This window comes from Cydia fagiglandana, chromosome 4 (assembly GCF_963556715.1).
Source record: "Cydia fagiglandana chromosome 4, ilCydFagi1.1, whole genome shotgun sequence".
Taxonomy (NCBI): Eukaryota; Metazoa; Arthropoda; class Insecta; order Lepidoptera; family Tortricidae; genus Cydia; species Cydia fagiglandana.
The window spans coordinates 24,997-97,085 of record NC_085935.1 but is presented as its reverse complement, the minus strand read 5'-3'; the positions used below and the strand labels follow the sequence as shown (position 1 = coordinate 97,085).

The 72,089-nt window shown below is 40.1% G+C and overlaps 5 protein-coding genes across 7 annotated transcripts; 1 reads left to right on the top strand and 4 right to left on the bottom strand.

Moving 5' to 3' along the window:
* Positions 1 to 15,211: 15,211 nt before the first annotated feature.
* On the bottom strand, positions 15,212 to 17,196 carry LOC134663370 (uncharacterized). The gene is made up of 2 exons (XM_063519733.1): positions 15,438 to 17,196; positions 15,212 to 15,293 (listed from the first exon to the last, which is right to left on the bottom strand). The coding sequence occupies exons 1-2, from the start codon at positions 16,697 to 16,699 to the stop codon at positions 15,212 to 15,214; spliced, it is 1,344 nt and encodes a 447-aa protein (XP_063375803.1). The 5' UTR covers positions 16,700 to 17,196.
* A 2,105-nt stretch (positions 17,197 to 19,301) lies between these two features.
* Positions 19,302 to 34,972, bottom strand: LOC134663369 (uncharacterized). Its single transcript, XM_063519732.1, has 12 exons — positions 34,809 to 34,972; positions 34,264 to 34,420; positions 33,751 to 33,781; positions 33,456 to 33,650; positions 32,809 to 32,888; positions 32,367 to 32,380; positions 31,630 to 31,718; positions 31,435 to 31,509; positions 21,480 to 21,537; positions 20,422 to 20,520; positions 19,792 to 19,974; positions 19,302 to 19,547 (listed from the first exon to the last, which is right to left on the bottom strand). Exons 1-12 carry the CDS (start codon positions 34,941 to 34,943, stop codon positions 19,302 to 19,304), a joined length of 1,362 nt encoding a protein of 453 aa, XP_063375802.1. The 5' UTR covers positions 34,944 to 34,972.
* A 2,493-nt stretch (positions 34,973 to 37,465) lies between these two features.
* Positions 37,466 to 50,338, bottom strand: LOC134663408 (mitochondrial uncoupling protein Bmcp). The gene is made up of 7 exons (XM_063519775.1): positions 50,028 to 50,338; positions 49,452 to 49,599; positions 43,409 to 43,613; positions 42,700 to 42,957; positions 42,063 to 42,152; positions 41,541 to 41,694; positions 37,466 to 40,373 (listed from the first exon to the last, which is right to left on the bottom strand). The coding sequence occupies exons 1-6, from the start codon at positions 50,089 to 50,091 to the stop codon at positions 41,575 to 41,577; spliced, it is 885 nt and encodes a 294-aa protein (XP_063375845.1). The 5' UTR covers positions 50,092 to 50,338; the 3' UTR covers positions 37,466 to 40,373; positions 41,541 to 41,574.
* Positions 50,339 to 52,048: 1,710 nt separating this feature from the next.
* On the top strand, positions 52,049 to 54,293 carry LOC134663407 (CKLF-like MARVEL transmembrane domain-containing protein 3). The gene is made up of 4 exons (XM_063519773.1): positions 52,049 to 52,170; positions 53,029 to 53,164; positions 53,431 to 53,688; positions 54,100 to 54,293. Exons 2-4 carry the CDS (start codon positions 53,039 to 53,041, stop codon positions 54,184 to 54,186), a joined length of 471 nt encoding a protein of 156 aa, XP_063375843.1. The 5' UTR covers positions 52,049 to 52,170; positions 53,029 to 53,038; the 3' UTR covers positions 54,187 to 54,293.
* Positions 54,294 to 60,273: 5,980 nt separating this feature from the next.
* On the bottom strand, positions 60,274 to 67,842 carry LOC134663405 (plasmolipin-like). Of its 3 annotated transcripts, none has more exons than XM_063519772.1 (5): positions 67,422 to 67,842; positions 66,942 to 67,085; positions 66,415 to 66,585; positions 64,506 to 64,601; positions 60,274 to 63,052 (listed from the first exon to the last, which is right to left on the bottom strand). In XM_063519772.1, the coding sequence occupies exons 2-5, from the start codon at positions 67,077 to 67,079 to the stop codon at positions 62,912 to 62,914; spliced, it is 546 nt and encodes a 181-aa protein (XP_063375842.1). In that variant the 5' UTR covers positions 67,080 to 67,085; positions 67,422 to 67,842; the 3' UTR covers positions 60,274 to 62,911. The 3 variants fall into 3 exon arrangements, with proteins under 3 accessions (XP_063375842.1, XP_063375840.1, XP_063375841.1); XM_063519770.1 differs by having other exon boundaries at positions 66,942 to 67,082; XM_063519771.1 differs by lacking the exon at positions 67,422 to 67,842 and adding an exon at positions 67,251 to 67,300 and having other exon boundaries at positions 66,942 to 67,082.
* Positions 67,843 to 72,089: the final 4,247 nt, after the last annotated feature.

Here is a 72,089-nt window from a genome sequence, read left to right as displayed (position 1 = left end):
TCTATAGTTGACGTGTACTTTCTGAAAAAATCATGTCCTAAGATGCCGCCAGCCGTACATGGCAAAGAATTGAAAACATAAAACTTTTGATTAAGGCTATGATCTCCATAATTAAGGTCTAAGTAAACATATCCGATAGGTTGGACTTTGCCGCCTAATCCGCTGACTACTACATTATCGTTATGGATTGGAATATTCTGATTATGTATGTACTTATATTTTATAGCACATATAGTAGAACCCGTGTCAATTAAATATTGAGTCGAAATTCCGTTACCAAAAGATAACTCTACATAACTATGTTTCTTATTGCTGTTAATTAAAATATATTCTTCAGTCACGAAAAAACTGATTCTCGTTACTATCCGTCATTACATGTACTTGCTGTTGACTGCGTATCCCGTTGTTCCTAGCTCTGTTGGAATAGAATTGGGACCTACCTCTATTCTGCTGGTAAGGCCTCGTTGCTCCTCGGGCAGCCGCAGGTTGGAAGCCACGTCCCGTACCTCGCTGTCGGCTACTGAACTCGTACCTTGCCGTTTGATGGCCGCGTGTTGAGTACGACCTGCCACGGTGTCCCCTAGAGTATGAGGATGATGGGCCTCTGAAATATCTCGAATTATAATTATGATTACGTGCCATTGTCAAAATCCCTTCAGACGTACTTGGAGTGGAGCGGTCGTAATCGATGGCAGCTTGAACTGCATCTTTTAGGGTGGTAAAATTCCTTGCAGCGATTATAGTGCTGAGTCTGCGATTTCGCAGCCCATCAGCGAAGCTCTGAATAGCCTGGCGTTCATTTAAGGGTCGCAATACCTTATAATTATCGGCATTATCCCCCGCCTGGGACAAAGTAAGATCGACAAACATTTCTGCTAATTGTTTACCGTAGTCATCGATAGACATTTCGTTTTGTTTTAAACTTAAAAGTTGTTTTTGTAAACATGGCACTGACTTTTTTGGTAAAAGTTCATTTTTCATATCCGTGATTAAAGCGTCAACGGTAGTATATTCTGGTAGCAGCTTTAGTTTAGCTGACTGAGAAAGCCTACTCTTTAAGACGAAGGTTACCAGTTTCATTTTTGAATCGTTATCGAGAAGCGATTGATAATATTCAATACCGTCAATTAAATTCTGAATTTCATTAATATCATCTTTCATTACTGGTAATAAACTCAAAGCCGTTTTTAAATTAAACTTCTCCATCTCGGACATATTAGCTTCACTACACAATCCTAAAATTTCTGCATACAATGCATCAAACTGACTACAAATTTTCTTTATAGTTATAAGCTCTTCGTTTTTTATACTCTCTTCTATTTCTTCTAAACTATCCAAAAAACTAGAATAATCAGCATGCACAGCTTGTGCTTCAATCAACTTATTTTTAACAATTTGTCCTACTCTTCTCTTAGGACCGATTTTAATTAAATATTGTCTTATAACAGTTAACTGCTTAATTAAATCTAATAATTCATCTGCCATACTAATTCATAATTAATATTAAAAGATATATTCGCCTTAAGCTATTGCTACCTGATATGCTAATTATAAACCAATTAAGTTCTAATCTTACTCATTGTCCGGTGAGTAGGTACAGACGGCTACACATGGCACAGACGGTTACGCGCACAACACTTTACACTGCACTTTTTATTTCGACGCTTTTGTTCATTGAGCTGTATTTTGTTCGTATTCCGCTACAAAAGTTCACACACGCACGTAGTTAAACCTCGTTTTCCGATTTCGGCGTCCGGCGAAAAATTGAGCTCCTCAATGCGTGCCCGCGTATCTCCTCACGTATCCACCTTTTGTGGCATCTTCTATAAAAGTAGTATGCAGCACCCAAGCATATGATACCAAAGAAGCATACCACCACGACGAGCAGAATATTTGTGGTATTTATACTCTTAACCACCTCGGCGCTGTTGCTGGAGCCACCGGCAGCATTCTGGGCTATAACGACCTCTTCTTTTGTTTGCGACGACCCCATCTTCGTACCGCACTTATAATTTCGTATTTTAAATGAGTCCCATGTTGAGCACCGTCTTTAATTTTATTTGTTCACCACCAAAGATTTAGTCCTTGATAAATAGATGGAACACTTTCGCGCGCGGTAGTCACGGTCGCGGACGTCGCGATAGGCAGCGCGCAAAGCGCTGCGATGGCAGGGTCGCCATATGAGGATGGAAGTCGGGAGGTGTATTGATACAACCAGGGCCCAGTTTTATAAAGTTACAAGTTACAGGTTACAAGAGTACAGGCTACAGGCACCTGTAATGCACTGTGAACGGCTACAGGTGTTTTATAAATACACATAAATAATTACAGTTGTAAAGAACCACGGTCAATCTCGATTACATGTGAAATCTACAGGTGTGAAGGACATCACTATTTAAAAAAAACGTGTGTCATAGATACTCGGTTCTCTACTAAATTATGTGTTTTTGTTTGCTGTAAGATATTGTTTACTGGAAAAATGGCCAGAAATGAAGGAAAAATCGAGTGGTTGAGAGCGGCGTTCCATGCCAAGGATATACTTTTTGGGCCGTTTTCAGATTCAGATTAAGTTAGATTTAATGAAATATTTACGTAATAAGTAAATAACATGTAAATAAGTACTCTTTCACATTCTTACATTAAAATGTATCGTTTCGGTAGCGGTTCAAAGATAAATACGGTGTGTATCGACAATTATGAATAGTACACTTTACCATAATGTGAATAAATAAATAAAGAGACGAATGCTAATAAATCAACGACAAATATCGGCAATAATCCCTTTCCATTTCCTAGTACATAAAATAAAACGAATCGTCAATAAAATCAATATCAAACATATTGTCACTTTATTTCCTATTTACTATATATTTCAGATACATTAACAAAAACTGATAAGGTGCATGGAAAAGTATGCATGCCCTGGCACAATCGTTGGCGTTGGTGCTTAACAATAAAGAGTAAAGTTTAAAATCTCTCAGAAAACGAGTCTACAAGTAACTGCTGTTGTACTGTTACAGGACTCAAGACGTATGTAAGTTTTTGTTACAAGTGTACCAATCTACACTTGTAATTTACAATATTTTTATAAAACGCTTGTTCGATTATGAGTTTAAAACTATAAAACTCCCGTATTTTCGTCTATGGTTGAGCTACAGGCACTTGTACCTGTAACCTGTAAAATTGTAACATATACTGGGTCAAGCAAATCTTGTCAGTAGCAAACGGCGGCAAATTTGAAAAATCGCGGGTTAGCAACACTGTGTTCGAATAATTCGAAAATCGCGTGTCATCTGTGTTTTATCTGTGGAATGTGGATCGCGAATGACAGCCATCATCTTGTTTGTTTACAAATGGTTTACAATGTTTACATTCTGAATCGATTCTATTTCAAGAGATATTTCTGCTGTGTCACCATTAAATACCAATATATTAAATAAGACTGTGCTTAATTAAAGCTAAGGTGCCTACAATGCCTACAGTGCCAACTGAGAAATCTAATAAAATATGAAAATCCAGTATGACATCTACCTGCTGAAGCAATGATTTTATTCATACATTCTTGTTTAACGGCATAGTCCACTTACAATTTTATTTTGAGATCTTCAAATTAGTTAATCATTTTTATCGACATCACACACTGCTTTTAAATTGTCCGTCCATACGTATTAATAACAATTTCAAATATTTTCAATAGAGAATCCGCGAGTGACAATTTGAATTGACGTACGTGACAAGGCGCGCTCAGCGGAAAAAAAAGTTTTGTTTTGTTGCGAACGCAACCTTTATTTGTATAATACAGTAACTAAACGCAGCCGTCGGGCTCGGCTAGTATTTGGAAGCTTTTTCTAAAGGAGCAATAGGAGCGCTCCACATATTATGTATCGCGGCCAATTAGAGGCACCCAAATCTTAACCACTATTTTCGGACATTCAAATTATGCAAATCACTCTTTCATCAGCCTCCATACAATCACCACACCACTTTTACATATAACCGTTTAGTCAAGGAACCCTTGTAAAACCAGTACCTATTGAAATTATAATAGTTTTACTTCAAATCGAAGCTTTTTATTTGAGTCGTCGAGATCCTGACCTGCACGGCGGCTACATATGGTCCTTCGAAGCCTTCAAGACAAGGGAAGATTTGGCCAACAACGGGTTCTTCGTGGAAGTGGACTTTGACCATACTTCGAAATCGTCTTCGTTGTCTTCAGTTTCTTCGGCTTAGGAAGAACACGCAACGGACGTCGAAAGCAAGGGGTCCCAGCGTCTACCGGCATAAGGGAGGCGTTCGTTGGACATCCACCACATCGAGGACTTCAGTTCCAGTACATCGCATCACCTGAATACGTAGGACTAGACAGAGTGAGTTCGTTCCAATTTCCTTCCTTTCTTTCTTCCTTCCATTCTATACCTATTGTATTGTATTGTAGTACGGGCGATTTTCCGCAACTCGACGTCTTGCGCCTATTTTGCGTGATATGGGGTGGGCTAGTCTTGCCAGCCCAGCTCCTCGAGGAATCCTATCAGACCTTTGATGTTGAGTAGGACCTCGGGGAGGTCTCTCGGGGATCCGAGATGTTTTGCCCTGTATGGGGCCAATCCGCTGCACTCCAGCACCACGTGAGAGGCTGTTTCTTCTTTCTCCATGCACCCACGGCATAGGGGACTGTCTGTGACACCTGTTATAAAAAGATGTTTGTTAAAAAGTCCATGACCTGTTATGACACTGGTTACCATACTCAGTCGAACCTTTCCTAGTTGAAGGAGCGTCCTTGTGAGCTTACCGTTCATGCTAGGCATGGCTTGCTTGGCCTGTCTGCATCCAGCTTGGTTCAGCCAGTGTTCTGTGTGTAGTTTCCCTGTACGTGCCAGCAGCATTGAGCGTACCTTACTAAACGGTATCGGGAGGATCGGTTCCGGGCCAATAGGCCCCGCACCCGATCCTTGTCTGGCGAGCTCGTCCGCGGCGTCGTTGCCTCGGGATCCACTGTGTCCTTTGATCCATTGTAAGGTGATCTTATTGTTCTGACATACCTCCATTAGTCGTTCGTGGCATTCGTGTATAAGTTTGGATGTGATTATATGGCTTTTTAGGGCCATTAAGACTGCTCTACTGTCGGAGAGTATGCGGATGGAGGATCCTACTACCTTCCTTGCAGTGATGGCAGCCGCCGCGTTAATAATGCCCATGCACTCAGCCTGGAATACCGAGTTATGGGCTCCTAGCGGAGTGGTGATTGACATGTTCAGGTCTTCTGAGAAGGTTCCAGAGCCTGATCCGCTGTCTGTTTTGGACCCATCAGTGAAGATTCTCAGCTCCCGGGGATTGAGTCCTTCGCAGTTGTCGTCCTCAAATAATTGTATTTTGTACCTTTTGTCAAAAATGGCTTGTTTGTGAGTTCGATCCGTACCCGCCATGAGCACCGGAAACTCGCTGTATAACTTTTCCAGGCATGTTGTGTGAAGAGCTCCTGTGGTGTTAGACCATATATTGAGGGTTCGTAACCTTACCGCTGAGAGACTGGCCTCTTGTTGTATGTGTAAGTGCAGCGGTGAAAGGTTTAGCATGACCTCCATGGCTGCAGTCGGAGTGGACCTCGTGCAGCCAGTGGTGGCCGCGCATGCGAGCCTCTGGAGTCTTTGTAGCTTGTCTCGTACGTTGCCTAGGTTTGTTCTTGGCCACCAAACCAGAGCACCCTTCTATACCTATCTTTCTTGGAATTAAGAATAGCTCTATACGTATCAGGCACAAATAATTCATTTTCATACAAATCAATTGCTAAATACATTTAAAACCATAATTCATATCGATAAAATAGCTTAGCTTCATATAACTTCGTAGTTAAAATCTTATTACATATTAAAAAGCCGTCTCCATCGCTTATTATCAATCGCCTCAGTAACATAAAATTGCTAAATCATCACATTCCGCGCGCAGCTGCTTATCTACTCCGCTTCTTTTGTTCTCGTCAGTTGCATTTTAACTCGTTAGTGATCACACATATTAGGTAATTGCATTTTTAAATTTACGTCTTAATCAATATGGCTGACACGTTAAAGGAGTTAGTTAGGAAACGTGGCAGTTTGAAAGCTAAATTAACTTTGTTTAACACATACATTAATGTGGCTAAAACGTGTGAACAATTAAGTGAGTTACAAATAACGGAGTTGCAGTGTCGTTTAGATAAAATAGAATCGGTATACCCAGAGTTTGACGCTTTACAGATGGAGACTGAAGCGTTAACTGAGAAACCCGATGAAGCATATGCGGAGCGGGAGCAGTTTGAAAGCCAGTTCTTTGTGTTGGTTTCGACTGCTCGACTTCTTTTGACTCCTACGGTGCAGTCGAGCGGCGGTCGGCCCGGGCCCGGGTCCGCGGCTTCCACGTCGTGCGGCGCCGGCCGGCAGGACTTCGTTCGTCTGCCCAAGATTGATCTGCCTCACTTCGATGGGAACTATCAGCATTGGCTCGGCTTTAGAGATACGTATATTTCACTTATTCATAATAATCCCGCTATCAATGACATAAGCAAATTTCACTATCTTCGTGCATCTTTAAAAAGCAGTGCCGCCCTTGTGATTCAAAGTCTTGATTTTAGCAGTGACAACTATCATAAAGCGTGGCAGTTAGTTTCTGAGCGGTATGATAACCCGCGCCTTTTAATTAACAATCACATCCAGGCCCTGTTTAACCTTGAACCGATGCAACACGAATCGAGCTCTTTATTACGTAACATGGTGGACGTAACTAATAAAAATTTGCGTGCGCTTGGCACCTTAGGGGAGCCCACCGACCATTGGGACACCTTAGTTATCTATATAATGTCTAAGAAGTTAGATCTAGTAACTAAGCGTGAGTGGGAAGAGCACAGGAACCTTTTAACAGGCTCGCCGACGTTGCAGCAATATATTACATTTTTAAATAACAGGGCTGACTTACTCGAATCTCTTGGCAATAATAACGTCAATAATAGCGGTTACAAGACATCGAAACATAAATTGCATTCACATAACGAGCCACAAAAAACACATAATTATCTTACAGCTACAAAAAACAATGCTTATCGCAAACCTATTGTTTGCCCTTATTGTAAACAAGATCATTTCTTATTTAATTGTGAATCCTTTCGTAAATTAGACATTGATAATAGGATAAAAAATGTAAACGGTTACTCAGTATGTAAGAATTGTCTTAGGCCGGGACACTTAGAAAAGCAATGTGTGTTATCTCATTGCAAATACTGCAAACTTAAACATAACACTCTTTTACATAAACATGTTGACAAAGAGTCTTCTAGCAGTGACGTTCCGGTGCCAGATGTTCATTTTAGCGGCAACATTCAAACTAAAGTGTTTAGCCCTACTAAGACTTCCGGACTACTGTCCACAGCGTTGGTGCACGTGAGTGACGCGAATGGAGTGCTTCGTGAGGCGCGTCTACTCCTGGACAACGGGTCTGCTACCAACTTCGTGACGCAGGATCTGTGCGGGCAGCTTGGGTTAGCGACACGCAGCGTGGGAGCCACGATCACAGGTATCAATGAGCAACTTTCACATTGTCCGGAGTCTTGTGACATTACAATTCATTCACTTCATAGTAACTATACGACGACCGTAAACTGCTACGTTGCCAACGTAATAAATACATCTATGCCGCCTTGTCGCATAGATCTTACCAACATACCTATTCCTGCCGACATCACATTGGCAGACCCATCATTTTATGAGCCTTCCGCTATCGATATTTTAGTCGGGGCGGAAATATTTTGGGACGTCTTAGGTACCGCGCGTATTAAGTTAGGTAAAAATAAACCTCAATTACGCGAATCATCTTTAGGTTGGCTCGTGTGTGGCTCCATACCTGCCTACAACAAAAACACAAACGAATCTTATTTTTGTTCGTTCATCACACATAATGATGACACTAATCTCACTCGTTTTTGGGAATTAGACTCGGTGTCTTCTACACATTGCATGTCTTATGAAGAGCAAGCGTGCGAAAAAAGTTTTTTAGAAAATACCATTCGCGATCAAGATGGCCGCTTCGTTGTGACATTACCTTTAAAAGAGTCACCGGAAGTACTTGGCGACTCATATCAAATGGCCAAGCGCCGTTTCTTGGCATTGGAGAAACGGCTCGCACGCGACGCTGCCTTCAAAACCTTATATTTTGATTTTATTCGCGAGTACATCGACTTAGGTCATATGAGCGAAAATCAATCATCATCATCATCATCTGCGCCATCAGAAAAAGCATTTTTCTTTCCACATCATGGAATTTTGCGCTCTAGCACAACTACACGTTTAAGAGTCGTCTATGACGGTTCGGCTTCCACGACTAGCGGCAAATCCTTCAATGACATCCAAATGGTTGGCCCGACTGTTGAGGATGACCTTCTGTCAATCTTATTACGCTTCAGCCAACATAAGTATGTTGTCTCAAGTGACGTAGAAAAAATGTATCGAGCCATATTAGTACAGCCTTCTCAGCGCTCGCTACAACAGATCATCTTTAGGTTCGATCCTTCTGATCCCTTAAAAACCTACAAATTGAACACCGTCACTTACGGGACTGCGTGCGCACCTTACCTTGCAACTAAATGTCTTGTATCTCTTGCCGATGACTGCCAGGACGCCCGAGTTAAACGCGCGATACAGCACGACTTTTACGTAGACGATTTTCTCAGTGGCAGTGACTCCGTAGAATCATTGGTTGAGATTAGTAAGGGTGTAGTCACAACGTTACAATCTGCAAAGTTTAACCTGCGTAAATGGCAATCAAATTGTCCTGACCTTTTAAAATCAATTCTTGAACATAAAGAGGATAACAGCAAAGCCCTCAACCTTGATAGCACGTCGCCTTGTAAAACCTTAGGTCTGTACTGGCAAACAGGAACAGACAAACTTCTATTTTCTATCGATATCAAAATTCCAAATAAAATCACAAAAAGAAACATCTTGTCTGTCATAAGTCAAGTGTTTGACCCACTAGGTCTCGTCGGGCCGTGTATAGTGGAAGCCAAAATCATATTGCAGCGTCTTTGGCTGTTAAAGTGCGAATGGGACTCTGAGCTCCCATTAGACATAAAAAATGAATTTCTATCTTTTGCATCGTCACTTACAAATTTAAATAAACTTAAAATTGACCGCTGGGTGTTCAGTGACTCACCTATAGAAGTTCAAGTACATATATTCACAGATGCGTCAGAGCGTGCATACGGCACTTCTGTCTATGTCAGGACTGTGGACGGTAGCGGAGCAGTTTGCGTTCGTCTTATAGCGTCAAAAAATAAGGTCTCCCCCCTTAAGCCCTCCACAATCCCAAGGCTGGAGCTTTGCGGCGCGTTGCTTGGCGCAAGACTCTGGACAAAGGTCATCTCATCACTGACCGTGAGGGTTGATCATAGTTACTTTTGGTCTGACTCTATGATCGTGCTGGGCTGGCTCGCAGGGCCATCTAATCGACTTAAACCGTTCGTTCGCAACCGTGTGAATGAAATTCAAGAGAGTACACGCGAACAAACATGGAACTATGTACCCTCAAAGCTGAACCCGGCAGATCTAGTGTCACGAGGAATGAAGGCTGATGACCTCAGCATGTCCACATTATGGTGGACCGGTCCAGACTTTTTACATCACTCCGTCATTCAATTTCCTACAACGCCTAATACAAACGCAGATAACCTACCAGAAGTGTCACTTCATATAAACATACAAACAAACATAAACGAAAATAACAATCTTATAACTAAACTTATCACTAACAATTCAAAACTTACAAAACTAATACATATCGTAGCATATACTTACAGATTTATATATAATTGCAAAAATAAAAATAATAAAATTACATCAAATTTAACATACACAGAAATAAAATCAAGTAAAACTAAACTTCTACAACTGGCACAGCAAGAATCATTTCCTGAAGAGTACAAACTCTTATCTTTGGGCAAGCCCTTGCAGCCGAAAAGTAGGCTACTTTCGTTAACGCCCTTCTTAGACGATCAGAAATTAATACGTGTCGGTGGTCGTCTTAATAATGCTTACTATAGTTACGACGTTAAGCACCCAATCTTATTGTGTAGCAGGCATCACCTTACCAAACTGCTCTTTGATATGCAACATATGGCATTATTGCACGCCCCGCCTCAGCTCTTACTAGCAAGCATTCGGCAAACATATTATCCGCTCGGCGGAAGAAACCTGGCGCGCCACTTAGTCCATAAATGCGTTCGCTGCATCAGGTTCAAGGCTAGGCCTCTTCAAATGTCTATGGGCAACTTACCTACCGATAGAACACAATTAGAATATCCCTTTTTACATACGGGAATGGATTTTGCCGGACCAGTGCTGATAGCTGATCGAAAGGGTAGGGGTAGCAAAACAATTAAATCATATATTTTAGTTTTTGTCTGTCTTTCAGTCAAGGCTCTTCACTTGGAACTTGTCACAAGTCTAACGACAGAGTCGTTCCTTGCTGCTCTCCGCCGCTTCATGAGTCGTCGGGGAAAGCCTCAAACTCTGTATTGCGACAATGGGACTTCGTTTGTCGGGGCATCAAACGAGCTCAGTAATTTCTTAAAAAATAATCACGATAAGCTGCAGTCAGGTATGGCAGAAAATCTTATTAACTTTAAATTTAGCCCGGCTTACTCACCTCACTTCGGCGGACTTTGGGAAGCCGCAGTAAAATCAACAAAATATCACCTCAAACGCATTCTATCTCTTACACACTTAACGTATGAAGAATTAAATTGTTGCCTGATTCAGATAGAAGCTATTTTAAATTCTAGGCCCCTAACCCCCTTATCTTCTGATCCATCTGATCTGACCTACCTATCGCCCTCTCATTTCCTTATTGGACGTTCTCTTCTGTCAGTCCCACAAGAACCTCTGACTGAAGAAAACATCTCGCGGCTTGAACGGTTCCAGAGAGTTGAAAAACTCAAGCAGCATTTTTGGAGCCGCTTTTCTAATGAGTATGTTACTCTCCTCCAGCAGAAGACGAAGTGGCACACCTCAACGGACCAGCTGCAAGTTGGTACTATGGTCTTAGTCAAGGACCGCGCACTTCCTCCTCTCCTGTGGCTGCTGGGACGCGTCACGAAGCTGTACCCGGGCACGGACAACGTCACCTGAGTCGCCGACATACGCACGAAGAAAGGAGTCATCCGTAGGGCGTATAACAACTTGTGCCCCCTCCCTATTACTTAGTTCATTCTATAACTTCCTTTTTTTATTGTCTTTTTTTTTGTTGAGTCTCTCAACGCCCGGGAGTATGTTGCGAACGCAACCTTTATTTGTATAATACAGTAACTAAACGCAGCCGTCGGGCTCGGCTAGTATTTGGAAGCTTTTTCTAAAGGAGCAATAGGAGCGCTCCACATATTATGTATCGCGGCCAATTAGAGGCACCCAAATCTTAACCACTATTTTCGGACATTCAAATTATGCAAATCACTCTTTCATCAGCCTCCATACAATCACCACACCACTTTTACATATAACCGTTTAGTCAAGGAACCCTTGTAAAACCAGTACCTATTGAAATTATAATAGTTTTACTTCAAATCGAAGCTTTTTATTTGAGTCGTCGAGATCCTGACCTGCACGGCGGCTACAGTTTCGATGTACATTGTACATTGCTGCTTTTCTTAGCGCAATACTACTCTTTGAGTGTTGCCCTACTTTAGTTTGCTTTACATTGCTACTGACAAGATTTGCTTGACGCACTATAGTACTTTTATAAAACGCAAATTGTAAAAAACGGAGCACGTGTTGCCAGTAAACGCCTGTAAACTTGTAACTTGTAACTTTATAAAACTGGGCCCAGATTCTAAATAAGACTACATTTTATTCATAAAGATCATCGATTATATAGCATTGAAATACACGTACATAAGCATCTATAGTTCTATACACTACACGATTCGGGAAATGAATTAGAAATTCACTAGATATGAAATAGTAAAGATATGTGACGTTCCACGGCAAAAGGTACCTTATGGCGGCTGCAATAATATTGGAGCGGCGTTAATAATAGCGTAAGCGCCAACCCCCATAAGGTACCTTTTTCCGTGGAACGTCACATATCTTGACTATTTCATATCTAGTGAATCTCTAACACGCGTATTCGGGAAACGAGATAATCACAAGATCTAGAAACGATATAGAGATCAACTAGATTTACATTAGATATCGACTAGATGTGACTTGGATATCTAAGTCATAACTTGTCGAAATCGTTCAAGAGGGCCTATCCAGAATAGCGGAAACGTCAAATTTGACACATCTATCTACAAATATCTTTAAATTATCCATATCGTAACTTGTTGAGGTCTAGTAGAGATCTAATACATTTTCAGAATCGAGCCGTAATTCATTTCCCGAATCGCGCCGGATGACGTTTTAGGATTTTATTATGTTTATGTCCACGTGTTTTTTTTTACGCCAAATAAATATTTTCTATTTCTATATGGGGAAATGGTAACACAATAGGAAAAACCTCTGGGACATTTTTTTTATCCCATTAGGATCGAAAGACCTCATGATTCTGAGTAGAAATAACACAAAAGTGGCAAAAAAGGTCACAATATATAAACTTGGCAAAAAATAAAAGAAACGTCCTGATACGCAATTAAATGCCTTTAGAGAGTGTAGGGCTTAATACTATATTTCAGGTATGAAAGTATAGATTTTGACGCTGGACCCTTTAAGATGACTCTCATTAAGAACACTACACAAGCTCGTTCGTTTTTTAACGATGTCAAATAAGTATTAGCCAAGAACGAAAACGCGGAAGAAATGCTGACGAAATCGTCGTGGAAGACATCCTGTCCTGTGCAAGCGTGCATTCATTAGTGTTTGGCAACAAAGCGCGCGTCGCGGCTTCCGCCGAGCTTCGACCTGCCGACCGGACCATTAGGGAGATGGCGCAAGCCACGAAAAATAGCACCTAAAGGACAAATTTGAAAGATATGTAGTGATTTCGAGGCAAAACTGTGACTTTATAACACTCCGATTTCCTAGTGTTTAGGCACTAGTCTCACCAGGCGCTAAGCGATGCTTAAGATATGTGACGTCCCACGGGTAAAGGTACCTTATGGCGGCTGGAGCCACGATTCGGGAAATAAATTAGAAATTCACTAGATATGAAATAATAAAGATACGTGACGTTCCATGGCAAATGGTATACCTTCTGGCGGCTGGCGCTTACGTCGCATAATAGCGCCGCAATAATATTGGTACGGCGTTAGTAATAGCGTCAGCGCCAACCGGCATAAGGTACCTTTACCGTGGGACGTCACATATCTTTACTATATGGTATCGAGTTAATCGCTAATTTATTTCCCGAATCGCGCCGTAGCTATATCGCTACGTTGATGAAAGTAATAATGGAAACTGTAGAGATCAAGAACCGCCGTCCTGCAAAATGTTTAATACTATAAGGTCTAATACACATGCTGATGACATGATGGAAAACGATTACTATCAAAATAAACGACTGCTTTCCATCAGGTGGCTCGTCAGCTCGTATGCTTCCTATTACATAAAAATAAATAAATAAAAAAAACCGGGCAAGTGCGAGTCGGACTCGCGCACGAAGGGTTCCGTACCGTAAATAAAAAAAAACGGAAAAAATGCAAAAAGAAAACGGTCACCCATCCAAGTACTGACCACGCCCGACGTTGCTTAACTTTGGTCAAAAATCACGTTTGCTGTATGGGAGCCCCAGTTAAATCTTTATTTTATTCTGTTTTTAGTATTTGTTGTTATAGCGGCAACAGAAATACATCATCTGTGAAAATTTCAACTGTCTAGTTAGCTATCACGGTTCGTGAGATACAGCCTGGTGACAGACAGACGGACAGACAGACGGACAGACAGACGGACAGACGGACGGACGGACGGACGGACAGCGAAGTCTTAGTAATAGGGTCCCGTTTTACCCTTTGGGTACGGAACCCTAAAAAGTAGGTTAATGTAAATCCTCAAATGAAAAAAAACTACATCTATAAGTTCCCGAACTTCCTAAATATTATTAGTCTGCTCCCGTAGACTTTAACCACATATGACTGTATCGCTTATCGCTTGCATCTCAGAAGTGTTAAAAATATGTCCCCGCGGCGCTCAGGCTCGCCGTTTCACAACACCATCCCAGCTATGTGGGATTGAGTAATGCATCGTTAGATGGACTACTAATTTTGGCCTCCGACGGGAAAAGGCGATAAGTGACATCGCTTTTCTTAGATACTTAGATCCGTTCTACTACGACGTACCCATGCCGTAGAAATAAAGAGTATACTTTATAACTAAACTCCTTCTTATCTTGAGATGTTATAATTTTTCCTGGCGTAGGCCCTTTAAAGTAAAGATCCCAGTGCTTAGTCTCCTGCTTAGTTTCTTAAGTTTCTCATTATTGCCTATATCATAATTAGTGATCAAAGTTACAAGAACAAGCAAGATATCTATTCGAGTTACGATGTGATGACCTGATGACAGATGATGTGATGATGGCATTTACCCATGACATAATATAATAGCCATTATGATCTAAAATACACTGTATATAAGTAGGTGAATATGAATTGATGTTATGATTCAGGTACCTGTGCGGGTTCATTCTTCTGCAACTTTATCCCTCTGTAACAAAACTAAAATCAATTTACGGCATTATTCGTCCACACTGTCTCATGAACCGAATTATTTTGGTACCATTGTTCTCATTATTAACTGACAAGGTTTTAATCTCAAAGCAATAGTAAAGTACTTAAATTATGCAACTAGGGGGAGGGCGTGATTTTGTAAACGAGGTCTATAATTCAAGACAGCCGCAGGCTGGCTATTAAAAAAAGATATGTTTCACAATCCATAACTCCCGGGACCATTTTAGGTATTTTCCCTTCAGTACATCTGCATGAAATAAGAATACTGGTGGTCCCCAGGAGCGCCCTGCAGCGGTCCGTAAGTTTATAAACAGAACAAAGGGGTTTGTTGACTTCATTCGACCATCATTAACTTCCAAATAGCAGGTGGTCTCTAGTAGAAAACAAATCAAGTGATCTGATCCCATATCACAGAAAAATTAAAGGACTGACACTGAGTACTGAGACTGAATAGCAGGTGGTCTCTAGTAGAAAACAAATCAAGTGATCTGATCCCATATCACAGAAAAATTAAAGGACTGACACTGAGTAGGTAACTTACATTTTTCGAGCATCATCTAAGGTTTCGCTCGTCCTATTCACCAGCTCTAGGGTTTCTCGCAAAGTGCTGCATGCTGGTCTGAAAATGATATTGATTAATATAAAGATTTTTAACATTAGTTGGCAATAGCCCTGTCTTGTTTTTGTACACTGTTTCGGTATAAATGCGTTAATTAAACTTTAAATAATGTCGATTTCGAGACTATATTAATCACCAACTTACATAGGAGCAGCATTCTCCGCCTCGAACATTTCATCACCTTGGCACCTGTCAGTCCTCTCAGGTCTCTGTACTTCCTGGTTCCACTGATGATAACCCCCTGTCTCATCTTCTTGGCTCCCTTCGATTCGATTGCAATTGTCACACCTACTATTCCACCGGAGTATGCCGACACTCTTTTTGAAATTATGTATGTGTATATTTGAACCCGCCAGGTCATTCGACGGAAAACAATTTTCTACATTTGTCTGTAAAAACGGATCTTCAGGATTGGAAGTGCAAGACTGGTTTTCCGATGTTTTGTTGATCCGAATGCTTGTATAATCTATAAAAGTCTGTCGTAATGCTTCCAACCCCCTCATGATCCCCTCTGGGGTGATGAACCAGCGATCGTTATCCGACGAGGCCAACCTGTCACACAGTCTAGTGTCCTCGACAGGAGCGAAACGAACGTGTCTTTTACTTGATATATTCGACTCTTGTGTTGAGTGTGTATCCTCTCGTTGGCTAGGTGTTACCGTCGTTTGATCCCATGATTGTGTTTTTTTACAGGGGCAGGTGCTTAGGCATTTTACTGGAGTTGGTATTATCTTTTTACAGGGACATATGCATTGACATTCTTGCTGCCCGTATTTTGATGGCTTCAAGATTTTATTCATGAACTGTTCTGATCTCGTGTATTCGAGTTGACTATCTGAGCCAGTATACTTGTCACAGGTTTTTATCTCGCAGTTGACAGAACTGAAACGAACGTGTCTTTTACTTGACATATTCGACTCTTGTGTTGAGTGTGTATCCTCTCTTAGACTAGGTGTTACCGTCGATAGATCCCATGATTGTGTTTTTTTACAGGGACATGTGCTTAGGCATTCTACTGGAGTTGGTATTAACTTTTTACAGGGACATATGCAATGACATTCTTGTAAATTTAATTGCTCGTCGTTTTCTGATGGCTTCAATATTTTCGAGTATTCGAGTTGACTATCTGAGCCAGTAGATTTGTTACAGATTTTTGTCTCGCAATTGCAAGTACATTGGCAGTCTTCGCAGATCATTTCCTTGTTTTTTTCAGATATACTTAAGTTATCTGTCGGAAAACGATCCGGGCAAAGGTTTTTGCAAGGACACTTACACTGGCATTGTTCTGTATTTTCTTCTTGATTTCCCCTTGTTCGTTCAGTTTGGTTCGGTTCCTCGGAGCATTGACTTTGTTCATATGGATTTCCACTCACTTCATTTGGAGTTTTATTGCTGTGTTCCCGCATCTGTACATCGCTTTGGTTGAAAGAAACATGCCTTGACCCAGGATGTAAAGTTTCAAGAATACTTGAACATGAACTAGAAGTCGGTATAATATATCTACTTTGGCGCTGAGGACTTGATGAAAGGTTTTGTCTCTGAGGTGTAGAACTAACGCTCGGTGTGAACGTAGGTTCATATTCCTGATTTCCGCTTTGATTCAGACTTGAAATGGACTCATCCTGAAGATTCCTACTTAAGTTCCTGGGACTATAGTCTGGTATTAAATTATCACTCTGAATGAGAGGATTGTTACTCGTTACAAGCGGATGTCCATAATTATTACTGGTACTGCATTCTAGTGTTAAATCAAGACTTTGATGGAGTTGAGTTTGTGTATGGTCTGGGGTGTCGAGCCTCAGCGTGGTCTGGTCGTGGACATTGGCGGCAGCTGCAGCCTGCTCATCGTACTCACATGCAACTGACACTGCGTTAGCTTCTGAACCATCGTCGGGTATCTTTATAGGAGATTTTACCTGAAAAAAGGTTTCCTAGTGGATACATCGATAAACCTTATTACAAAAGACATGTATAAGGTCCACCGATGGGCAGTTAAGAGTCTTGCTGTTTGTACAGTCACCGTCAGATGTCGGAGCTGTCGAGTCGATATTTGTGAGGGCCTTGGCTGCTCCAATATATCTGATGGCGACTGTACATCCCACACAGGCGAAAAATCAATAAAAGTCGGACAAAACCAAAAAACTTCTAAGTAGCCCCAACAGGCAAAAACCAATCTGAGCGGGTAGTCCAATAAACAGTGCACGCTACTCGCATAATCATTTTCATGTTAGAGTCATCTACGCGACACGTTCTCATTCCAAAGTTCGACTTGTTCAAAGGCGAATATTTTACTGCTCTGCGAGTGTTACTTATGTGCTTACTTATTTATCGTTTGCTTTCAGAAAGTTGTGATTTAATGATGGATACCCTTCCAGGAGGTAATAACCTAATTACTAATAGTTACTTTTGATAGCTATGCTTGCTGGTTTATTATAAAAAAAAATAAGTGTAATGTCTTGTATTTTTTGCACATTGTTTAACTTCACCAAGGAGAAAAGTACAACTTCCTGATAGATCCGTTTTTGATATTATCAATTTTAGAAACTACAAAACTTGGGTTTTAACATACAACCATTATTTTATGCGACCTTACGCGACGTTTTAACAAAATTTTCATTTTAATCGATGACTAGTGTAATCAAAAATGTGACTAAGCGACATTTTTTTTTAGGCAAATGGCTATGGAAGACACTTTCAAAAGACTTTTAGTGTCTTCCGATCCTTATATAACAGGACTAAGAAAATTGGGTAGTAAAAAGTCGCTTCCCATATGCCAAAATGTTTTAAATCTTTTAAAGGACCAGATATTATGATCAAAATTTAATAAAATGTCATAATAAATTGTAATTTTGTTTTTATTAGTTGGCAAACCTGCATAAATACGATTTCTATAATAATCCTGAATGTTTAGGTTTTGTCCGACTTTTATTGATTTTTCGCCTGTGTGCATCCTCATAAGACGTCCACTGCTGAACATAGGCCTCCCCCTTTTTTGGGGGGTGAATGCCATAATCGCCACGCTTGGCAGGCGGGTTGGCGATCGCAGTCGAGTACACCAAATTTGAGGGACGCTGCTGCCCGTCCACCGGTGGTCTTGGACGTGGTTTAAGGACATATATACCCGGGTCCTGGACGTAGTTTAAGGACATACCCGGGTCCATTTAAGAACATACCCGTACCTGTACCTACTTATCTTATCTTATAGTTTTCGGGGGCCCTTCTGATGGATACACTTCGACCCATACCGACCACTTTTGTGGAATTACCACCTAGGAAAGATTTGTAACTACTCAACCTACCTACTTGACGACGACTGTACCTATATGACACATAGCTAGTGCAAGCCAATAAACGTATGACATTGATGTATGTTATTGTCGAAAACACAGTTACTTAATTACTAAGTATAGGTTGATAAACTCAGAAGAGAAGTGGCGCAGACTGGAGATAGTGCCTGTAACATAGATTGACACAAAATAATAGAATAATAGAAGAAAAATTACCAGAGGTAGTATTATTGAAATGAGCGACTCGTCTGGCAGCTCTATGGTGCCGTTTGGAGTCGACGTCACGACGCGCGCGCACATACCGACATGCTACAACAAATAGAGACTTGATCATGATATCGAGATGATTGATATTCCAACGTTATGCTGGCTGTGCACAATCGTTTTTATCAATTCTAAGATCGACCGGGAAACTCTGCTCGTCTTGCCAGTCTCGGGTCGGGTCGGTGTTTGCCGATTTCTCGACGAGTGTGTACAGTTGGCGTTACACATTTATCTAAATGGCGAGGTAAATGATGACCATCGCATTTCACTAACTCAACGTATACAAGCAATTATGAGCTACACCGAATTAAGAAAATGTTTTATAGCGTAATCATCAACATCGGTCCAAACATTCTATACAATAAATCTACGACTAAACACAAACCTGGCAGAGAAATATTAAAATTCCAACCAAGAAAACACCAGTAAAACTCAAAATCATGTATCCAGGAACAAACTAGTTAGACTTTCGTGACAGCTGCACGTCCTCGTGAAAGGGGCGAAAGTCCCCGCTGGAGTCGAGCAGGTCGGTGAGGGGGTGGGGCGGCGGGGGCGGGGGCGGGGGGACGTCGCGGCGCCGCGGGCGCGGCGGCCGGGCGCCGGGCGCGGGCAGCGGGAGCGAGGCGCGCGACGGCGGCCGCCCGCAGTTGTCCCCGCTCACGAAGTCGGACTTGATGGAGTAGTCGAGCTCTTTCTTCTTCAACTGTGGAAGAAAATCGATTAAGGAAATATTGATGGTGTTTATGTGCCCGTTTCGAGTGCCCGTCGGAATACGCCCGCGGAATGTGAAACTGGAACGATTGATTTTTGAAGATAAAGCTATATGAAGAAGATTATGGAGGACGGTTTCAAATCACAGATAATATGACGGATACGTACGGAGACCGTGGAAAAATTGGCAGGATAGTGCTCAATCCTGGACTCTTAATTCCCTCTTATAATAATACCTGAGCCTTGGCCTGGCGCAGCTGTCGCACCATCTGCTTCACGATGGTCCTCTGCAGATCGAGCTTGACCCGGGCGTCGCGGCGCTCCACGTCGATGGCCACGACCAGCCGGCGCAGCGAGCTCAGCTCCTCGATCAGCCCGAGGTTGAGCTTGTGCACGGCGCGCAGCTTCACGCCGCTCGACTGCGGACAGAATGACACGGTTACTACCTCGGCTTCATTGAGGGCCGAACGACTTCTAGCACCTTATAAACTACCTACTTTAGAAAGCCCTATGTAAACCCCCTACCTAGCCCCTAAACCTAAATGGTCGCGTACTTCCTCCCGCGGACGCTCAAAGTCAAACTAAGACCTCCTAGTTTGACTCAAAACTAAGAGTTAATTACATACACCAAACTAATTATAACACAACACCGATAAACGTGTCGTACCTTCCTCAGGTACGACGTACGACACGTTTAGGTACAACGACGTTAATAGTTAGGTCGAAGTATACTTTTTTTTATAGTAGTAATATTGTTTGATGATAATATACTTCATCGGTGTCTACTATTACAAAAGGGATAATGTAAAGGGATGTTACATATGTAGAAAATGTTTCTAAATGAAAATGTATATAGGTATATAAACCTGGAGGCTGATCTCCATGTTGCGGATGCGGTCGCGGTACTTGCCGGCCTCCTCGCGCAGCCGCTCCGCCAGGTCCTGCACCGGCACCAGGTCGCCGCACTGACAAACCAATACGTACGTACCTAGCTACGGCTTCATCATTATATTATATATAGTGAACATTCAACTCAGCCGAGTGCTACCACACCAGCTCCCCGCACGGCTCAACAACTGCTAGCTACGGTTTCCAGTCAATTGACTGGAATTGTATTCAAACATATAGGAGATGAGATGTTATCGCGTGTGAGCGCGTTTAAGATGAATTTATAGATATTTGCTTAAGGCCCAGTGAGTTCGTGTTCTTCTATCCCAGAGGTCGCTTTTTATCGGAAGAAAGCCGTATTTTATTATTTTAACATTTTTTTCTCGTATTTTTCCGTTTGAAACATTTGTGATAGTTTGACAGAATTGCGTTATCGTTCCGTTTAATCCGCACAGTGTCGCTTTAGTCGGCTCTACCGCTGCCCCCTATAGTTAATGCACGTTCCCTATTGTGATCCCAAAAAGCGCTACGACTTTTTAAAAACTCTTGTTTTCAGAACCTGCTGCACCTTAGATCGTATAAAATATTATAGCATGCGGCTGTTTTTGGGAAAAATTTGGAGGGGTCCTATTATCCGCTTTGATGTTAATAAGGTCTGCCCGTCTGTGATTAACTAATAATCAGTAAACTGAAACTATATCAATGTTTGGACCAATGTTGGGGGCTTCTTATGTTATGGAGAGCAATGTAAATAAAACACTCGTAGGAAATGACACAGTATTATGCTCACAATACTCGTAGTTACATTATAATTATATTTTCCATACACGAGGGGTATGGTGACATCTCAATAAATATATTTCGGCAGATTTGGCGTTTTAAGGCTAATTGTATGGAGACTGTCAGCGTACCCAGCGTTTGAAAAATAGTGATACAACTTATAGATGAATACCTAATAAAGATTATAATAATGAGTTTTCCTTGAGTCCGATCTACTAACAGACTATTAACTAACCAACTGATAAACTAATTTTACCTCGGCTCCCGTGCAGCACATGCCAGCCATCACCTCGGCATCTTTCATTTGAACATTGCTGAAATAAATAAGTATTCTATATAGGTTCGTGAGCAAGAAAGCCTTTTCAATAGCATTCAATTTTACGGTGTACCTACAAAGAGTAACTAAGCTCGTCGAAGATCTATTCCACTAGGATTGATTCGAATAAATAAGTAGGTATCTATCTCCACTAAACATGCTAAACAACTACCTACAGTAATTAATAATCAAACGAACTTACCTGTGAAGTTTGATTACAATTATACGAGTATCCAAATCCAAGACAACAAATATAATTTACAAGCAGCAGTACATGGAATCATGCCGTCCTTGTCACACATTTTAGAGATATAATATTTAAAAAACAAGTTCGCGCTGTTCCTCTCCCTCACTACGTCATCATCCCCAGCCATCCCACTCTAACCCCGCTCCTCGGATACCCGTCATTATTTCAGAGTGGATCTTTTTTGTGTTATGAACAGAGACTATTTTATTTTAATTTTCGGGGTTGGGGGGCGGGGATTTGTTGTCTTGGATTTGGATACTCGTATAATTGTAATCAAACTTCACAGGTCTTCATAAATAAACGTTTATCTATAAGATTAAAAATGGTGAAATGTTCGAAGTGTGACAAATTAATCAACAAAAAAAGACCAGGATTGAGGTGTAACCAATGTACCAAGTGGCATCACGGTGATTGTGCGAACTTATCTAAAGAGGAGCTGACGTCGCTATTTGCGGCGGAGGACGTGGATTGGAGATGCCGCACCTGCGTAGGCAAGGCCAAACCAAAACGTCTGTCATTTATAATGCCAGATGCCGAACCTGCTGAAGACGAGGTGGAAACCGATGGCGAACAGCAGCCTAGCAACAGCAGCGAGAACAACATGAAGAATAAAGTAGTTTGCGACATCCGCCGAGAGATTCGCGTAATCTTACGTGAAGAGCTCCAGAATACACTTCAATTCTATTCAGATAAAATAGACGATTACGAAATTAAAATGAAACAATACGAATCACAATGTATCGACCTCAAAAACAAATGTAAAAACCTTACCCTCCGCAACGAGGCGCTCGAACAGAAGGTAATAAATATTGAACAAAGCCTTCTTAAAAATTACATCGAAGTCGATGGAATAAAAGAACAAGAGCAGGACGACCCGAGATCGGTCATCGTCAAAATATGCAACAAAATAAAGAAAAAAGAACAGGACATACTGAAGGTATACCGTAAAAAGCCAAAAAATCCGAAAAAGGACTCGAACAAGCCGTCGCCTATTGTTGTAGCACTCAGCGAGGGACAGCGGGACAGCTGGATCGAGGCAGCGAAAGATGCGAAACTGAATGCTAAGGACCTGGATTTGGAAGGAAACTCTAAAATATACGTTCGGGAGTCACTAACGCCCTACACGTCGGCACTCCTGTGGCAAGCAAAAAAGGCCCTTAAGGAGACAAACATCTGCCAATATGTGTGGTGTAAAGATGGCACGGTAAAGGCAAGAAAAACGGAAAAAGCCAAAATTTTCATAGTACGATCAGAAAGTGACATCGACAGACTCGTCTCAGAGTTATCTGAAGATTGAAAAAAAAAAACCTATATTTAGTCACTAATTACCAACGCTTAATCAAAGACAGAGGGCATCATAACATCAATCTACGAAGAAAACAGAGACAATTGGAATGAATTTACTGATAATATTCCGCATAAAAAAAGGTCATTCATTACTCTACATGTGAATATAAGATCACTACTAAAGAACTTCGCACAATTGGAATATATAATAACAAATAGCTCAAGGATAGTGGACATTGTCGTGCTTACCGAAGCCAACGTGACGCACGAGTGTGTAAAACTGTTTGAGTTAGAAGAATATGAGATGTACCACGAACTAAGGAACAATAGAAAAGGAGGAGGAATTATAATCTACGTCCACAAAAACGTGAAGTTTACGAGATACCCGGTATGTACGCGTAGTTTCGAGTGTATATTAGGCGAGGTAGTAACAAATAAAAACATTAAAATAGACTTATGTGCAGTGTATAGACCACCTAGTTTAAATAAATCAGTATTTGTAACCGAAATAAAGCACCTACTAACAAAATCGAGCATACGAAACAATTTTATATTGATAGGCGATATGAATATTAATTTAAAAGATTATAATAATAATATAGTATCTGAGTATATGAACATGCTATGTGAAAAAAGTCTAGACAGTGGCATCAGTCAATACACGAGAATAGCAATGGTAAACAACAGTATTACTAAGTCGTGCATAGACCATATTTTTATACGTAATGCAAGTGTGCCGGCGGGGACGGAGCGAGTCATAAAAACAGCTGTGATAAACAATGCGCTCGCCGACCACTTCGTCACCTGCTGCGCGTTCATAGATAACAAGCCTGAATGCACTACAGCGAATCTCGTCCGTAAAATTGATAACAAGAAGGTTCAAAGTGAATTAGCCGCTATTGACTGGAGCCAAGGTCTATCTTATAATAAACCAGAAGAGATTTTAAACTTCGTTATTAGTAAGTTTAACACTGTATATGATAAAAGTGAATATAAAATTAATGTAAATCAGAGTAAAAGAAAAACATGTAACTGGATTAACAAAAAAGCGATAACGATGTGTAAACGGCGGGACGAATTGTTTAAAATATGGTATAAGGACAAAAGTAATGCCAACAATAGACTAATATACAACCAGTATAGAAATAAAACGAGTTCTTATTTAAATACCTTAAAAAATAACTATGTAAAAAACGAAATCACACTTAATTTTCGAAACTCAAGAAAGGTATGGGCAATAGTTAATAAATTATGTGGTAGGATCTCCAAATCTGTCGATGATATTATAACCACCGCCTTCAAAAATAAAATGCCGAAGGAAATTGCTAACAACTTTGCCGGAGGATTTCGTGATAACGTAAAGAAGATATGTAGCAATTGTAATCATTCATTATTGGACGAACGGTCATATGTTAACGTCACAAAGTTGTCAATGCGATTATCGAATGCCAAGGAAGAAACAATATACTCCATAATTAGACATCTTAATGACAGAAAAAGCCCAGGTTTTGATGGTATTCGCCCAGTAGACATAAAATACGTAAACGCACAAATCACGCCGATCATTACTCACCTAATAAACGCGTGTATAAAAAATTCATACTACCCAGACGAACTAAAAATAGGAACTATAAGACCCATTCATAAAAAAGGGTCATACAGCGACATAGACAACTATAGACCGATCACATTACTACCATGTATCGATAAAGTGATTGAAAAGTATATAGGTGACGAAATTAACAAATACCTTACTAAAAACAACATAATTCACCACAAACAATACGGCTTTCAAAGAAAAAAGAATACGTCACAATTATTAAGTAAATTCACTAATGAGATTAATCAGCATTTAAATGACAAAAAGTATGTTTTAGCCATTTTTGTTGATTTTAGTAAGGCATTTGAAACTCTACGGTACGATACACTATATGCCAAACTTAAAGGAAGTGGAATACAGGGCCCTCTTCTTGATTTTTTCAAAAATTACCACCATAACCGTTATACTACAGTAAAAATAAACAATATACTAAGTGATCTAATCCCAACCGAGGAAGGCACGGCTCAAGGCTCGATTTTTGCTCCTACCGAATATTTATTGTATGTAAACGACATGTGTAACATATTTAAAGAGGGCTCGGTATACCAATTCGCAGATGACACCTGCCTCCTAGTGGCGGACAGGGACATTGAGAAGGCCAGATGTCTCATGCAAAATAACTTTGATCTCCTTTGCAAATGGGCCCACGACGTGGGTCTCGTCTTGAACTACTCAAAAACGAAACTAATGAACATTCACTCAAACTATATGCCCAAAAAAGACAAGCCGGTAATTAGAGCTCACAGTCATCAATGCTTTCATAACAACAATTGTTACAATACAAAAGGTCCATGTAACTGTGAATCACTCGAACTCGTCACCGAACACACGTACCTAGGATTAATTATTGATAATCACTTTAATTGGGGGCCACACATAAACTACGTTTGTAACAAACTAAGATCAGTGCTGGCAAAATTTGCAGTGTTAAAATTTAAAATACCTTATACGTTACTCAGAATGTTATACCTGGCGCTAGCACAATCCATTATTGACTATGGATTAAGTAGTTACGGTAGAACGTATAAAACATACATAAATAAAATATATAGACTACAGCTAAGTTTATTAAAAACGATCGCCCCAAATAATGTAAGAGGAAAAATAGAGAGCCATGAAGAATTATTACAATATTGTAAAATTATTAGTATACATAAGAAAATAGATATGGCAATAATCAATGAGGAGATTTTAAACATAGGAAGCCTAAACAAAAACTGTAGACCTCAACATTTACGAAAGTTATCCTATTTGCCTCGATTTGTCCTACCAAAGTGTGTTAATACATATGGTAAACGACGATGGGAATATTTGTTACCACATACCCTAAACAAACTACCCGAAGTAACTTATAATAATATCAATAACAACCCACATAAATGTAAACAAATATTGAAAGCCCTATATCTTAGCTAAGTAAATTATAGGTATACGTCACACTTATAGGAGTGTCTCATATCACGAAGATGGGGAATCTAGACTACAACACCTCATAATAAGAAACATGATTGCCGACTTCGTGAAATGAAATACTCCATAGTTTAATATACTTAATATTAATAGTAAATAAGAGCGATTTACAGCGGCAGTTAAGCCTCAGGGGGCTTTGTTCGCTGTCATGATTTTTTTAAATGTATTATTCTGTGTTAATAAATAAATGAAAAAAAAAAAAAAAAGGTAAGTTCGTTTGATTATTAATTATACTTCCTATCCAAATCCAAGACAACAAATATAATTTACAAGCAGATGTTCAGAGCCTTGTATCTAAATACAGGTGCGAAAATAAAATGAAATATCGATATCAAATCAGTAAGTTACGTATACCGTTACTGATATTACTGATTTTAGCTCACAATTTAGTAGGATATATCTACCTGATAATGTAATTTTATATAAGTATAGCATCGTCTATTATAATGATAAGCGTCATTAATTAACGGGTAAAATCAGGTACCTTTTATATTCCTTTTTGGTGAAAGTAAAAAATAATAAAGTATTAAACTTTCTTTGAAGTTATTGTAATACCTATTGATAGACTTTAAAAAACAACTTCATAAAATTATGGTTATAACTATTGTTTATGTAATTTTGCCTTTGCTTATGTAGACCATTGAAAGGTGTGTCCAATCTTTAGCTCTGAACCAATTTTTATAGCACTTTATTCCCATTACATTATTGGAATTTCAATTTAAATTTTACTAAGATATACATTGTTTTAATTTTCAAGATTATAATTACTACAACGGTTTAGGTTGTTTTCTGTCAGACACTTATACATATAAATAAGCCATTTTGTATCATTTAGATTTTACCAACCACTCACTGGATGTAATTATTTTATGCGTTATGATTAATTTATGAATGCATGTCTTTTTGAGTATTGACAAGTAGAATAAAATATAACTTTATGAAACTTTGCAATGAATATCCAATACAACAATAAATACCCTCTTCTATACACAGCCTTTAAATGTGGGTAAAGACGATTTTTCTTCATTGCAAGGTTGTCATAGAAATCATTTTTCTATACTTTTAGACTAAGTCCGGACAATTACTAGTAGATAAGCCTGTAGGTGCTGTTTTGAAACTTATAATTTTTCAAATTTTCATTTATAATTCAGCTTCAAATTATAGATTTATATAGTTGGTCAAGCCAATTTGTCAGTCAGTAACAGGAAAACTATACTCATCCTCTTCTTTTGGGTGCTAGTACTAGTGTAAGACAAAGATAGTATGATTTTCTCTTTCTTTGATTGAAATGAGACAGTCACATTCTCAAACTATAATTAAATAGCTAAATAATGTATATAATAGACTACCTTTATTAATAAATAACTCGTCTTTCTTTACGTATCTGACCGATGACGACTACACGTGATACAAGTGGCAAGCAAACTTTGGTCGCTTGTAGTGTAGGTATATAGTTAGGTCTTAAGGTATGATATATAATTTGTGGACGATAAGGCATTTACTTGAAATTTATCATTCAAGGAGTAACATACAGTAACCTCTTTTAAAAGTAACAATTATACTGTGCAGCGTGCACAGTATTCTTGTGATACACAACCAACAATCATTATTTAAGCTTTCTCGTGTTACGTAGCTTTCAATAGGGTATTATATGTATACTGTAAGTATTTAAAATAAATTATTTTACACCATGCATGAAATACACAGATAGGAGTTATTTTTTGAAACACAAGTTCTATTTAATAAATTGGATAGAAATATAAAAAGTAGGTGAGTTGACCGTGACGTCACGATCTAATGTTTCATATAAATTCCACATTAGCAAATCGTTTTGACAGTTCTAAAGAGGTAACTGATTTGTAGTAGTAGTAGTAGTAGGAAAATACCCTATTATAACTGTACAGCAAGACAATATGACAACCTAGTGCATTTAAATTAATGACAATATTTAATTTTATTATTGTTTAAGGATGATCAATCCTTTATTGCGATTGTCAATCTAGCTACTTATTTAGCGATGGCGACTCATGAAACAGGTTACAGCATTTAACTCTGGTTGCATGGTTGTACAATTGTGCATATTGGTTTTCAACTGAGGATTCCAGCGTTGATTTCGCGTCGTGGGATATATGCATCAACCACGGCGCAGCCCCTGTTAGTTGCGGCGACGGTCCCCTGAAGTTTAGAGCTGAGATAACCAAATCGTAATAAGCAAATCGTACTGGATTTGTTACGAGTAGGTAAATCGGGCTCGTTGAGATGGTATATATTTGACTGCAGGTCAAAGATGCTCTTTGAAGCTATTTGGAACACAACGTCGTGATGTGTATAATAATTTGAATGTAAAATCGGTTAAAGAGTTATATCTCTTTCCATATATTGTTCACTCGTCATACATTTTTTTTTATTAATAGGATTTTAGGCTGCATTAACACCAATTAAATTGTTTCAACGTAACTAAAGTCTCATATTTCACATACGTAAGCCAGTATACGTAGCCACATCATCACTATTAAAGTGGAGTCAACTTAAAGGTCTGGATACAGACTATGACAAGTACATTACATTGACATCAACACTGTTACAGTGGAGCAACGTTATATATCTTTGACTCATTTTATAACGATCAAAGCGTCTGCAGAACAAACATACCGAAGAGCGTAAAGACCGAAGAGCGAAGCGACTGAAGAGCGTATCATCCGAAGAGCGAAGCGACTGAAGAGCGAAGCGACTGAAGAGCGTATCGTCCGAAGGGCGAAGCGACCGAAGAGCGTAGCATCCGAAGGGCGAGGCGACCGAAGAGCGAAGCGACCGATGAACCAAATGACCGAAGCAATCGAAGAGCAAGTCAGCCATTATTATGTAGTTTTTGATATTACGCAATAATCATCATAAATCTTCAACACAGTAAATGTATAAAATTTAACCTCGACGCTGTGAAAGCGGAGCTCTCTACACAATGGCTGTGGCGTAAAAATAGCCTCATCACTATTAAAGTGGGGCAAAATTACCCTCAACGCTGTTAAAGCGGAGTTCTCGACACAATTAATGTGGAGTAAACATAGCCTCGTCACTATTAAAGTGGAGCAAATTTAGCCTCAACGCTGTTAAAGCGGAGCTCTCGACACATTTAATGTGGAGTAAAGATGGCCTCTTCACTATTAAAGTGGGGCAAATTTACCTTCAACGCTGTTAAAGCGGAGTTCTCGACACAATTAATGTGGAGTAAAGATAGCCTCTTCACTATTAAAGTGGGGCAAATTTACCTTCAACGCTGTTAAAGCGGAGTTCTCGACACAATTAATGTGGAGTAAAGATAGCGTCTACACTATTAAAGTGGGGCAAATATAACCTCAACGCTGTACAGGCGGAGCTCTCGACACAATGAATGTGGAAAATTTTGCCTCGACTTCTCGTTTGTAACTAAATATTTATTCGATATGAATTGTAATTTATACGTGTTAATTAATGTGCAATATCATAAACTCTCCTTTTGCAACTGAGTTTTATTTGATAACACGGTTTATACCGAGTACTTACCTGCCTGTTTGATGATCATCTTGTTGCATAGTATACCTAAGCTTCTAAGTACTCGCTCTACTTAAACTACCAAATTCTGAATCCCAGTTGTCATTTGGAGGTTTAACTTATATTTCCGATACGATTTACGCATGGGTTTACGATCCTCGACGCTATTATACTAGCGGAGTATTATTATTGGACGTAGTCCATATATTACACAAATCAAGTACCTATACTTTGTCCATGATTTATTTCATTCTAAAATTGCATTGAGTTGATAATGTGCGAGTGTATTAAAAGAATTGATGTTAGCACATTCATGAGGTTTACACGTACAAAGATAAACTCTTCACACTTGGTACGCCTCCGTTATAGAGTACTATTGTAGAAAGTAACTCGCTATGTGATGTTTAATATATAGCATTGGTACTTAATAGTGTCAATCAGTAATGTGTTATTTATCACAAAACAGGAGATCTGATGAGCAAAAGGAGGCGACCAGACCGACTGGACCCAAGACTCGACGATACCACGATTTGCGATTAAAGCTAGTACCTAATCCGTTTTAATCCTTACGGTACATTCACAATGTCGGTATTGGAGCACGCATAGCGCGTGCTGGTTGTATACATCAGTTACTGGCATTAAACACTTTAAACAGTAGGTCAAACTATTCTTTAAGTATCTTGTAGATTGTGTATTTAATGAAATTTTTCATGTGCCTAAATATAAAGGTACCTGTATACCTACAGTTATGAGGATACCTCCCCATAAGATGCTAATTAAACTTATTGGTTACAGAATATGTCTATTTGCACAAAGACACATTTGCTACCGTGCATAAGCACTTAAATATTACCAATCGGCAAGGATTAATATATCCTATCTTTATTATTACACGGTAGGGTAGGTCGGACATGGTAAGAACCGTTTTTGTGAAACGATTACCTAGTACATATAAATACCTATATAAATTTTATTCAATTCAGATATAATTTGTATACAGTATATAAAATGTGTAGGCGAAAGCATGTCAATATATAATATAATAATATGGTGTTCGCATTCGTAAACAATTTACTGAGCGAACATTGCATACCTAGTATGAATGTAACATATTTTATTCAAAACATGAAATGTAAGTAATATCGTACATATTACTATAATCTATCATTTGTGATTTATCTATTTATAGCTTCGTACTTATTTCATCCGTAAGCATTTTATTCTAAAAAGAAGGTAGTTGTAACAAGTGATTTCGTACGAAAGCAAAGATTACTTACTTAGTTGATTTATTAGGTAATGAGTTTATAACGCTAAATGAAATTACAATTTCAAATTAAAGTTTACCAGCAATGTAAAGGATTGCAAACGAGACTAGACTTGCCGTGCCGAAAAACCATTAATTTTTCGCTCGGCCACGGCGGCCGGCGGCTGTACAAGTAATGTTTTGATTCTATAATTATCATTCAGCGCTCAATAGACATATTAAAATTACTCACCCTAACTTCATCAATCGACACACACACAGATATATTTAGAGGAACACTATTTTGGCGAAAATACGTGTGACTCGGACTAACACAAAAACATGTAATGACGGGTATCCGAGGAGCGGGGTTAGAGTGGGATGGCTGGGGATGATGACGTAGTGAGGGAGAGGAACAGCGCGAACTTGTTTTTTGTGTGGCATGATTCCATGTACTGCTGCTTGTAAATTATATTTGTTGTCTTGGATTTGGATAGGAAGTATAATGATCAATACTAACGGCTTCCCGTCGCACCTCACCCTTGCCAACGACTGTTCGTATTGCTGCATATCCTTCTTCAAACTGTTCATCTCCCTGAGATTAAACAGTTGAAGATTTTCAGATCTTAATATGGAGTACACTGCAATTCTTTGTAAACTTGCCAAATTAGTTGTCTATAACCAAACGAACTCAAGAGGACACTCTAATAGTCACCTGTCTTTCGCAGTTACGTCGTTCTGTAGCGATTCGTTGACTAATGACAACTCAAGGTTCATATTCTTTTTTTCCATGCCATTGTAGTTCTGAAAACAAAATCGCAAAATGTTAGGGAAAGATTTTTAAATCTACCTACCTACATGCAAAATATTGACCAACAGAAACCATGTCTTACATGTTTATCAATAAATATTGACTATAACCATGTTCACAGCAATAAATCGAAATCTCACTGAGGCACACGCTCCGCACAAATCGATTCACTAAGGTGGTTCGGGAAATTGTTGATGATATGGAACGCCACAATGCGCAGTGCGCCGATAACAAATCACATCTTTAATTTTTAACAAGCAAATACGTGTACGAATGAAATTTAAATCACATCTTTATTTATGGCACGTGTACGTTTACGCTAATACATTCATTTACCTATTCACTGATAAAGAAATCACATAGGAAACTAAGCACATGCACAGACTGAGCTAATGAATTATTTTTTTATTATTAAAAGATATTTCCAGTTTTTTTTCCGAGAACGATCAACGGTTGATTCAAAGCGAGCGAGTCTAACGGGGCCCACTGATTAACAGTCCGCCGGACGGTATCGGCCTGTCAGTTAGAACAAAATATTGACCGTTCCGAACAACTGACAGGCCGATACCGTCCGGCAGACTGTCAATCAGTGGGACCCTTAAAACTAATTATTGAAAATTAATGACCACCCAATATCTTACCCCTATCCTGCAGACTGCGCCATATAAGGATAAATTATCATTACCGGATTCAAACTCCATTATTCTAGCCCCATAGTAAAAGTAGCTCAGTTTAGCGAGTAAAACCAAGCCCTGGATTTAAAGCCCCATGGTCAGACACACCATGTAGAATAATGGAGTTTGAATCCGGTAATGATAATTTATCCTTATATAGTGCAGTCTGCAGGATAGGGGTAAGATTGCCTGCCTGCTGTACCTTTGCCTGCCTACATTATGATGCGTATCAAGATACTTAGATACACATTCTAATATTCTAGCGCACCTTCTACTTGAAAGGTTATCTGGCTTCTCTTTGGAAAGGGCAGATGAAAATAAACACGTCGTCGTAATAAAAGGTATAATACATAAAACATAAATATCAAATTAATAAGTGCATCTCAAAATACAATGGATAATTATAAACGCGTGAACTTCAGCGAGCCGCTCGCCAGGTCGTCGCCGGAGCCCGAGTGGCCGCCCCCGTCGCCCTTCCGTAGCGACAGCCTGCGAGGAAACACCCCGTCAGTTGATAGGCCAGCATTCAAACCGAGGCATTAATTACGACCCAAGGGTGTCCAAACTTTTCGAGCCAAGAACCTCGCCAGGTCTTCGGATCTTCCGCTTCCTTTTAGCGGTCCCATTTATATCGTCTTTGACCCTTCTGATCCGTGCCGAGGGGCCAACTATGACAACTGGAGTTTACAATGGCCTGGGTTATATTGTCATACATTTAGAAACAGGTTTACCTAAAGGTTGTTAAAGCTAGATTCATATGAACAGTAACTTGTAATATTGTGTTTTGAAATTGCGAAACCAAAAATTCATACATCCTGAACCCCACTGGTTGCAGCCCCAGTAGAATTAAGTACTTGTTTCATTAATACCTAACCTAAGTAGGTAATATTATTAGAAGACATTATTCCTCGAGTTGCAATACCTATGTTTACCTATGTACTTAACCCTGAAGGGAAGAAGACTGCAATAATTGCCCTTAGTAGAAGTCAGACATAGGTGCCTACATATAAAGTAGCTCCTCTATTTATTCAGGGACCGTTACAGTAATTAACTCACCACCCATCGTCGCCGAAGATATCGCTGTGCGTGACCTCGAAGAAGTGTATCCCGTCGAGTGTGCAGAGATCTAGCTCCCGGAGCCGGCGCAGCACCTCGATGAGACCGCGCAGGTCCGCGTCCTTGCGCGCGAGCCGCCGCCGCAGCACCGCACGCTCGGCGCGCAGCTCGCACTCTATCTGCGGAAGGCTGGCGCTTCAAACAGACCACACTTTCAACAATCACATACACATAGACGTGACATGTCGCATCATTTACTATTGGTCTCGTGGTTAACATTTGTTCTTTTACACACAGTTGGAAGCGCGACGGGCAAGTTCTGAAGCCTATACATAATTTAGGTAAGTAGTTTATCTTCGATGGTATAAATTGGCAATCAGAACCAAACTACCGTGTCGACGACGATTTAACTACTAGGATTGACTCTTTGAGATTCAGCTGTGAACATGGTTAGGTTGCTTACAAAATTTAGCGAAATACTTTTTATTCCGTTAAAATTATCTAGACTTATTTTATCGCGAACGCATGCAATTTTATCTCTATTCAAATTATGACTTCATATTTTAACACTATGGTTGGATTTTCAAATTTTATTGTGAGGTTGGTCTTACCTTACCTGTGATTTTTAGCACTATATACAAAACCAGCGCGGCTGTTGTGCAGCTAAGTCACCTAATTTAAAAATTAAAGTGCACAACTAAGTTGGTACAATACGAGTAACGCTGCACCTGCCTCAACATCAATAGTGGTTTAAAGCCAATCCGCTGAAGCTACGTGATAGCACAGTGCTACAGTGACTGTTAGCGACAGCAGTGGCTCCCCCACACTCTTACCTCCGCGTGCCTCCGCCGCTCGGCCTCGGCCCGACTCGTGGTTTCTCGCTCTAACTCCTCCACGGCGCGCACCAGGAGCGCGTTCTGCGCCACCAGGTCGCTCACCCACGACCGCAACACTCGCGCCTGCATCTGCATAATAAGTACCTATACATAAGTACAGTCGCCATCAGATATATCGGAGCGGCCAAGGCGCTCACAAATATCTGAGCACGCCTCTATTGTCAGAGCGTTAGAGTGCGTGTTCAGATATTGTGAACACCTCGGCCGCTCCGATATATCTGATGGCGACTGTACCTAATAACATATGATATATCGAACCACGAAAAATAGCCTGTCAAATAAGCGTCTTAGCAGAGCGTCCGCTAATGGCTGTCGCAGGTGCACGGAGCGGCCCGCGCCATTTGGCGTCGCTAACATGCTCATAGTATTTTTTTGTGAACCCGCTCAACCGCTCGTGCACCCGCGCCAGCGAGCGGACGCCCTAGCTACTCTAAGACCAGCCTGTATTGAACCTCACCTGCAGTTTGTCCGCTCCCCCGACCCTCTCGAGCAGCTGCAGCCGGTCTTCATACGCTCGCTGCACCTCCTTCAGCACGTCGAGCGTGGCGCCGTTCCGACACTCGCACTCCTCACATTCCGCGACGTTCTCCATTGTGTTACGATTTACTTGGTTCTCACATCGTGGGCGACGGGCGGACATCTTCTGACAGTTGTCAGTCGCTGACGGATTTGTTCTTTTAAAAAGTCTAAGTTCGGCACCAAAAAGTTATTATTTATATAATATAAATTTTAAGTAAAATTTTATTAAAAAGCAGAGATCGTAAATTTTATAGCATTTTCGGTGCAGCGGAGTGGTGTTAACGGAACTGGCAACCTTTACCATTTCAGTTGGAATCATCTATACTTGCCTATTCCGTTAACACCACTCCGCTGCAACAAAAATGCTATTAAATTTACGATGTCTGATAATAATAACATAATTTAAGTTAAAACTATCAGCGCAAGTGTAAGAACGAAGCTCTAAAATAAATTTTATTTGACCTCTGTCACCTGTTTGATTTTATATACATGATTATACAATGAATAAATGAAATGAAATGATGTTTATTTTATTTTAGTTTTTTTTTTTGATAACAATGATTTGCCATTTCATAAATCGTCTATTTCTATCAGTCATTACGATAGTAAATTTACATCACAGTACTTCCTATTCCTATGTTATGACATGCATCACATGACATGTATACTGTAGTGTAGTCAGATCATACACAGCTGCTATCAGCTGATACAGCTGATACTTGATGCCTATCTCCCATATATGTATTTACTACTTTATAGAACATAAAGTTAACGATGCCATAAACCTTGACTTACTGTAATTTACTATACAATGGTTAATGACCATTGCCATAGCTTCCACTCGATTAAACCTGTTAAAACCTTAGTATATAAGGCCAGCGCTTTCTACCAATATATTCAGTATTTACTCGACTCTTGTGTTATCATTATAACCCCTGAACGCCGAACACTTCATGGCGACCCTGCCAGTCGGGCTGCTCGAGGCAGCCACAGCTTAGACACCGCCCAGCCAGCCAGCCAGTAAGCCAGCCAGCCAACCAGCCAGCCAGCTAGCCCAGCACCAGGCCCGCCGCCACTACCAACACCGCCTGTGCCTAACAGCAACCACCAGATGACTACAGGGCAGGACGAGTGCGGCATGCGCGCGCCGCCCGCCGGCGCCAGCGTCTAGGAAGAGCATATTATCAACCCCGCCGCCATTAGCCAGCACCTGCAGCGAGTCACAAGCACCAGAGCCGTCGCTACTACTACCCCCCTAGCGTCCAACAACGACCATACGATGTTAAGAGGTACAATTTAAGCATAACTGTGTTATACCAATTTCAAATATTGTTGTAAGCAAAGTGAATATTTCCGTACCATCTAAATTCATAAGAATATTATGACCAATATCCAAAAGTTATTATGACTTTATATATGCTTTAAGTTTTCAAAATGATGATTTCCTTTCAAAACTGGATAGCTCGTGGAAATAAATAATGTAAGCAAGGTACACCAGGATACAACCAGGCAATAACCCTCGAAACCAAAACAATTCGAGCGAGCTCTCAATTGCAGCGGTCCTTGGGCGCTATAATAAATATTAAATTTTGTATCCTTAATAAATATGTTGTATGTAAAAAAAGGTCGAACGACCAGAGCGCTATTAAAAGGCGCTGTGTACTTTTTAAAAAGACAGGTGACAAGTATCACGAAGTCAGCTTACATTATTAGGTCACAATGCAGACATTACAAAATGGCTCATTGGCGATCAATTCTTTACCATAACAAACAATTTACGAGCAAGAATTCTGATGAAAAAAAAACCCATCCCATTGCATACCACCATCCATATAAGGAACCACTATCTCCATGACACAGAAAATTAATCAATAATGCCTAACAAATAAATATCATATTAACAGATTCAATAAAAGTAAACACATGTTAATGTAACAATGTATTCCATAACCATATAAGGAACATGTAATCTTAGAAATAAGCATGTAAGCAAATTGCATATCCAAATAGCATTAAGATTTTTATTACATTCATAATTTTAAGAACCAATATGTATACCATAGATATAAGTTCACTTAAGCAAAAAAATAATACTTGTTATATATTTTTTGTCTTTAAAAAAAAAAAAAAAAACGGGAAAGCTGTAGTGTAGTCAGATCATACACAGCTGCTATCAGCTGATACAGCTGATACTTGATGCCTATCTCCCATATATGTATTTACTACTTTATAGAACATAAAGTTAACGATGCCATAAACCTTGACTTACTGTAATTTACTATACAATGGTTAATGACCATTGCCATAACTTCCACTCGATTAAACCTGTTAAAACCTTAGTATATAAGGCCAGCGCTTTCTACCAATATATTCAGTATTTACTCGACTCTTGTGTTATCATTATAACCCCTGAACGCCGAACACTTCATATAGTATGAAGGTGCATAATTGTACAAGTCTATACATACATACATATATGTATACAATACATAGTATACTGTTTTACCGAACTAGCAAAAGCTTTTGTATATTTTTGCAGCTTATACTTACAACGCTCGAAATTTCATTTGTAAGTTAAGGTAAAAAAACAAAGGCTTAACAGTGTATATAATTTATTAAATTAATATTTTGGCTAATTCTTTGTACATTACGAGTTCACAATAATAATATACAGAAATATAAAAAAAAACACTACAAAATAGCACAGAGTCTGTTATCAAGTGTAGGTATATCGTCTACAAAACGAGAACCACTTATTTTAAAAAAGCGTCCGTTGTCAGAGAATATTTGGAGATGTTAAAATTCCTTCTCCTTCGGGTTTTGGGGTGATTGTGTCTAGGTACTCCTGTTCATTTATTTTTTAAATCATTTTTATTAACTTAGTTCTCCGTAGCTACCAGTTCGGTAGCTATCATAATACGAGTACGCCTCGATTTGTGTTAGATGCGTGTGAACAATCAAGAACATCGTCATCACTGAAGCACGTTAAAACCGTAAAACCCAAAGGACCAACACCTCACGTACATACCTATGTGTATATTTTGTGATAGTTGCTTATAGGTATTCGGCTCCACACAACCTATTCTCACGTTGATTTAGTTGAACTAGCAGCAACATATTCAAAAGTAAAGCTGTATGTATGTTCTATCTAATTCTACTATTGAACTGATATTTTGTTATAAGTAGGTTCATGATACCTAGTGTCTAAACTTGTAAAGTCCCTTCGATAGTACTTCAAACTATAAATGCGACCCTCACGGTACCCCCACACGGTACCCTCGCCGGACCTCAACCTGGCTTAACCGGCCATCACTAAAGTTTCTGTTATAAATTGTTATTTTTTTATTTTATTTAAAGCAGTGACATTTATCTCCTCTCCTCAGGACTCTTTATGATACAAATTAAATTAAATTAACTAAATTACGAGTTCAATCGTGTTTCCATCCCATCTACTTCATATTTACCTATTCAACTTTATGACTATCAGTGAACTTTAATTCAAAGCACTAAGGTTTTATAGAACCACCCGTGAACGTAATACTTCGCATCTTACAAGACTGATAGAAAGCACTACACGGCTTATTGGTACCATAAACATATATACATAATTATACATAACGATACATACATAAAAAAGTCCTACATTGAGATTATAAAATTGACTACTTACATTATAAGCTCAGCAAGTTTCACCAGCCGACAACATACATTTATACAAAAAAAAACCACCATATCCTAAAATGGATCTTATTATCGTTTTAACATTTCATCGACAAAACGCGCTTACAGATTTTTTTTCATCTTAAGGTTAACATATCCTTTTTAACCAAAAACCGTTTAGGTTTACATGGATAAAATAGTGGTCACAAAACATAAATCACATTATAGTGTACCTATGACTACCCTCTAAAGTCTAAAACATCAAATGTGCTCAGGACCAAAATCTAGGTACTTGTCAGTATGGTAAAACATTGGTAAAAGCAATAGTTGAATGAAAGGGACCCGACAGTGTTGTGTTAGCCGCCTGCCCCGCGTGCCGCTCGGCGGGACACGGCACGCGACCTCCCGTCGCATAATGGCCGGCTTCACAAACTCTAACATTCTACCAGTTTTGTAGCCGATTACTAGAATTGCTGTTACCTAAGGTACTTCACGGAACGGTGCCTTCTGAGGGCAAATGCACGAGTTACAATAAAAAAAATACTTACCATAAATGTGGTTAGTGAGTGTGATTGAAGATTTCCTTATTTTTGACACGATCATCAGACCATCTGACGACATATATGTAAATGGGACTATTTGTGGGAATATTTAAACGAAACATATCTTTTTTTAAACTTCAAAATATCGAAACATAAAAATCCTACAAAAATATAAAGAACCCAACGGATTCAGAAACCTTCACTTTGAAGTTGGTTAAAAACGACTAATAGTGTCAGTACCGGGAGGTATCAAGTGTCTCCCGCGGCTGACTGTTCTATCACTTCGTGATTTTAATATAGAGTTGTAAGTACTGAGGTTCTCTGGCACTAGGTACCCTTAATCTCAAGCGATATGTCAACGATTCACCTTACCTACCTACTATATACCTACCTAACAATAACTCACACAATCCCGCTACTATTCTAAGCTCGATAGGTACATATTTAATACTTTACATAAAAACAGTTACGCCCAGTTCCATTTTTGCAGTGAAAGTATCAATGTCAAACCTAAACAAAAAACGCATTTAACCGAAATCGGTAATGGTCTTGCAAATTGAAGACCAAAGTGATCCGTGACCTTGCCGTGACCAAAGTTTTGTACGTAACACTAAAAATCATCTCGATGACAACTGACAACGAATTAACAAATCGGCAAATCTCTTAAAGCGTTTGATAAGATAAGGAGAGGAATGAACCCCATATTACTCGTACATGTTATCTTTTACCGACCGTTGCTAGGACAATGATAATATTTCTACATTTACAAGCAATTTTTACGTTTGTGACGCCCCTAAAATTGTTTGCGGCCATACGCTTCGACAACTGCTTACCATCGGGCGAGAGGTACTACTTTATCAAAGTATCACTGACCGAGTAGACTGGTCCTTGGAGTAAAATCGTAGTGTTACAGCTTGTAACTATAGTTTTAAACCAGCATTGAACCGATTGTTTTAAAAACTTATCAAGAAATATTCTCACTCTAAAATAAGGAACTTTACAAAATGCTTAAAAATAAACTTTTGGCAGTTACGAATACAACAAATACCTAACTCTGTCAAACCGTTTCGTACTAAACCATTAAAAATACAAAGATTTTATTTTTGTATTTTTCCTTTGATTTTAATAACCTAGCGGACGTAGCGGCACTTGTACCAAGTAATCTTATACTACACCCTACACATAAAGTGGGTCAGCGGTGAAGGAAGCGTGTTGCCTCCTCACGCTCGCTGCTGATGATTTTCCTCTTCGGGCGTGGATGAAACCGCTTCTACGGCTACCGGCCGTGTCGATGGTGCCATCTGAAAAGATACATTTTTACTATCAATATTCATAATCATATATTTAATAATTCGTATTACAGGTCACAATATTATTTAAAAGAATTTATTTACAATGTGGAGACTACATTATTTTTACAACAGTTGTATTAGTCTTATTTAAAATAAGACTAATTTGGCTGTGGATTTGTCTTATTTCATTAATTTGGGAATTAAAACAGTAATAACTTTACGATTCATGGAAAAATATTGTAAATCAGAGGACCCACTTTTGACCCTTGCGATACCCTGAAGCCAATTTTGAATTGGATAACACTGCACCCTAATTACTACATTTGGCCTGTTTTTCACAGTAAAATGTCTATCTTGTCTATTTCCATACAATTAATTCGATTTGCAGAAGACTAAATGTGTACTTCCAAGAGTATTTGATTATTAACTTTGTCAATCACCTTCAAAAGATCAATGCATATTAACAAAGAGAATTTGAAATAGAGGAATATTGTCAAAGTAAATTATGTAGTCAGTCCATTTACTGCCACCTTTCGACACTAATGATTATTAGTTTTAGAAAGCCATTTTTGTCGGAAAATGGCAGTAAATGTACTGACTACATAATTTACTTTTACAATATTCCTCAATCCTAAATTCTCTTTGATATTACCAAATAATTTTAGTAAATATCAGGAGCATTGATAACCAAAATATTAAAAGTGATGATGAATATACCTACACTTCACTTACTTCTGTAGTTCGTTGCGATATAAGCAAATTCATTTATTCGTTCATAGAGTTCCATAGATAGAATATAAGAATATTATCTTCAAATAACACACAGACAAAACATCCTCCAGACTTAGCATAGTCGTGCTACCCCCTCAGCCACGCATTCGATAATTTAACTCCATGTTTGAGTCGAAAGTGCCTGTGTGTGACGTCCGTGTCTTTGAACGGATCAATCACGGCACGGAACTTCGCTCACCTCGTCCCGCGCACCCCCGCATTTTTGGCATCATCGGTTACATGAAATAATTGCTCTAAACTCGGTCTAGAGGATTCCTAGTCTATGAAATAACATAAAAAGAACAAGCAAGTGATTGTGACAATGAGATGTTTGTAGACTCTATGACATTTTAGTCTGAAATGAATGTTTAGTTTAATATATGTATTTCCAAGCCCTATTTGTACCTTGTATACTAGTAACCCGGGTCGGTGGGGTGGTTCAGTAGAACTGCTTGAGCTGCTCGTAGGAGAGGAAGAAGATGATGTTCCAGGGCCCCATGCGCAGCCACGTCGGCACGAAGCCCTTGTACAGCGCCAGGAAACCCTCACTGCGCACCGTCTGCGACAACACAAACTAATATGTGTTTCATTTTTAAAATGAGAAGGATTTATTCGAATAGCCAAGTATGAAAAAAAAATGCAAAGAATAATAAGAATTGCTATCGCAAATCTCAGTTATAGCCTAAAGCCCTCAACAGTGATCTTCAATCATTTTCGTTTTAGGACACCTATTAATGAGAGCAGCAGGTCTAAAGTCCAATCATAAATATTGACAAATGTGTTATGGTATGGTCCACTGGGGTAATTGCTACTTTGGGGTTATTGCGTCTATTTAAGTTAATTTTTAAACAACGTGTATGAGGTAAGTCAACAAAATCTGTTTACATTCTTGTTTTTCTTTAGATATTTGGTAATATTTAGTAATACCCGTAAAAAGCAGTCTATGGTGCCAGTGTATATCTTCTCGGACGGCTTGCTCACGTGGCCTTTCACTTTTCTTTGATTCATCATTCTCGTCTGAAATACCAAATAGAACAATTAACAATTACGACGAACTAATACGAATTATATGTGTTGTCGCGAAATTTGGTACAAAGGAATCACATTCCATCACAGTTGGCTCTCAAATGTCAAGTCAGCATATAGCCACGTGTATTTCATAATTACAAATGTCGGTCGCTACATTTTTTTAAACCCTTTCTATTGTAATATATTCAATTCCCTCATGTTTTACATAATAAATGTTTAATGTAATTTAAATATTTGATAACTGTATATTTATTATTTAAAATATGCTAGCCACACTGTAGCTTTCAATTTCATTCACATGAGCGTATCATATGTATTTGCGCCCTTAGCAGTGCGCGATATTATAGCGAGCTCGTTCGAGACTCACTCCGATGACATCTAACGGCGCGGCGGGCCGGCGCGGCGAACGGCGAGTGCCGCTAAACTAGCCGTAAACTTGACGCGAAGCGATTAACGGAGCATCTTCCCGCAGGCGAGGCGCCACGACGGAGATATTACAAGCGGGCGCGTCTCCCGCGTCGGCAGTTTCACTCACCCTGATGACGTCCAGCGGCGTACTGGCCACGGCGCTGCCCAAGCTGGCCAGCAAGCTCGAGGCGAAGTGGTTGAGAGGCGTGTCCCCCAAGCCGGGCGTGAACCGCCTCTTGCAGGCGTCGTACACGGGCAGCTCCACGGCGGCGATGACGGCGGCGCGCTGGCTGGTGGGGCCCACGCCGCGCCACAGCCCGCGCGCGCCCTCGCGCCGGTACATGTCCGCGAGGCACCGCGCCAGCGCGCGCTTCTCCGACCCCATCTGCCGGCCACACGTGTCTATAGATCTGTGCGATCGGCGACACTCTTAACTATCCATCGGTGGACCTTATGCCTTTCGTGATGAGGCTTACCGATGGAAAGTTAACGGTGTGGGCGATTGGCCATATTAGTGCGACCGACGGTTCTCTCTTTCTTTCTTCTTTGACGAGTGATACCTGAGCGTGTATGACATACTATTAGAAGTATTAGAACGAAATAAATTATTTTCAGAAAATATTTTAATTTTTTTTATTTCAAATAGAAACACTACTATGATATAAACCTGCCGAGATAGCAGAGGACGCGGGTTCGATTCCAGACCGGGGCACTGGAGACCTTGGTCACCGTTTCTAAATATATATATGATATTTATTTCAGTTTATGTATGACATGTGAGAGGACACGTCCACTCCGGCCAGCACACGATACGCGTAACGCGATGGAACAGTCACCTGCATGCGCACTTTGAGCACGTCGGTGGGGTTGGCGATGGCGCTGGAGAAGCCGCCCGCGAACGCCGCGCAGAAGGTGTTGGTGGGCAGGTGCTCGGCCGCGCCGCCATCCGCGCGCCGCGCCGCCAGCGCCGCCTTCAGCGAGTAGTACGTGCCGAACTTTATCGTGCCGTACGTCGCCTGCCGGAGAACCGCCGGCCATATCCTGGACCAACGAAACCTCTTACTAATTATGCCTATAGAAAAATACAAATTTATTTGGCCCTTTAAAAGTTTGGTCAGTTGATATATAAACTATAAAATACAAATAATTAGATAGAAGCTAGTCACAATGATACATTTCCACCCTAAGCATACTTAGATTGACAAACTACCAAATCTAAACTAAATGATAGAATAATTGGCTACAGATCGATCGATTAGAGATAAGGAAAATCACGCAATAATGACGTCAGACTAAAAGAAAACAGTCGTGACAAAACAAAAACAGCGTTGGTCGGTAATATAAACAAATATCCGTTGCACAGAAAACAAATTAGATAATTATCGTAAAAACACAAACTATCATTCATTATACTAGCCAACACTTGAATTGTACAACAGATCAACTTGATGACTGCGCAGTAGTCAGCCAGCGTAGTCAGTTACATTATACATATGTTGTTTTTGTCAACATTCCTGCAATTACGCATTTACGTTAAAAATAAATAGCTATCCGATTTGAGTACGCGCCAAAAACGGGAATATATGGGCCATGCACCGTCTGCCCCGAGTCCCAAGACGACGTCGACGCAAGGGCATTCGCGTTATTCGCAGTAAATACCTGCGCACATTTACAATCCACGACGGCGCAATCAAGAGGTTTGCCTCGGCAACAACAACAACAGCAACAGACAAGCATCAGACGAGACGAGCTGCATTCGTTAGTTCATCTCTATTTTTCCCCCTTAAAATTTCTCCTAATTTAGACAGTTAGGTCAAGTCACTGGCCTTTACGTCTATTGCAGACGATTTATGGTGTAGGACAATAAGGAAACGCAGGGCTGCACAGCATCTGCATTACCCTCTCGGCTTCACTGTCATATCCCACAGGAAAGGCGAGCCAATACACACAATAGGGACAGTTAGGTACATGTCTAAGCACTAAGCAGTTTGCGTCGACTTTGACGAGTTTGACGGCAAGTATATCTTGATCTCTACATCCATAGCAACCGTGTGTACCTAATCAAAACCGGGCAAGTATGAGTCGGACTCGCGCACGAAGGGTTCCGTACCATAATGCAAAAAAAAACGAAAAAAAAGCAAAAAAAAAACGGTCACCCATCAAAGTACTGACCACTCCCGACGTTGCTTAACTTTGATCAAAAACCGGGCAAGTGCGAGTCGGACTCGCGCACGAAGGGTTCCGTATCATAAGGCAAAAAAAAAGCAAAAGAAAAACGGTCACCCATCCAAGTACTGACCACTCCCGACGTCGCTTAACTTTGGTCAAAAATCACGTTTGTTGTATGGGAGCCCCATTTAAATCTTTATTTTGTTCTGTTTTTAGTATTTGTTGTTATAGCGGCAACAGAAATACATCATCTGTGAAAATTTCAACTGTCTAGCTATCACGGTTCGTGAGATACAGCCTGGTGACAGACGGACGGACGGACGGACGGACGGACAGCGAAGTCTTAGTAATAGGGTCCCGTTTTACCCTTTGGGTACGGAACCCTAAAAACAACGGTGCGCTCCGCACTAAATGTTCAGTGTAATTAACTACGTGTGTATAAATATTATCACGTGTTCTCGGCGTCGTGCCGTGCGTGCGTGATTGACAATAACAATCGACAAACAATAACATTACTATTTATTTACATCATACTATTGCATTCCGCTATACTATTACCATTACCACGTATCCTCCTCGTCTAAAGCAAAAACATCGTATGTCACTATGTCGTTTACATGCACATAACATAGGGCTCCTGGCACGATATTATTAGTACTTATAATATAATTACTAGTATATTAGGTACGTGTATAACGGCCTCCCGTAGAAGATACGTCAGTCGCTAGAGCGATAAGATAAATGCTATGGGAAAGTTTGCAGTAACGTGTGTCTACCCAGCTATTATTGTTAGGTAGGTATACGAGGAAAGTCCGTTTGTAGAACTGCTTAGAAAAAATGTTAGCTCAATCAATTTATCACTGAGAGCACAAGAAATTATGCTATTGTGAGATGAAACTCTTCGAAACTCGAAACTCTGTGAAAGTAACCCTTCTATGTTAGCTCTTTACGCCTAAATACTAATTCGATTAAATTTGGTATGGAGTTCACCTTAGTCACGAGGAAGAACATAAGATAGCTTTCATCGCGGAAACTATCTAATAATATAATATATATCTAAACGACGCGTAAATTCGCACAGTTGCACAGTGTTGCCGAAGTAGGTATGCACTTACGTCACGCGTTTTCAGGCGATTGTGCTTCTTATCAGTGGCCACTTGTGTTCTATTAGAACAGCATAAAAGATGGAGACTTAGGCCCTTTCGAAAGTGATGCGGCCACCGCGTCCACCTTCCGTTCCGTATCGTCTCGTTAATAGTTGTTAGTTGTGCGATAAGTGATAGGTTCGTCTACAATAAGATTTTATTTGACGAATCGTAGCTACGCACCAGTCGACGTCTAAGATATGATTACATATTTTGGCTTACTACTTACAAAGGAAATTATGCAAAAACCCATACAAACACTTTCTGAGCAACCGAGTAGTGAGGGCTTGGAACAAACTCCCCGAAGATGTGGTTTCAGCACAAAATGTGAACCAATTTAAAAATAAATTAGACAGACACATCAATACATCTACTTGTCAACGATAACTATTAATGATTACTGGATACAGGCAATATCAGTTGTCACAACTGCCTGCCTGCTTACACAATAATAATAATAATAAGCCCCCAGGGCAGCTTGTGGCGAGCTGAATGGGAAGTGACGTCCCTTGGGTCCCATACCCCCGAGAGTCGGTCAGGCCCCTCTCTCCGGCTTGCCTTCATTGGCCGGCTGGAGTGAACACTGAGCAGGGGCCGCAGGACTCTCACCTCTGGCTTGCCTTAACCGGCCGTCCAGAGTGGGGTGTCAGAGCTATATGCTCGCAGGGTGGAAGTGAAACATGCCTAAGACGCGAGTTGGCACAGTGGCTGCTTACAGCCACTGGGTAGAAAGCGGTGCACACCTCTCCACACCCTGAGCCGCTCACGCGATGTTGTCCCCTTGTCGCTCCGTGCGAGCGGCCGTTTTCGGGGACCCATATTGTGAGTTGGCGAGTCACCACCTGCCTATTTTTCGTGTTTTTATAACATATGATCAAGGCAGGTGCCATAGTTTCTTCCATAGTCAGTTACCAGTCCATTAGCATCTCAACCCAATAGCCCAGTTCTTTTTGTTCCTTTTTCTTGCAATAGTCCTACACTAACCGGGGCTTGTCCTTGGGTGCACTACTATAGCGCAAACAGGGGTAATCGTCGGTTAGTGTCACATCACACTTAGAGTAAATTGTCAATTTACAAGGGGCCTCTACGTGTTGGCTTCGGCCCCACGCACGCCTACCAAAAATCCGGGACCCCATGGTCCCGAGATTATGTAAATGACACACATAATAATAATAAAAAGTGTATCTTTGACGTTGATGTCGACTGTACGTAGGTATAATGCAATCAGCCAATCACAATAATGCAATCAGCCAATCACAATACATAAATGCATCATTATTAGTGGCATGCGACGTGCAGCAAATACGATAAGAGAGCAGACATGGTGGCTTTGTACATCAACACAATATTGTTTTGCAGGACTTACACTTTTTCTTTACTTTTTAATAAGGAGTGCCAAATTTACTCAAAAAGCTAACTATCGTTTAGAAGCCTATACGGAAGTTTCAAAACGTTGCTCTAGAAAATTGCCGCGTGATCTATTAGATAAAATTCAAAATTTCGCCTTCTAGGTTGTACATACGAAGTTTTGTTGTGGCAATCTTCAACGTTTTCTTCAATCTAAGAAAATTTATTTATACGTAATATATATTTATATACACCAACGCCAGGGAACGCCATACCTAACTAATCTAACTCCACATATCAGCGGGCCTTGACCACCGCCATGGTGAGCATAACCATGATAATGAGATAACCAGTCTTCAAACCCAACAAGGCAAAAATGATTGAATGACTCATCATCATCATAGTTTTGTAATATTTACCCACCAGACCATGCAAAGCAAAAAAATTAAAAAATGAGATAGCAACTGCAATAAAGTAAAGCTGGGACTCACCCACAGTACAGAGCCTTGACACCTTCCTGGCGACTGGTCTTGAGGAAGCAGTCCACCATACCCGAGTAGCGCAGCTCCACATGGCGTGGGTCAATCTGCTGCCCCTGGATCTGCAGGCGGGTCTTTGTTGTGTCAATAAAGTAAAGCTGGGACTCACCCACAGTACAGAGCCTTGACACCTTCCTGGCGACTGGTCTTGAGGAAGCAGTCCACCATACCCGAGTAGCGCAGCTCCACATGGTGCGGGTCAATCTGCTGCCCCTGGATCTGCAGGCGGGTCTTTGTTGTGTCAATAAAGTAAAGCTGGGACTCACCCACAGTACAGAGCCTTGACACCTTCCTGGCGACTGGTCTTGAGGAAGCAGTCCACCATACCCGAGTAGCGCAGCTCCACATGGTGCGGGTCAATCTGCTGCCCCTGGATCTGCAGGCGGGTCTTTGTTGTGTCAATAAAGTAAAGCAGGGACTCACCCACAGTACAGAGCCTTGACACCTTCCTGGCGACTGGTCTTGAGGAAGCAGTCCACCATACCCGAGTAGCGCAGCTCCACATGGCGTGGGTCAATCTGCTGCCCCTGGATCTGCAGGCGGGTCTTTGTTGTGTCAATAAAGTAAAGCTGGGACTCACCCACAGTACAGAGCCTTGACACCTTCCTGGCGACTGGTCTTGAGGAAGCAGTCCACCATACCCGAGTAGCGCAGCTCCACATGGTGCGGGTCAATCTGCTGCCCCTGGATCTGCAGGCGGGTCTTTGTTGTGTCAATAAAGTAAAGCAGGGACTCACCCACAGTACAGAGCCTTGACACCTTCCTGGCGACTGGTCTTGAGGAAGCAGTCCACCATACCCGAGTAGCGCAGCTCCACATGGCGTGGGTCAATCTGCTGCCCCTGGATCTGCAGGCGGGTCTTTGTTGTGTCAATAAAGTAAAGCTGGGACTCACCCACAGTACAGAGCCTTGACACCTTCCTGGCGACTGGTCTTGAGGAAGCAGTCCACCATACCCGAGTAGCGCAGCTCCACATGGTGCGGGTCAATCTGCTGCCCCTGGATCTGCAGGCGGGTCTTTGTTGTGTCAATAAAGTAAAGCTGGGACTCACCCACAGTACAGAGCCTTGACACCTTCCTGGCGACTGGTCTTGAGGAAGCAGTCCACCATACCCGAGTAGCGCAGCTCCACATGGTGCGGGTCAATCTGCTGCCCCTGGATCTGCAGGCGGGTCTTTGTTGTGTCAATAAAGTAAAGCTGGGACTCACCCACAGTACAGAGCCTTGACACCTTCCTGGCGACTGGTCTTGAGGAAGCAGTCCACCATACCCGAGTAGCGCAGCTCCACATGGTGCGGGTCAATCTGCTGCCCCTGGATCTGCAGGCGGGTCTTTGTTGTGTCAATAAAGTAAAGCTGGGACTCACCCACAGTACAGAGCCTTGACACCTTCCTGGCGACTGGTCTTGAGGAAGCAGTCCACCATACCCGAGTAGCGCAGCTCCACATGGCGTGGGTCAATCTGCTGCCCCTGGATCTGCAGGCGGGTCTTTGTTGTGTCAATAAAGTAAAGCTGGGACTCACCCACAGTACAGAGCCTTGACACCTTCCTGGCGACTGGTCTTGAGGAAGCAGTCCACCATACCCGAGTAGCGCAGCTCCACATGGCGTGGGTCAATCTGCTGCCCCTGGATCTGCAGGCGGGTCTTTGTTGTGTCAATAAAGTAAAGCTGGGACTCACCCACAGTACAGAGCCTTGACACCTTCCTGGCGACTGGTCTTGAGGAAGCAGTCCACCATGCCCGAGTAGCGCAGCTCCACATGGCGCGGGTCAATCTGCTGCCCCTGGATCTGCAGGCGGGTCTTTGTTGTGTCTATGGGGAACGTCCCTGCACAAACAATTCACTTTTACAATCAATCTCAACTAGGTACATGTAAGAATTGATAAAAAAATAATATTTTATAGTAACACCTACAGATAAATTTGTTTACACTTTTCCAACAAAGTGATATATAATTGAATTCATTATTCCATTATACCAAATACTATGCCAAACACAGCAAAGAAATTATTTGGTCACAATAGGTATCAGTAATCGGTACCGATTTTTTATGCAATTAGCTATTTTGTTCAATTTTATACATATACTACTGTTCTTAAGTACTTATACTGATTGAATAACTGAATTCCATTATTTAGCCTAATCTAATCTTATCTTGTTTATTCTCCGCCATGCGTAAAGATCGTGAAATTCAAATAGGAAAATGAAACATAGGTTAGATTCTTCATTTTAGCTAAATGACTAGATTTACTGACCAAATTCTGCAACGATCGACGCCAGACCGCCGTAGACAAACGGTCTCCAATCTCTATCTCCCATTAGATCCAAGCAGTAATACGATTTTAATTATTTAAGTGTTTATTCAATATTTTGCGAACACTAACGTCCGATTTAAAGTTACTCGGCCAAGTTATAGGAATTATAACTCTTTGTGTATTCGGCTGATGCAATGATAAATAATATTAATCATGGAAGGTTCAATTAATTTTCACTGCATACAAGATATAAAAGTTTAAAATTCGCACAAATACCTACGCGAGGTATCGTACGATACGGCACGTTTCGCCATAGCACGCCATAGACTAAATTAATTGTGACAGATGACAGCTAGAGTGTCACCCGGGTCCAAAGAATATAATACTCACTCCCGGGTCACCTGCGGGCAAAGAATATAATACTCACCCGCCGTCATTGATTGAGTTAAAAAAGTCAGATTATAATTCCGCAATTTCATAAAATTACATATTTTCGCTTATTCACTCTTACATAAGTATACGAGATATACTGCTCTTTTCAGCAGCGGAGTGAATATAATTTGCAAAAGGACTGTCTCATTTCAATCATAGGCAGAGAGAATCATACTATCTTTGTCTTACACTCGTACAAGCACCCAAAAGAAAAGGACGAGTATAGTTTTCGTGGTTCTTTTATAAGGCCAAGCGCGCACCACGACTTTTTGTCGCGCGATAATTTAGACGCATAAATGTAACGTATGTGTTTATATGGCAGTGCGCGCATATGCGACAAAAAAAATCGCAGCGATTTTAAAATTGTGATTTGTCACATTTTTCTGCGACTGCTCGCGACGCCATTGTCGCAAAGTGAATTGCAGCATACGGAGTTGTATGGCCCCGCGCGCACTGCGATAATAAAATCGCACCCCGGACCTCAGTCGGCATTCGGCATTTCACTTTCCAAGCGTCAACATATCGGAACCTGCTTCTCCAATGGAGTAACAAGATGAGACGCTAGATATTGACCGTTTAATTATAGAAATAGAAGGATCACCCTTGTGGTATAAATACTCAAAGTCATACAGCGATTGGATATTGTGTCACGACAAGCGACTGGTACGAAATCCATGTCGAGAATGAAGAAATCGAATGACTTTTTCATCGCAGTGCGCGCAGTGAATTTTCTGCGATATATTACAGCGCGATTCTAAAATCATGTCGCTAAAATTAAAATCGTGGTGCGCGCTTGGCCTAACTGCCGCTACAAAATCGTACTACATATTTGGCATATATCCGAACGCACAAAACATGAATGTCATGCTTCTGAACCTTCTGAAGTTCTAGTTTGACCAACAAGGGCCCAACGCTTTCTGTTCTATTTGACGGCGCAGCAACTAGCATCATTTCTCTCTCCTTGCTCTTTTAAAAATGCCGTTTGTCAAAAAAGGACAACCATACTGTTGACAATATGGACTTCAAATCCAAGTGTCTCCTTTTTAGGTGACCCAGGTTGTGCATGTGTGCGTAAAAACGTATATGTGTGCTCTTTTAGGGATGTGAAAAGTCGATTTTAATCATTTTATATATCGATAAACGCTACACAGCGGAACGAAATAGCGATTAATTGAAGCTTCAATATCTTCGTTAAACATAAACATAATTGAAATGCTAATGGATAATGAATATATTATAATATAATAAATAATTCCATTATTGCGGAACACCTATTTTAGTAGCTATTTATGTATTTTAATTTAATATCTGAACTTTCCCTTGGTTCCCTGCTGGGGTGTGACTATAAAATTGTGTTCTGATAACCACAATAAAGAATAAAAGCATTTTTGTTCATTTTAGGTATCGTTAAACCTTTGAAGTAAAATTAAAATTGCAAGAAATGTCGATAGTTTATCGATATGACTTTATCGACATGGCTACAGCAAAGTGGGCCGCTTTGTTAATCTTACACTAAATAAAAGTGGTCCCACTGACAGCTCGCTTGGAAGGTATCTGTATAGTTTGACCTCTGACTGACTTGTCAGTGTCAAATGATGACAACAAACCGTTCTAGTCTGAATCTCGGATTAGGCGCATAAATAGGGGATTATTTTCTTATTAAAGCAATCAATACCGATTTTATTTTTTCATCAGAAAACTCAAGTCACAGGTTTGTTCACCTATTATCTAATTGGCATATAGTTCTCGTAGAAACCGTTGGTCCGACAGATGTTGTTTACTTGTTTAGTTAAGCGTGGTACACTTTATTATATTTGCTTAATTAATTCATGAATACGTGAACATGATAGATCCCGTGGGTGACCGAACCGTGCTAGTTGTTCTGCAAGGCGTGCCTCAAGTATATGCGAATTATTTGGACAACGAACAATACCCGCCCGACCCATTGATATTAATCAATTAAACTTAATTGACTCGCTCATTTACCAAATACTTTTGTCATAAGAACCAATTATTTCCCCTGTTAGTGCCTGTATTAACACATATTTAAAAGAAAAGTAATAAACACATTGAAGAATTATTAATCAATTTCCAAAACAGTGTATTTAAGCTTGTAGGGCAAAGGCAACGCGCCTCACTCCACTAGGGTCGCAAGCGCCTAATAGGCTGCGGTGGCTGCTTGACATCAGGCGGGTCGCATGCTTGTCTTTCACTGACATGGTATAATAAAAACAGCATACTCTTATGCAATGGCCCTCTCTAACATAACAATTGTTGTGAGTGAAATTCTGTGTTTAGAAACACAAGACACACAAGTATGCTGTTGTTGTCGTTATGATAAACATAAACTTATGTTTTAATTATTATGTATTTGCATCACCTATAATAAAGTTAAAGGATTCTTCTTCTTGTGTCAAGGTTCCTTTCCTCATGGGATGCCCATTATGCAGCGGTGTTGACAACTTTGCCTGTCACATGGCATGGCAGGGCATGTTTGGGCACATTGTGCAGTGTGAGGAGTGTTACAAAGTGAGTATTAATTATAACAGAATGCAAACTTCTGTTCCAGGTAACCCAAGATGTATGATGTATATGCAAACAACTCACAGAGCCAACCAACCACCCCACCAGCCACAGAGAAGGTGCTCCGCTTTGACCGCGGGTACATCTCCTCCCTGCCTGGCATTCTCAAGGGAGTCCAGTTGGTAAGATGTATGATGTGTATCTGTGTGTGTGCAAGCATCCTGCAGGAAAAGAGGAAACCAGATTAATCCCAATACGGCATAGTTTCTCCTAAGTAACTTTCATTAAACTAGTGTAATGTATGTGACTACTGGTAACTGAACAGATCCCAGGCTCCCTTAGCATTAGTCTAAAGTTTGATATTAAGTTTTTTAGTATAACTTAGACACAATGTATAGTACAGCATAGTGTATTTAAATGACCAACTGCTTTATTTCTTACCTTTCAGTTATGTAATCTGATTGGTTTCATCTGCATAAAAGTGTCAAACATCTGGATCTCATCGATCCCCTACAACCTGCTGTACTGGATCTGTATGGTGATCACCACGTTCCTGTTGCTGTCCTACTCGTTCCACGTGGTGGAGAAGCACGACCGCTGGCCGTGGCTCAAGCTGGAGTTCTTCTACTGCTGTGCGGTCGTCTTGATCTACATCATCCTAGCAATCATTGCCACTGTCATCGGTGAGGGCGGGTATGCCGTCGGGGTGAGTTACACACATCTCATAATGATTTAAACTGCCGTTTTTGCGAATGAATATCAAAAGAACTGGACAAAGAATAGAAATAATCGCGTATGAAGCAGTCAAAAATTGGTCAGAATATAGGACCTGATCATTGTACCTATACCTATTGTGTCAACTGAGTGATACCTTATACCCCAGTAGGTATTCAAAATATTTATGTTGTTAATAAAGACCAATGAGAGTAGTTAGAAAAACTCGCATTCTTCCGACCCTAACTACCTACTGGGGTAAAGGGGCTCAGTTGACACGATAGGTACAATGATAAGGTCCTATTCGGACCAATTTTTGACTGATTTATGAGTTATGGAATAATTCTCCTATGTATATACCTTTCTGTTTGGGCATTATAGTGAGTGTTCTTGTTTGTTTCAGTTCTTCGGGTTCTGCGCGATCATCGCGTACGGCTTCGACGGCTTCCTCAAGTACAAGGCGTGGAAGCGCGGCCTGCCGCCGCAGTAGAACATCCACCACAACACACACACAACTATCTACATAGTATCTACAAGGCGTGGAAGTATTGCCTGCCGCCACAGTAGGACAGTCAGTCATCACACACACACAACTATCTAGGATAAGCTTAACACTTTATTTTGGAACTTATTATATTTCTATGTACTTATTTTTTTCTACTTATATCATCAATTCGTCACCAATCCCCGCCGGCCTCACCGTCACCGCTCCTAAAGCTTGAGTTATTGAACCTATTGACCGCCAATGACTGCTATAAGTAGAGGACAACTTCTTCTTCTCTGTCGTATAGCTAGTCTGTCAAGACAGAGCGGTCGTAGTCACGTTGCGGCGCGGCGTAGTAGAGGCGGACACAGTTCTTGGAACGATCTCGCGCCCTCTCTCCCTGTTGGCAGACTGTCTGGCACAGTCAGGTACGCGGTTACGGAGGACAACTCGTTATGTTTATACCTTTCCTGTATTGCTATTAAGTTTTGTATAAATAGTTGGCGGTTAAGAGCCGTGGAACCATTTGACGTCTCACGAGAAACACTATTTTTGCTACACAGAATTTACAGTAAGATGTTTTAAACGTTTGGTTTTTTATAACGTTAACTAAATCACTTCATAATCTTAAGGTACTTTTTTTTATTCACATTTGGTTTGGTCCTTATTTGTTTGTTGTAGTTATTTACGAACAACCGTTTTCTTTTCTTATAGCCATACTTTTAAATGTAAGTTATAACTTTTATAGGTTGGAGTTTAACATTTAAGTTACTTACTTATTAATTTATGATGTAAGTTGTATTCTATGAATGATCAATGCAAGTAATGTCCAATCCAATGTCAAAGTCAAGTCAAAAGTCAAGTCAAAAATACTTTATTCATGTAGGCCTAGTAACAAGCACTTATTTCTTTCTTTATTTAAATCACATGCATAAACTTACAGCTAAGGATGCCAAAACGCTTATGCGGTAGGGACAATACATACAACTAGATTCAAACACAGTCTAGAGATTAAAACATTACAACAAAACATAAACAATGAAATACGGTCAGGTTAAATCACAAACATTACATTAGTTACACATAAATTAAATTAAATTAAATGCAACAGAGGATAGGATGTCAAACTTAAACTTACACACATATATACATAATATATACAAAAATACCATTATTCATTCGTCAAATACACATTAATATAATTTAAGAATTTTCTTGTGAAGACACCGACACTATCGTAGTATACGTCAGCATCTTGTTTGATGTTAAAAAAGTCATTCAAAAGTGCCAGAGCTCTAGCAGTGGGAGCGTTCTGGGCCCGACGAGTACGAATCGCACCGCGCGCGAACAGAGGCCTTCGTCTGCGCACCCCACCCTCACCAGTGTCTTCCGCGATCAGTCGCGCCTGCGGTACAAACAAACCGATACGCTCTAAGACAGTTGGATTGTCGACCTTATTATTGAGCAGTTGGTAGTAGTGCACCGCAAGTAGGAGTTTGCGCCGTAACTCGAGCGTATCTAAGCCCACCATCCCTGTCACGAAAAGAGAAGGAAACAGAAAGGGATAGTACCCGTACTGCCTCTTGTAGAGAAATCTCGCAAATTTCCTTTGGATCCTCTCTAACATCAGAGTGTACTTTTTCTCACTTGGATCCCATACCGTGGACCCGAATTCCAATAGGCTACGTACGTAAGCATTGTACAAAACTTTGGGTATGAGTCTACTTTTAAACTGGGAGCTGACTCTCATTATAAAACCCAAAGTTTTGGTTGCACGCTTACAGATGGCAGTTATATGCGAACGGAAATTAAGCTCCCTGTCCATATTTATGCCTAGGTCACGTATTTCCTGCTCTCTTGCTATCTCGACGCCACTTAGATGGTAGGAAGAGTGAATCGGCGATTTGGCTCTTGTGAATGTAATGACTTTACATTTGCTTTCGTTGAAAAGCAGATGATTAGCCTTACTCCACTCAGCAACAGCGTTTATGTCTAGCTGTAATTTGTCACAGTCGCTAACATTTTCGACCTTTAAAAATATTTTAAGGTCATCGGCAAACATGAGACACCTCGCATACTTTGTGACTCTTGGTAAGTCGTTGATCATTATGAGGAACAACGTTGGGCCAAGAGTACTCCCTTGGCTCACTCCAGAACGCGTATAGAATGGCTGGGATTCGTGACCTGCAAGTCCTACATACTGTGATCGACTGCCAAGGTAATTCGCAAAAAAACGCAGAAGCTGGGGCACAAATCCCAGTTGGGCAAGCTTTTGCAATAGAATGTCGTTGTCGACTAAATCAAAAGCCTTTTTAAAGTCAAAATAGGCTGCGTCGACTTGCCTACGCGCATCAATGGCCCCCAGCACGTATTCCACAAAGGCTACGTGATTAGTCGTAGTAGATCTGCCTGTACGGAAGCCATGCTGCGAGTCATCGAGCAGTCCAGCTATTTGCCGACTTATTTGGTAATCAAGTATCGACTCGAATAACTTGCCGAAAACAGGTAAAACAGCAATTGGCCTGAAACTTGTTACATCCGGACCCAAACAAGAAGCAGAACCTCCCTTGGGCACAGGTGTAACTCTTGACACTTTCCAACGTCTAGGAAAGGAGGCTTGTTTCAAAGACAGGTTAAAAATGTGTAAGAGAGGTGCCTTCAGGACTGACATGCAGTCAATGGCCAGAAATGGGGGAACGGCATCGGGGCCGGCTGCAGATCGAGGTTTTAGTCTCTTAGTTGCACGAAGCAGCTCCCACTCCTCCACCCCATCGACAGCGATTCTTCTAACTCCGCCCACCCCCTTCACGCTCTGTGCTGCATCGTCCGCGTCCAGTCGCGGTATATCTGGTTGGAAAACAGAACTGAAGTATTCGGCAAAGGCTTCAGCTGCATCTTGGCCAGTTACGAGATTATCTTTATAGAAGAATTCTTTACACGATAATTTCCCCTTACGCTTTTTTTTCACGAATTGCCAGAATTTAGTCGGCTCATTCATGATATTGTCTTCTATATTTTTAAGGTATAGTTGATACGATTGGTCAGTCAAGGTTTTAACGTGCCCCCTGTAGTACCTGTACAGTTCTTTATTGCATACAGCACCAGTCTCTTTGAATTTTTTCAGATGGTAATACTTGAGCTGTATGTTTAAGATGATTTGTGGCGTGTACCAATCCGGGTAACTGTATTTACCTACACGATTTTTTTGTTGGTTTTTGTACGGAACAAACTTTAACATACACTCAGTTAACTTAGTGTAAAAAACCTCTGTAGCCTGTTCAGCCTCCTGGCAGTCATGTACTTCTACCCAATCTATATTAGTGATTGCGGCATATAGCGCACGAAGATCTGCCTTACGAAAATCCCACGCAGGCGAGGATAACTTCCCTTTAGACTGATGCTCAGAGGAGGGCGAGTGTGCATGTAGACGAGATGTTCGCACCAAGGTAAGATCGACCTCAAGCGGCGGGTGATAGGCGTCCATCGGGACCAAAGGCTCCACGTCACCAGATACACGAATGCTATCGGAGTCACGATCGAACAACACAAAATCAAGGAGGCCTCCATGCCGGTTAATAACATTATTGTATTGACGTAGCCTACCAAACTCCAGAAACAATTCGAATTGCACTCTTACATTATTCGAGCAGGAATTTAAATTGAAATCACCTACAATACAGATGTTCAATTCGGAGTGGTTGCAAAGTACATTCTCAAGACACGTTAGGACTCTAAGGTATTGATCATCCTTGTAGTTAGGTGGTAGGTACACCACGCAAAACAGATATTTTACATTTTTCCAGGTAATAATACATACTAACAATTCCATATCATCAGTGATGCCATCAATGTCCGTAACTAAGCGTATAGAATAGGAGCTGCGCACTGCGATAAGTACCCCTCCCCAGCCCACATCACCAGCACGGTCCTTGCGAATCACTGTATACTCTGAAGGAAACAGTTCAGCATCCTGTACTGAGCTATTCAGGAAAGTTTCCGTAAGCGCGATGACGTCACACGGACACAATAATAAATTATTAAAAAACAGTTGGGTTTTAGATCTAAGCCCACGTACATTCTGGTAAAAGATAGACACATGTTTCACATTGGAATTATTTTTTAGAATTTTGGTTTTTGGCACGAAAAAATTGGCGCCACGGTTTAACACAAATGTCTTTAGGCCAGTTTCCAGAGTCCAACACTATGTTTTCGAACTTCGGAGGAACACACAGCTTAAAAGAAGCATAATCACCTTTAGCTTTCAAGGCTTCCGCTGAGCAGCCCTCCTCACCACATATACGATCCAGGTGAGCTCGAACCTGTTCAGCGGTGGTTCCTTGCTTTAGGTAAAAGGCATGAATATAACGCGGTCTCACAGCAGCTTCCAGTAGTGCTTCGACAGGAGCTGTAGCTCCACACGCCAGACCCGCGGCGGAGGTGGACTTGCGTTGTCGACGACCACGAACCGGCTCCCAAACCCCCTCGTCAGCGTCGGTACCATCGTTATTCATAGGCGTGGCTGGAGTTTCACTGGCGGGCTCTTCAGGTTTAGCTGCAGATGTCTGCACGGAGGGACTTAACGGGTTCGTAGTCAGACCTGGTTGGACTGGTGCGCGGGGCCTCTCCGCTAGTGTCGAGTTTTTCGGAGATTTTTTTCTAGGTGGTTTACGGTTACTAGGTGCTGGATCTTGCAGATCCATATCTGTTTGTACACCCACTGAGCGGGGATTCACCTGTTTCTCTCTTCTGGTCGCCATCGTGGCATCAGGTTGTGCTGCCGCTGTTTGTCTTAAAGCAACAGTATTTTTTAGCGCGTCAATTTCGAGGTCTTTGGATACAATAATTTTCTTGTAGTCATCAAGGGACGAGGACAATGACATAAAATGACTCTTAAGATCATGCAACTCCTGCCTAACGCCTTATGAACGTTTTACATAATAATATATTATCTTAAGCTAATTATCAGAGCAATTTATTGAAGTTAATATTATTCCATAGTAATATTGGATTATTATACAGATCAAATTTAATACTAAGAATTTCACAAAAAGATCGTCAAACATAAAAAAAAATTGTATAAAAAATACTAGTCTAGAATGTTTCTAGAATAAAATCTAAATGTCAATGTGTTTGAGAAAAGTCATTATTTACAGAGATCGAAAAGAAAGATGAAACATTTAATGTAACGTTTAATTAGTAACGTAACCAAGTTTACGAAGACCTTTTACTACCCGGTTGAATTGTTAAATGAAGTAATTCTTTCTAATAACTGATTATTTGGCATTTATTGTTATGATTGTGTTAGTTAAGGCGCTGTCAGCGCCTGAATATTTTTTATGAATTTATATTGTGTTCAATAAATAATTTAAAATAGGTACCAAAAATCAAAGCACATAAATAACATTAAGAAAACTTTTTTGTGCTGTCCTGTCTAAATTAAGCAGTTATATATTTCACATAGCTCACTTTTATAGGTAAGTACGTCGCCATTATCCGACATCACGTGCCTTCAACCTAAAATAGCTATCGGTACCCAACCTTTATACAACACAAAACACAGCATATATATTTTTATAATCTATTTGGAGCATTGTATAATTGTGATTTATATATCTTGTAATCATGTATGTACTGTAGTTTTATATAGACTTTTATTAATTAAAATGAATGTTGTTATCGCTTTATCGAGTAAACGTGCCTTTGATGTTAAAATTTAAAATTGTATGAGGCAGGTACTTTATGGAGTTTCATGTTTCTTGGACAATTCGTGGGCATTCACATATATACATATATGTATTAATAATAATTTATACCTAGGTACTTACCTACTTAAGTTATTATGAAAATTAGTTACATTGAGCATTTTTCATGTTGTTACATGGAGTCAAATCCAACAGAGAAAAATATGTGAATGCGTTAGTGAACGTACCTATCGAGAATCTTTAAAGTTTTTGAAGGTTATCTTATTATTTTCAAAATCTTGATATACTATAATTAAGTAGCTGTTTTCTTCTTCTTCTTAGTCGGATACTCTTGTCAGAGCAGTCGTGGTCATTGAGGTCGTTGTACGGCCTTTTTTGTTGTTTCCCGCCATGCGTAAGAAAACATTTTTCAGCCCCTATAACACTTTTTCAAAAATTCATTACATTTAGTACTAAATTGCGATTTCAGACAGTTTAGGTAGCTTTATAATCATATTCTCTCTAGCCGCCTAGAAGCCTTCTTCTAGAGGGTTTCTTGATTCAATCAAATGTTTATCTTTATTTTGACTAATCTAAATTAGGGGCTAGAAGATATGCTTTATCAGTGTTTATAATTACTAAAATTAGACTGATTGTAAGTCTGGCATTGTATGTGTGGCATGTACCTATGTATACATACTGATATAAAGTCATAAATGTATAGTGGTATGTTGACGTTTACCCATTTTATGCATCAATATCGTTAATATAGATATAGACTCGTGTCACGAAAACTTGGCAAAGAGTAGGTAGTATTGTAGGTACCTAATGTTTGTAAGTTGAAACACTACTTACTGGCTGGAGTGGCTGGTCACCGTATGTGACATCAGTGGAGAAAGGGTAAAGACATCATTTCTATCTATGTATTTTTTAAAGTATTTTTGTGTAAGCTTTAAATGTTTACAGTATTTAATGAGTATTTGTATTTAAATAGATAACTATATCTCAGCGGGACCTCTTTTGTTGAAATAAAAAGGTGTTGACACGATTAAAGCTTTTTATTAATATTTAATAACATCACAGTGAGCATTATATCATTTATAGAACAAATAACTATTTTAAATGTATGCGACAAATTGATTCAGACATTTGGTCATACCAATACTCAACTCAACATTTAATTATACATATATATTTTTTATTCTTATCTTTAACTTTAGGTACATAGATAGAACACGGTTCAGAAATAGATACTGCGGTCTCTTAAGGTGTGACGTGACGCTATAATGCTGATCTTGGTAATGTCAAAAAGTAGCCGGGAGCCCCAAACTAGGCTGAGCCTGTATCTTGGGACTTAACAAAAAGAGTCTTTAACAGTTGGATAAATTAAATCTAGATAACTTAAAAAAATATGTGAGAGTGTGTGATAATGGTAAGGTGTCAGAGTTGCGCTTGTGAGGGTGTATATATGTGTGCGTGTGCGTGTGTGTGTGTGTGTGTAAGGTGTAATGTACTGTGAAGCGAGCGAGTCAGGACCAGTTGACGAGAGACCTACAAATAAGAACGTAACTTATTTCTATGGAGTGGTGTTTGAAAGAGATGAATTTCTATATCTAAAGATTAACTTTAGCAAATTAGGCTAAAATATGAGCGTGATGAAACGACGTATATATTAATAAAACATTCCTTAACATTAGAAAACAATTCCGCACACTCTCTTACAGGCAATCAATCCCATAGACACTTGTTGCAATTAGCCTTATTTACTTGGCTTGGTGTCAATAAATTCCAAAACGAATCAAAATGCTACAGGAGAACAAGGGAAGATATGTGACTTGCCATAATTGCTTAACAATTATATCAAACTTGTAAAAATTGTCAAAGACTTTACTCTGCGACGACGGCCTGTAACCGAGCTCGCGGCTGCGCTAGCTTATATAAATGCCTTGAAAATATACTGTAAAATTGGACCAATAGTGTAAACATTATATTTGACACAAACATGAGCTAATAAGCTAGGTAATAAGTACGGACGGATGTACATTAATTCATATAGGTATACCTACTTAAGATCACCACCAGAAATAGTTGGATAGGAACACCACCAAACTATAAGGTCCATAAGAACAGGTGTACGAGTCCATTTATGTTGAAGATCCATTAATAAAATTATCGTTTGTATTAATTTAGAAAAAAAATATATATTCAAAACCAAAACTACTTTCAATTCATCATTAAAAAATGGATATCTGGTTTCATACAATTTTATTCTTAGAGGTTTTGTATTCTTAAAATCTCATAGTTAGTTAATAAATGCCTATGAAGATATGTTAAGGTAAAGTATATCGTATATATTTGAACTTAACTACCGTTATTTACAAGTAAGTCATTAGTGATTTATTAACGAATATCACAAACAATAATAATATCATCGCTTAAAACTAACATAAATTAGATAAGTACATTTGAGGTACACATTTACATGATTACGACTGATTAAGAATTACTTAATAAATACATATTAATAGAATTATTTCATAAATACGTTACCCTCCACTAAACACTTGTCTCCCGTTTCTAAAGAAAAATCGCTCAAAAAGTAAAAGGCTGGCTTAAAGCGCGTCATGCCTTTTAAAACTGTAATTTCGTCGACGATACAGTCGCGGCCATTACCCTAAGCTAAGGAAGACCTTCACGAAACAAATACTCAGGTAACTGAACTAGACAATAATTTTATCAATACGACAATTAATATTTTAATTACAACGCTTTTGATTTGATCTATCCGACCTCTATGTCGATGCAGTGAACGAGTGTTGCTCGCAGTGGATGGACATGCAAGTAGCGGCGACACCAACGGGTAGATAATGTGTGGGGTATGTATATAATCAATAACGACACGTCTAAAGTATTTGCAGAGAAGCAGGAGCTTATTTGGTTTTTCTTCATAAGACTCAGAAAATTACTCGACTGGCTGAAGGAAAACAAGCCAAGGTGGGAATCCAGTTCGGGTCCGCCGCGGTGCCGTCATGCCGCCGGCCTCGGTGCGACTAGGGCAGCGCGGGCGGCGTGGTGATGTGCGTCTGCTTGGTGTGGACGCGGGAGCCCTGCGCCAGCTCGCCCGCCTTCAGCGCCTTGGCTTTCAGGAACGCGTCCACACCGTACAACACCATCGCCAGGTACCCGAAGAACTGCAACAACGATCGGACTCATTGAGAGGAACGTGCTACGAGTACGACATGACATGACATGAACCGTCGGATTCAGATGTTCGACTAACAATCCGTAAACCTAATTGCCGAGACGGAATCGTCTTGGGTCGTCCCATTCGTTTTTCGTCAAGTTCTTAAATTAGTCCTATTCTGCTTTCGTCACTCATTCTACATTCGTCACAATCGTCGGTGGCTTTCAATGTAGAATGAGTGACGAAAGCAGAATAGAACTAATTTAAGAACTTGACGAAAAACGAATGGGGCGACCCAAGACGATACCGCCGAGACGTGCAAGGCTAAGGCAACCTAACCTAACCGTCAGTCCCTATTTGCACCCGGACAACATTTGCGTAAAGTAAAGCGGTAGCCAAGGTAACGATCTCTCAACGAGCTTGTAGTTCAGACTTCACACTATAATGTACGTAGGTACCTCATAATATGCCGTGTAAGACAGATAACAAGGCCTATACTTAGCGCAAATTGCGCAATGGTTTAGTCAGTATAGATGAAGTAGTTAAGGTAGCGCTGACACGACACCAGCATGCCGGTACGTGACTAGATTACCTTCTTCACAGTATTCACTGCCCTAACACCATGTCTAGTTGTAATAATGCATAGGTGAACTCGCGTCTACAATTACATATTATATTGGTAGTACTTACCTAACCTACCTACTCGTACTCGTCACTATTGTTCTCATTTAATATACTTAGGGGTATTAATAATAAAATTAAAACTCGAGTCATTCGAATACAAATTTTTATATCACATTTCTGCTCTGTCGATTTCAAGTATAGCTCTGCCCACTAGAAGTTTAGACTAATAATAACACAACGACGACGACGAACAGACGAAAAGTGTATTGCTCAACGATTCACAACTAATTTTACAAGCGGAAGGAATCGATCAGAGTTAAATCAAGCTGAAAATTGTCTAATGCTTAGATTTTTCGTTAGTCGCGACCCCTAGTGTCAAGTAACATTATATTATACTGAAAATCCGCTACTTGACGCTAGATGTCGACTGCTAAAATAAGCAGCGTTTTGATTACGCGCTAGTCATGGGGATTGGCGATCTAGTGTCATTAGTCAATACCTACTCTATGCCATAAGTGAGTAACATACTGAAGGTCAAGTATCGAGTAGAATTAGTTATATACTGTATGATGTCATTGTAAATGGATAGTCTTTGAGTTTAGGCCTAAATGTGTTGCAGAATAAATGTGACAGGCCACGTCGAAAGGGACCTTATTGCGGTCGGTGCTACTAATGTAAACAAAAGTCACTAGTAAATTCATCATTCAGAAACAATTTCAATATGGCGGTTTGTTTACATAGTTAGCAAGTTCCATAGAATGACACTATAATGCGGTACTAGGCGACGTAAGCGTCGACCGCCCGAAGGTCCCTGTCTCAATGTTGAGTAGACTCACCCCCGCAGCGGAGTAGGCGGCGTTGCCGAAGGCCACCGCCATCGTGGCCGCGATCAGGTTCAGGAACGTCAGCACCACGCACCCCACCATCTCCACCTGCACACACACACACACACACACACACATCACTCATTCAGCTGTTAATTACACTACTCACTAAGAACAATAAAATATAAAAAATATACTAAGTATTAAATAGGTAATTATTTTATATGAAATACAACGTAAATACCCGTCATAACGGGAACACGTTGTGTGAACTTTAGCCGTTTTTTTTCGGTGAAAAAACTGAACAATGTAAAATATTAATTTCCTTGTGGTTTCAATTCAAGTACGGTTTATCTTAGTTTGAAAGTATTTCATATGTACATAAAACCTGCAGTTTGAAATAAAAATACACAATGGAACAGAAGGTTTGATTTCCATATAAAATTGATAATGTTAGTTCTCGTTTCTGCCACAACTCTTCTCTTTCCACACAAACTCTAGTAGCTTGATGAATTTATAATCATTAATCAACCTTAATCAACATTCAACAATGTGTGTTACCTTTTAATAGAAAATGTCACAAATACTCGTAATGGTTAGGGAGGCGAGGTAGCTAAATGGCGTAATTCAACGGCGCCGTCGAGACCTATCAAAATCGAAAGATAAAATAATTTCGAAAAGAAAAGCTCGTATGGCAAAAACCATTTTAGCGGTGGGTTTGGCGTGTACGGTTTTTCAAAAATGTTAAAAAAAACAGTTACTTGGGCATTCTCGAGCGCGTCAGATATTCATACTACGTATGCCCCGAGTGCCTCTGATAACAACGGTATACTAATCTGCCGGTTTGCGTGGTGGGGGTAGGCATATAAAGTAGTCAAAAATGCAAAAAAAAAAATGTACTCGGGCGCGTCAGATTTTCGGAAGGGGTGTTAAGTAGGCCCCAAGGAAGCTTCCTTTAAAAAAACTGACGATTTCGGCGTGACGATAAGTTACGATGAATTTTTGAAAATGCAAAAAAAAAAAGTTTTTTCGAAATACTCGAGCGCGTCAGATTTTCATAGGGGAGGTTTATCTCGGTATCCTGAAAGCATATTTTTTTAATCTGACAAAAATGTTGGTGGGTTCTCTTAATCTGACCGATTTTATGATGCTTCAAGTCAAAAAGTTTTAACTTTGGACAAAAATGTAAAGAGACCTTTTTTGTGTAAAATAAAATTACCTTTTTTGTTTATTTAAACTTTTTTTTTTGTAAAATGTATCGTTCGCGACTTATATGCCGCAACGCGTTCTTAGGAAGACGATTGGCTCCTCCACACTTCCGGTCATGCGGAAACCGGCAGATTTTGTATTTTTAGTAAGTTTTAGATTATATTCTTCAAAATAAAAAATAAAAAAATCGCGCTCGAGAATACCGGATTAACGTTTTTTTTTTACAAGTTCGCGACCCTATAACTCGGCGGCGTCAAGGACTTATCGTCAGATTAGTTAAATTTAGTCTTTAAACACTAAAATCAACCCCCAATATCTTAATCTGACGCGCTCGAGTATTTCAGACTATCCATTTTTTTTTACTAATCTGATCGTCTATCCTAGGCGCGCGTCACTAGATATAGAGCTAAATACTTTACAAGGTTGTTCTATTAGGTCTAAGGTATCTCTCATATCTTAAACTGCCACGCTCGAGTATTGCAAAAAGTTCCCCTATTCGCCTCCCTAACTATAAGCAAGGAAATCCATAGGAGGTCACTGATTTAAACTTTCACGATTATTAAACATTATCAAACTGCACAACGGGACTTAATCGCGTATTTAAGTTTTAAGATTTACCTCCGACAACAAATGTCGAAACGTCGGAGGTAAATCTTAAAACTTAAATACGCGATTAAGTCCCGTTGTGCAGTTTGATAATCCATAGGTGTACCTTGAGCCACTTGAAGTTGTGGTACTTCTCGACGACGTGGTAGAGGTACATGAGCAGCAGCCCGCCGGTGCACGCCAGCCCCACCAGCGACACGAACACGAAGTACACGCCGCGCCCGTTCGACCGGAATGCGCTCGCCTCCACGCAGGTGAAGCACAGCAGGTTCAACACCTAACCAACACAACATGCAACATATAACATTAGCCAGGCCATGTGGTGCCACAGGCCATGCTGATACAAAAAAGCTAGATTTTGGCTCAAGTAACTGGAAGACACAGAGTGAGGGTGTAGCACAGCAAGAGAGGCTACCCTGTAGTTAACTAACTGTATTAACTGGAGTAAAAATTTATTTTAATTATCAGTTCAAAAAGCTATAATTAACTTTATCTACTCATCTAATTGTTGTCTGACATTTAAACACCAAGGTCAGACTAATGCACAACTTTTTTTTCTCATTACAGTTCTGATAGGTGAATTTTTCAAGCAGTGTGTACAAGTATCAGTTTAGATTGACCATAATAACTTACAACAAGCACAGCTTTAATGATGCCAGGCGGAGTGACAATGTATGAGAGATCGAAGCGTGTCTCCGTGATGAACACAGTGTTGGTGGAGCCCAGCGACTGCGCCGGGGGCGCCGGCGGCGGCCCGCTCGGGTATGCCATATTCTGCTCACAATTAGAAAGCAAGTGTGTTTTATATCAGGGAGACTTGCATGGTTGGTGACTCTTGTGTTACCCATTTTAGACTCAGTAATTACACAAATTACCTATTACTATTAATTGCAATAGTAACCAATTTCCTGAACAAAAACCAGAAATATACATAATTCCTACCTTGGAAATTAGTAAATCACAGCAGTGTTGTAAGTAATGTTTTCCTGTTACTATTAACAGAACAATTCTCTTGAACTGAAGCACTAATAAACCACTCCCACTGCTATGATTATACTATACTTCATTATAATTCACAATAACAAGCAGATAAGACATGACACCAATACCCACCGATATCCCGACAAGTATCCCTCCTACGGTGGTCCTCGACAAGTAGCTGCGAGCTCCGGCGGCCGAGATAAACTGCGGATGCGGGGCGTCCTCACCCACCACCCGTCACCTTGGCACTCATTACTAAACTATGAAAACATATTACACACGTCAATGACTCACGTTACCTATATTTACTAATCGTTTGTGCTCGGCGTGAGCGCATTTTTCACAACAAACCACTCGTATCAAACCAAATTGCACTATTGTTTTCAAGATTAAGTACCTATATCGTTACGAATATCAAGAATCTACTGATAAAATGAACAGTATCCACATACTACACCGTTATCAATAAAACAATGAGATGAATGCCTGAGTTCTAAATAACTTTGTGATAAAACTATTATGTTTCCTACTCAACTGCATTGGTGCTTTTTCATTTGTGTTACGACTCTGCCGGTAAGTGCGAAAAGAATGCCGAATGAATACGCATGAAATACGCACTTGTTGAATTCGTTGAATTAAACGTCAAAGTGACGTATAAATTCCATTCTACGCAAGTGTCTATAATACAGTAAAACGGAACGTTATGTTCAAACCCGTTAGCCCCCTTAAAAAAGCGCTTGAATCTGTCCCATATTATATTCTTTGATCTGTCCGCACTTTAAATTCGATTTAACAACCAAGGCTTAAAGTTGAAAATCCAACAACGCTTAATAAAAAGCGTCACCGCCATAGATAGATAGATAGATAGATAAATCATTTATTTGACAGCTGCAATGACACACAATATAATTTTAAACACATCATAACAGAAAGAAAAAACAATAATTATTACACTAACAAAGAAAATTGAGTTACAAAGAAAATAGCATAGAAATGAGTAGGTACAAAAGTAAAATTTTATAAAAGTAGGTAGGTACAAACTGTGTGCGTTGCAGCAGGACAAAAGGGTCACGGCTCAGTGGTACGCTTCGCTCTTTCGAGCAAAGCACTGATTTTCTGCCGGAACCCAGGTCACAACAAATATTATATTTATGGAGAAGTATTTACGTACGTCGGAAACAATCGTACAGTGTAAGTGTGATATGTGCATGTCGTGTGATAATTTTTTGATAAAATACTTAGTTAGTAGGTAAAATCGACCCGTGTGTACTGTGTAAGTCTCCCAGTTGTGTGACACCAGCCTCACCATGTTATATCCTAAAGTATATAACATGTATATAACATGGTATAGTATGAATAAATACACATGTATGCATTTGTGCCATTCGAACGCTTTTTTAACGCGCGGCCGGTGAAAAAGCCATCGTGAGAATGGGCGCTTCGGCCATTAGCACTTTAGGCCCCGTTCGCACGGCAGCTTTTTCAACGCGCGTAAAAAAAGCGTTAGCCTATTATGTGCAAGTATGAATTTGACAAAATTCTTAAATTTGAATGGACATTGTGGCTTAGCACTTCTGGTATCACAAATTATATCAATCAATTTTTTTTTTTATTAAAATCGGAGTTCATGCAGCACACGTCGATTTCATATGGAATGGTCCCATCGGCTTCACAGCAGATACACAGTGGCTTCACAGGCTTCACTACCCACTTTTGAAGTGAGGCTACTAGCGCCATCTGTGATCAATAGCTTTAAGTAAGTGGCGTAGCTGTTTATCTACTCGTTAATAGATGGACTGAGTGTCAGTGTTCAACTATGAGCTAACAACAGTTGGAGGGAATGGGAGGAATGGGATGGGAGCCTACTTAAATATTTATTATATTCTGTTTTAGCTAGAGTTTATGTGCGAAAAATTACAATACATTTACTTACCCAAGAGTTTATACATCTCTGTTTTAGACTTTTAACTAGTAACTATAGATAGACGGTCCAGCAAATCTTGTCGCGCGAAACTCAAGTTTTCTACGAAACAATATCCCTTCGCTCCTACATTTTTCAAATTTGTCGCCTTTTTCTATTGACAAGATCTGCTTGACCAACTATATATTTTGACGACCGATATGGCCTAGTGGGTAATTAACGTATTTAATTTGATAATTATTAATACTGTATAGCCAGCGTGTTTTATTTCTAACTTACAAAACCTTAACAAATTATACGCTTACCCTCCTCAAGAATCACTCTGATTATTGGTAAAAACCGCATAAAAATCCGTTCAGTAGTTTTCACTGAAATGATTTTGATTACGATTTACTTACTCCTCTCTTAATAGTTGAGCCAAAATACGGGCCTATAGTTGCAACCGCTGTGTAGCGCTGTTCCCGTGCACGGGCCCAATAGCTCCAGAGCTCTTCAGAGCTCGGACCAGTAGGTCGGCAGGGATTGATTGGTCTGGCCCCCATCCCCACTCCCCGTTAAAATAATTAGGAAGACAAACCCTAAACTAAGAAGAGAAAATTCTGAACCGCTGAACTTTCTCAAACCATACATCTGTAGAACTGAGGAGTTGTTAGTCAATATTGACTAACGATTTATTTTAAAGTAAAGATACAAGAATTGAATGAGCACATGTTTACCTAGTAAAAGTAGTCAAAAACCTATGCAAGATTTAAAGCACACATACAAACACATACACACACATACACACACATACACATAAATAGAAATATAAGGCAAGTTACATACAACTAAAGAATTCTCTCACTGCAGCGCATGGCAAAGCAAGTAAAGAGCGCTGGTGGCCTAGCATGCGACTTTCAATCCGGAGGTCGCGCCTCGCAGGTTCAAACCCCAGCTCATACCAAGGAGTTTTCCGAACTTATGTACGAAATATCATTTGATATTTAGCAGAAACCAAGACTAATAAGAATCTTATTATAAGATAAAGTTTCCCTCTGGATTGGAAGGCCAGTAATACCTACATATTACAAACGATTTCTACCCACTTTACCATGCATAACAAAAATTATAGTATAAATTATAGTGTAGATTGTAGTAATTATTATGTATATAATATTGTTTACATTTAAATTAATTAGTGCACGCTAGCCCAAAAAAAAAAAAAAGTGTTGTTTTATAAGTGTATCTCATGTAAGTGAATTTTGTAAATTCTTAATGAGATAATAAATGTCTTAAACCATAAACCATAGATGATTGTCGCTTTCATAAAACCTACGCTAATTATTGAGATTAGTTATCACGTAGGATGAGCCGTGGCAAAGCGCCGGGATAACACGAGGAAGATGATGAAATGTGTTGTTACCAGTAATATTAAAATCCAATAGATGGCGCTTCTCTACAAAGACGTTCAAAATAGATCGCGCTGTTAAGATTTTTCTACAGAACACCTACATGTTTTGCTGATGGGTTGGTTAGGTAAGGTTCGGAGTTAGGTTAGGTTTTGAGTTAGGTTAGGTTTTGAGTTAGGTTAGGTTTTGAGTTAGGTTAGGTTTTGAGTTAGGTTAGGTTTTGAGTTAGGTTAGGTTTTGAGTTAGGTTAGGTTTTGAGTTAGGTTAGGTTTTGAGTTAGGTTAGGTTTTGAGTTAGGTTAGGTTTTGAGTTAGGTTAGGTTTTGAGTTAGGTTAGGTTTTGAGTTAGGTTAGGTTTTGAGTTAGGTTAGGTTTTGAGTTAGGTTAGGTTTTGAGTTAGGTTAGGTTTTGAGTTAGGTTAGGTTTTGAGTTAGGTTAGGTTTTGAGTTAGGTTAGGTTTTGAGTTAGGTTAGGTTTTGAGTTAGGTTAGGTTTTGAGTTAGGTTAGGTTTTGAGTTAGGTTAGGTTTTGAGTTAGGTTAGGTTTTGAGTTAGGTTAGGTTTTGAGTTAGGTTAGGTTTTGAGTTAGGTTAGGTTTTGAGTTAGGTTAGGTTTTGAGTTAGGTTAGGTTTTGAGTTAGGTTAGGTTTTGAGTTAGGTTAGGTTTTGAGTTAGGTTAGGTTAGGTTAGGTTAGGTTAGGTTAGGTTAGGTTAGGTTAGGTTAGGTTAGGTTAGGTTAGGTTAGGTTAGGTTAGGTTAGGTTAGGTTAGGTTAGGTTAGGTTAGGTTAGGTTAGGTTAGGTTAGGTTAGGTTAGGTTAGGTTAGGTTAGGTTAGGTTAGGTTAGGTTAGGTTAGGTTAGGTTAGGTTAGGTTAGGTTAGGTTAGGTTAGGTTAGGTTAGGTTAGGTTAGGTTAGGTTAGGTTAGGTTAGGTTAGGTTAGGTTAGGTTAGGTTAGGTTAGGTTAGGTTAGGTTAGGTTAGGTTAGGTTAGGTTAGGTTAGGTTAGGTTAGGTTAGGTTAGGTTAGGTTAGGTTAGGTTAGGTTAGGTTAGGTTAGGTTAGGTTAGGTTAGGTTAGGTTAGGTTAGGTTAGGTTAGGTTAGGTTAGGTTAGGTTAGGTTAGGTTAGGTTAGGTTAGGTTAGGTTAGGTTAGGTTAGGTTAGGTTAGGTTAGGTTAGGTTAGGTTAGGTTAGGTTAGGTTAGGTTAGGTTAGGTTAGGTTAGGTTAGGTTAGGTTAGGTTAGGTTAGGTTAGGTTAGGTTAGGTTAGGTTAGGTTAGGTTAGGTTAGGTTAGGTTAGGTTAGGTTAGGTTAGGTTAGGTTAGGTTAGGTTAGGTTAGGTTAGGTTAGGTTAGGTTAGGTTAGGTTAGGTTAGGTTAGGTTAGGTTAGGTTAGGTTAGGTTAGGTTAGGTTAGGTTAGGTTAGGTTAGGTTAGGTTAGGTTAGGTTAGGTTAGGTTAGGTTAGGTTAGGTTAGGTTAGGTTAGGTTAGGTTAGGTTAG

Coding starts and splice junctions, on each gene's coding strand:
- LOC134663370 (XM_063519733.1), bottom strand. CDS start 16,699: ATGCGGGAACACAGCAATAAAACTCCAAATGAAGTGAGTGGAAATCCA. Junction 15,294..15,437: donor GCGGAGAATGCTGCTCCTAT/GTAAGTTGGTGA, acceptor TATCATTTTCAG/ACCAGCATGCAGCACTTTGC.
- LOC134663369 (XM_063519732.1), bottom strand. CDS start 34,943: ATGGAGAACGTCGCGGAATGTGAGGAGTGCGAGTGTCGGAACGGCGCC. Junction 19,975..20,421: donor ACATGGAGATCAGCCTCCAG/GTTTATATACCT, acceptor TTCTGTCCGCAG/TCGAGCGGCGTGAAGCTGCG. Junction 19,548..19,791: donor TGCGCCAGGCCAAGGCTCAG/GTATTATTATAA, acceptor TTTCTTCCACAG/TTGAAGAAGAAAGAGCTCGA.
- LOC134663408 (XM_063519775.1), bottom strand. CDS start 50,091: ATGGGAGATAGAGATTGGAGACCGTTTGTCTACGGCGGTCTGGCGTCG. Junction 42,958..43,408: donor TGCTCAAAGTGCGCATGCAG/GTGACTGTTCCA, acceptor TGTGGCCGGCAG/ATGGGGTCGGAGAAGCGCGC. Junction 41,695..42,062: donor CCATAGACTGCTTTTTACGG/GTATTACTAAAT, acceptor GTGTTGTCGCAG/ACGGTGCGCAGTGAGGGTTT.
- LOC134663407 (XM_063519773.1), top strand. CDS start 53,039: ATGTATGATGTATATGCAAACAACTCACAGAGCCAACCAACCACCCCA. Junction 53,165..53,430: donor TTCTCAAGGGAGTCCAGTTG/GTAAGATGTATG, acceptor CTTACCTTTCAG/TTATGTAATCTGATTGGTTT. Junction 53,689..54,099: donor AGGGCGGGTATGCCGTCGGG/GTGAGTTACACA, acceptor TGTTTGTTTCAG/TTCTTCGGGTTCTGCGCGAT.
- LOC134663405 (XM_063519772.1), bottom strand. CDS start 67,079: ATGGCATACCCGAGCGGGCCGCCGCCGGCGCCCCCGGCGCAGTCGCTG. Junction 66,586..66,941: donor TCATTAAAGCTGTGCTTGTT/GTAAGTTATTAT, acceptor TGTGTTGGTTAG/GTGTTGAACCTGCTGTGCTT. Junction 63,053..64,505: donor CCGCCTACTCCGCTGCGGGG/GTGAGTCTACTC, acceptor TCGTTGTTGCAG/TTCTTCGGGTACCTGGCGAT.